Genomic DNA, 72089 nt, shown 5'->3' with positions numbered 1-72089 from the left:
ACCAGTCTGTAGCAATCTGTATATTTCGTATATTTCTGGTACTTCGAAAATTCTGAAACATTACGACAGTCTGAATAATTTGCGTAGCAATCAGAAGCAAAAAAGAATCAACGCAAAAGCTCTTACATAAAAAAATGGAAGTTCTTTTCGTGAGCAGAAAGTTTCTTTCTTTTCTAGCATGACCAAACGATCATCCCCAAGACTAATCATAACGGTTTTGCTTGGCACAAACGCAAAAAGAAACACAAAAAACACAATCGTAACAGAATTATGAAAGTGTGTAAAACACAAAACAGAAAGAAAAAGGATAGATTCGTTGGGTTGCCTCCCAACAAGCGCTATTGTTTAACGCCCTTAGCTAGGCATTGATAAAACAATGATGCTCACACAAAAGACGAGAATTGAAGCACAACGAGAGCATCATAAAGCATGTGAAAATCACATCTAAGTCTAACATACTTCCGATGCATAGGCATTTTATAGAAAACAGATTGTCAAGACAACCAATAGTTGCCATATGCAAGGAAGAAGAAAGAGACAATAGCAATCTCAACATAACGAGAGGTAATTTGGTAACATGAAAGTTTCTACCAAAATATTTTCCTCTCTCATAGCAATTACATGTGGGATCATATTCGAATTTAACAATGTAACTATCACATAGGATATTCTTTTCATGATCCACATCCATGCAAAGTTGACGCTTTTCAAAAATAATGGGATTATCATCAACTAAAGTCATGACGTCTCCAAACCCACTTTCAGTAATATTGCAAACATCATATTCATCATGAGGCTTAAACAAATTTTCAAGATCATAAGAAAAATCATCACCCCTATCATGATCTTTGCAACAAGCATCCCCAAGCTTAGGGTTTTGCATATTTTTAGCATGATTGTCACTAATATAATTTATAGTGAAATCATGGCAATCATGCTTTTCATCCAAGAAGCCCTCGTGAATCTCTTCATAAATTTCCTCATCACGATTTTGAGATTCATGCATCTCAAGCAAAACTCCATAAAGATAGTCAAGTGCACTCAACTCACTAGCAATTCGTTCCACATAAGTGGGTCTCTTAAAGAGATTAGCTAGTGGATGAGGATCCATATCAATGGATTTTCAGCAAGCGAAGATGCGAGCATATTGAAGGCACATAGCACACAAGCGAACAAAGAGCAAGCGAGAAAAACGGGCGGAAAAAGAAGGCAAAAGACAAAAGAAAACGGCAAAGGAGAAAGGCAAAAGAAAACGGCAAATGTGAAGTGAGGGAGCTGGCAAAAAAAGTAAATGCAGGAGATGACTTCGTGAGACCTACTTGGATAGATCTCTCCTCCCCAGCAACGGCGCCAGAAATACTTCTGCTACTGCAACAAAAGACCTTCCAACGGCGCTAGAAATAGGAGTGTTGGTTGATACTCCTGAGCAACGGCACCAGGAATCCTTCTGCTACGGCTACGCCTTAAGGGACTTCCTAGGAAAATATGCAAAGGATTTCCCCCATGGCCTTGGAGCCTTGCGTTGGTGTTCCCTTGAAGCGGAAAGGGTGATGTACCACAGCAGCGGTAACTATTTCCCCCAGTTTGAGAACCAAGGTATCGATCCAGTGAAGGAGTATCACAAGAGCCTGCACAAACACAAAAAGCTTGCTCCCAACGCTATGAAGGGGTTTTCAATCCCTTATAGATTTTTCGCCAAGTGAGAACTGAAAGCAGCAAAGTAACAAAGCAAAGTAAAAAACAAAAGTGGAAACGATAGATGTGAATAGACTCGGGGCCGTAGTATTTACTAGTGGCTTGTCTCATGAAAGCAAGTAGACGGTGGGTGAACAAATTACTATCGAGCAATTGATAGAACCGCGCAAAGTCGTGACGATATCTATGGCAATGATTATATATATAGGCATCACGTCCAAAACAAGTAGACCGATACTTTCTGCATCTACTACTATTACTCCACATGTCGACCGCCATCCAGCGTGCATCTAGTGTATTAAGTCCAAAAGAACAGAGTAACGCCTTAAGAAAGATGACATGATGTAGATGGACAATCTCATATCTACGACAGAGCCCACCTTGTTACCCTTGATGGCAACTACACGATGTGTGCCTTGCTGCCCCTACTGTCACTGTGAAAGGTCACCACACGGTAAGAACGGAAAACCAAGCACTTCTCCCATCGCAAGAATCATAGATCTAGTTGGCCAAACAAAACCCAAGACTCGGAGAGACTTACAAGGATATCAAATCATGCATATAAGAAATCAGAAAAGACTCAAATATATATCATAGATAATCTGATCACAAATCCACAATTCATCGGATCTCGACAAACACACCGCCAAAGAAGATTACATCGGATAGATCTCCATGAAGATCATGGAGAACTTTGTATTGAAGATCCAAGAGAGAGAAGAAGTCATCTAGCTACTAACTACGGACCCGTAGGTCTAAAGTGAAATACTCACGAGTCATTGGAGGGGCGATGATGACGATGAAGAAGCCCTCCAACTCCAAAGTCCCCTCCAGCAGGGCACCGGGAAGGGTCTCCAGATGAGATCTCGCGGAAACGGAAGCTTGCGGCGGCGGAAAAGTATTTTCGTGGCTCCCTTGATTTTTTTTTCTGATTTTTAGGGAATATATAGGCGCAAGATCTAGGTCAGGGGCACCAGGGAGGCCACAAGCCTGCCCACCGCTACCCCCCCTTGGTGGCGGAGTGGGGGCTTGTGGGCTCCCTGTAGCCCTCCTGGCTTGGCCCACAGGTCCCGTGATCTTCTTCCGTTTGGGAAAAAATCATTTCAGGGATTTTATTCCGTTTGGATTCTGTTCCAAAATCAGATCTGAAAAGAACCAAAAACACAGAAAAACAGGAACTGGCACTTGGCACTAAATTAATAAGTTAGTCCCCAAAAAGATATAAAAGGTACATACAAGTTCCAAAGATGACAAGATAACAGAGTGAAACCATCAAAAATTATAGATACGTTTGAGACGTATCAGTCCCATATAATCAAAGCCCCACACATCAAATCGTTCAATGACAAGTGAATAGTTCATAGGCATTTCCTGACGTTTGCTAATATTACCTATTCTTTGACATTCGTCACAAGACAAGACGAACTTACGTGCATCCTTGAAGAGAGTGGGCCAATAGAAACCTGGTTGCAATACCTTGTGTGCAATTCTATCTCCCGCATGGTGTCCTCCGTAGGCCTCGGAGTGACACTTCTGTAGGATCTGTCCTTGTTCATGTTGAGGTACACGACGTCTAATAAGACCATCTACTTCTTCCTTATAAAGGTGAGGATCATCCCAAAAGTAGTGTCTCAAGTCAAAGAAGAATTTCTTCTTTTGCTGGTACGTGAAACTAGGTGGTATGTATTTGGCAACGATATAGTTTGCATAATCAGCATACCACGGTGCGCTACGTGAAGCATTGATGCCATTCAATTGCTCATCGGTAAAGCTATCATCAATAGTTGTGGGTCATCAAGAACGTTCTCCAACCTAGACAAGTTATCTGCTACTGGGTTATCAGCACCCTTTCTGTCGACAACGTGCAAATCAAATTCTTGTAGCAAGAGAACCCATCTGATAAGTCTATGTTTAGCGTCCTTCTTCTCCATGAGGTACTTAATAGCAGCATGATCAGTGTGAATAGTGATTTTGGAATCAACTATGTAAGACCTGAACTTTTCACATGCAAACACGACTTCTAAAAATTCCTTCTCCGTAGTGGCATAGTTTCTTTGGGCACTTCCTAGAGTTTTACTAGCGTAGTATAACATTCAATTTCTTATCAACTCTTTTCCCTAGAACAACACCAACAGCATAAGCACTAGTGTCACACATGATCTCAAAAGGCAAGTTCCAATCAGGTGGTTGAACAATAGGTGCAGTTATCAAAGCCCTCTTAAGTATTTTGAAGGCTTCCTCACAATCCTCGTCAAAGACAAAAGGAATATCCTTTTGCAAGAGGGTGGTAAGAGGCCTAGAAATCTTAGAGAAGTCTTTAATGAACCTTCTATAGAAACCAGCATGACCTAGGAAACTTCTTATTCCTCTGATATCTGTGGGGTATGGCATTTTCTCGATTGCATCAACCTTAGCCTTATCGACTTCAATACCTCTTTCAGAAATTTGATGTCCTAAGACGATGCCTTCATTAACCATAAAGTGGCACTTCTCCAAATTCAAGACAAGATTGGTGTCTTTACATCTCTGTAAGACTCGATCAAGGTTGCTGAGGCAATCATCAAAGGAAGACCCATGAACGGAGAAGTCATCCATGAAAACCTCGACAATCTTTTCACAAAAGTCATAGAATATAGCCATGATACATCTTTGAAAGGTGACACGTGCATTACATAAGCCAAAATGCATACGTCTATAGGCAAAGGTACCGAAAGGGCAGGTGAAAGTTGTTTTCTCCTGATCAGATTGTGCAACTGGTATTTGGGAGAAACCAAAATATCCGTCTAGAAAGCAGAAGTGTGTGTGTTTGGACAACCTTTCTAGCATTTGGTCGATAAAAGTCAAAGGGTAATGATCTTTCCTAGTGGCTTTATTCAACTTCCTAAAATCAATCGCCATCCTATAGCCAGTAATAATCCTTTGTGGGATCAACTCATCCTTATCATTAGGGACAACGATAATGCCTCCCTTCTTAGGAACGCAATGCACTGGACTCACCCAATCGCTATGAGCAACAGGATAGATAATACCCACTTCTAGGAGCTTTAGTATTTATTTTCTCACTACTTCTTTCATCTTAGGATTCAATCTACTTTGATGATCAGCAACTGGTTTGAGTTCAGGATAAGTTTTGATCTTGTGCTGGCATAGAGTGGGACTAACGCCCTTAAGATCATCAAGAGTATATCCAATAGCAGCACGGTGCTTCCTCAGAGTTTTTAATAACTTATTTTCCTCCTGCTCTGAGAGGCTAGCACTAATAATAACAGGATATATCTCCTTTTCATCAAGATAGGCATACTTAAGAGTATCAGGCAACTGTTTAAGCTCGAACACAGGATCGCCCTTTGGTGGGGGTGGATCCCCAAGCAGTTCAACAGGTAAGTTATTCTTAAGGATAGGATATTGTTCTAAGACAACCCTATCTATTTCATCCCTTTCATCCATATGCATATCATTTTCATGCTCAAGCAAGTATTGCTCTAAGGTCTCAGTAGGAGGCACGGCAATAGAGGCTAAGGCAATAGTTTCACCCCTATTAGACAAGTCCTTTTCATGAGGTTGTCAACCAAACTTAGAGAAGTTGAACTCGTGTGACACACCTTCAAAGCCAACAGTGACAGTTTGCTTCTCACAATCAATATGAGCATTGACAGTATTGACAAAAGGTCTGCCAAATATGATTTGACAAAAGCTATCTTGAGCGGTAGCAAGAAAGAGGAAATCAGCAGGATACTTCGTTTTACCACACAAGACTTCAACATCCCTAACAATTCCCACAGGGCAGATAGTATCTCTATTGGCAAGCTGAATAGTGACATCTATAGGTTCTATCTCAATAGGTGCAATCTCATCTTTGACTTCATCGTATAAGGATTGAGCTATTGCACTAACACTAGCACCCAAATCACATAAACCATGATAGCAACGATCTCCTATTTTAACAGAAACCACAGGCATGACAACAACAGGCCTATGTGAAAGGAGAATTGTCATCAATTACCAAAACCACATATGGAGATATATGCTCTAACATTATGTTTGTCTCTAGCGTGAGGTTTAGCAATTCTAGCAGCATCTTCACAGAAGTGAATATTATGTCCCTCAACTTCCTACGACAGAAGATCTTTGATAATAGCAATGCTAGGTTCAACTCTAATTTGCTCAGGGGGTTTAGGTGTTCTAATATAGCCTCTACATATCACAGTTGCAGCTTTAGAATGATCCTTTATCCTAACAGGGAAAGGTGGTTTCTCAATGTAAGCACTGGGTACCACAGGATCATTATAGGCAATGACTTTCTCTTCAACTGGAGTGGGTTTAACTACACTGACTTCTAAAGGAGGTTGAAATTTAAACCACTTCTCTTTGGGGAGATCAATATGAGCAGCAAATGATTCACACAATGAAGCTACTATCTCAGAGTCAAGTCCATACTTAGCGCTAAAGTCACAAAAAGTATTTGTCTCAACAAAGGATTTAACGCAATCAAAAGTGAAATTCATACCTGACTCCTTACCTTCTTCAAGCTCCCTATCTTCAGAGTTGTGTTTAATTATCTCCAAGAAATTCCATATGAAGTCAATATCTCTCTTCATAAAAGAACCGGTACAAGAAGTGTCAAGCATGGTGCGATCATCATGAGAAAGCCGAGCATAGAAGTTCTGAATGATAATTTCTCTCGAGAGATCATGATTGGGGCATGAATATAGCATTGATTTAAGCCTCCCCAAGCTTGAGCGATGCTTTCTCTGTCACGAGGCCAAAAATTGTAAATATAATTTCGATCACGATGTACTAAATGCATAGGATAATTCTTTTGATGAAATTCCAATTTCAACCGATTGTGGTCCCATGATCCAGTATCATCACATAGCCTATACCATGTCAACGCCTTATATTTCAAAGATACAGGAAAGACCCTCTTCTTGACCTCATCCTCGGGCACACCTGCAAGCTTAAATAAACCACAAACTTCATCTACATAGATCAGATGCAAGTCTGGATGTGAAGTTCCATCTCGTGTAAAAGGATTAGCCAGCAGTTTCTCAAGCATACCCGAAAGAAATTCAAAGAAAATATTTTCAGTAGGTGCGGCAACTTGAGGAGCAACTCTTTGTGATGCCGTTCGAGGTGACGATACCCCGAACAATCCCCTCAAAGGATTAGTATCCATAGTGACAAGTGACAACAAATTTCAGCACACTATATGAATGTTTCCTGACCAAGTTCCACTTACCAAAGGCGCTTCAATCCCCGGCAACAGTGCTAGAAAATAGTCTTGATGACCCACAAGTATAGGGGATCAATCGTAGTCCTTTTGATAAGTAAGAGTGTCGAACCCAACGAGGAGCAAAAGGATTTGACAAGTGGTTTTCACCAAGGAAAAATCTGCAGACACTGAAATTGTCGGCAACAAGTGATTGTGTGGTGAGATGATTCGTAGCAAGCAACAATTAACAAAAGTAGCAACGGTGCGGCAAGGTGGCCCAATCCCTTTTGTAGCAAGGGACAAGCCTGGACAAAGTCTTATAGGAGGAAAAACGCTCCCGAGGACACACGAGAATTTCTGTCATGTTAGTTTTCATCATGTTCATATGATTCGCGTTTGTTACATTGATAGTTGGAAATGTGGGTGGACCGGCGCTTGGGTACTTACCTTACTTGGACAAGCAACGCCTCTCGCAAGCATTGGCAACTATGAAAGAAGAATTAAATCAAAGTCTAACCATAGCAATAAACTAGTGGATCCAAATCAGCCCCTTATGAAGTAACGCATAAACTAGGGTTTAAGCTTCTGTCACTCTAGCAACCCATCATCTACTTACTACTTCCCAATGACTTCCTCCAGGCCCAAATAATGGTGAAGTGTTATGTAGTCGACGTTCACATACCACCACTAGAGGAAAAACAACATACAACATATCAAAATACCGAACGAATACCAAATTCACATGACTATTATTAGCATGACTTATCCCATGTCCTCAGGAACAAAAGTAACTACTCACAAAGCATAATCATAATCATGATCAGAGGTGTAATGAGTAGCATCAAGGATCTGAACATAAACTCTTCCATCAAGTAATCCAACTAGCATCAACTACAAAGAGTAATCAACACTACTAGCAACCTTACAAGTACCAATCGGAGTCGCGAGATGGAGGCTGGTTACAAGTGATGCACTAGGGTTTGGAGATGAGATGGTGCTAATGAAGATGTTGATGGTGACGAGTCCCCTCCAATGAGAGGAGTGTTGGTGATGACGATGGCAACGGTTTCCCCCTCCGGGAGGGAAGTTTCCCCGGCAGGATCGTCCTGCCGGAGCTCTAGATTGGTTCTGCTCAAGTTCTGCCTCATGCCGGCAGCGAAACCACGAAAAAGATCCCGTATGATTTTTTCTGGACGAAACCCTCCATATAGAAAAAGAGGGGGCCAGTGGGCCAGCAGGGTGCCCACAAGCCCCCATGGCCCGACCTCGGGGGGTGGCCGGGCCGTGCAGGCTTGTGGCCACCCCCTAGCTCCCCTCTGGCGCTTCTTCGTCCTAGTATTTTTTATATATTGAGAAAAAATGTCCGTTGATTTTCACGGCGCTTGGAGTTGCGCACAATAGGTGTCTCAACTTTGCTCCACTTTCAGGTCAGAATTCCAGTTGCCGGTATTCTCCCTCTTCATGTAAACCTTGCAAAATAAGAGAGAAAAGGCATAAGAATAGTACCGTGAAGTGAAATAACAGCAAAAGAAGCGATAAATATCAACATGAAAACATGATGCAAAATGGACGTATCACACGGTACTACCGAGACAATGTTTACGTCAACATCGTGCTTGTGATTAATCCGATGCTCAACAATGAAATCAGCAACTATTTGGCCTTTCATGGATTTTAATGATTCATAGGCCAAATCATATTCAATCAAAGCGTAAGCCCACTTGCCAATTCTACCACTAAGAATTGGCCTACGTAACATATACTTAATGACATCGGTTTGACAAGCTATTATGCGAGCACTCGACACTAAGTAAGCTCTCATTTTTGTGCAATCGTAATATAAACAAAGGCATAATTTTTCCATAAATTTGTACCTTGTCTCGGCGTCTAATAAACGTCGACTCAAATATGTAATAACATTCTATTTTCCTTCAGTCTCTCGAGTCAAAACAACACCAATAACACCTTCCTCCGCCGCAATGTAAAGCCTAAAGGGATCTTTGTGTTTGGGTGCTTTCATCACTGGGCGAGTTCTCAAATAAGTCTTGATCATGTCGAATGCCTCTTGCTCTTTTGCCCCCCAAGTAAAATCAACATCATTCTTTAACCGAAGGAAAGGAGTGAATGCATCAACCTTCCCTGACAAATTAGCTATGAACCTTCTCATATAATTGACCGTGCCAAGGAATTTTTGCATATCTCTCTTGCATGTTGGAGCCTCCACTTTTTGTATAGCTTCTATATTTTTGGGATCAATTTCTACGCCATTCTCATGAATAATGAAACACAAGAACTTTCCAGCCAACATGCCGAATGCACACTTCAAAGGACTCATCTTAAGTCCGTATTTTTTCATTCTTTCAAATGCTAAACGCAAATCGGCCAAATGAGATTTAAAAGCATCCGATTTGACAAAAAATATCATCAATATAGACTTCAAGTATAATACCCAGTAAATCATGGAAAATTAAATTCATAGCCCTTTGATATGTGGCACCAACATTGTTTAACCCAAATGTCATCGCTGTCCACGGGAATAGACCAAGGAAACCAGGGCAATGAAATGTTGTCTTGGACATGTCCTCTTTGGCAATAAAAATTTGATTGTAACCCACATTACCATCAAGAAAGATGATAACCTTATGTCCAGAAGCATCATTAATAATCATGTCAGCTATTGGCATGGGATACTCATCTTTTGGTGTAGCCCTATTCAAATCTCTGAAATCAATGCACACCCTTAACTTTCCCGACCCCTTTTTCTCCACTAGTACAATGTTAGAAATCCACTCGGCATACCTGCAAGGTGTAATAAAATTAGCTTTCAATAAACGACCGATCTCCTCCTTGATTCGATCATGTGTTCTTGGATTAACCTTTCTGGCCGATTGTTTGTAAGGTCTAAAACCGGCCTTTATAGGTACCCGATGCTCCACTAGCTCTTGGCTTAAACCTGGCATCTCATGATATTCCCATGCAAAGAAACAAACATATTATTTCAATAGCCCGATCAACTCAGCTTTACGATCGGCTATCAAATTCTTGTTTACATAAGTCAGCCGAGTGACTGAACCATCTCCTATATCTATCTCTTCTAATGGATCGACCGACGTAAAACCTTGTCCTAATTTATCCATGTCATCTCACTCTTCTATAGATTCATTGATATCGTTCTTGCTAGACCGATATTTTGCAAGACGTTTCTGCAATCACTCGGAATTAGAATCCGTTTAAACATATCACACATTGGACTAGATTGCCTCCAACCGGCTTTAAACAAACTCACACAAAACCACTCTTTGTAGCGCTGAGAAAATCAAACTCTCATAGCTCGTGCCCTGTCAAGCAAGTAGAATTGGGATGTTGCCAATCCACTGATGCATCCGCCAAAGCAACACAAGCCGAGTTATCTGCATGAATGACTTCCACTTCATCGTCAACCCACTAAATTAAGAACTGGTGCATAGTAGATGGCATGCACTGGTTTGCATGAACCTAATCACGGCCTAAAATCACGTTGTAATTACCTTACACCTCGGTGACAAATAATGCAGTAGCCATAGTTTTGCTTTCGACTGTAAGTTCCACGTACATCACACCTTTGGCTTCGGTTTTCTCTTTGCCTTCAAACCCATTGAGCACCATATTGGTCTTGATTAATTCGTCATCGGGCGAACCCAATTTCTTGAAGACCGAATAAGGCATGAGATTCACTACAGCACCACCATCAGCAAGCATCCGAGTGAGTGGTGATCCATTGATATGACCTCTGAGGTACAATGGTTTCAAGTACGTCACTGGTTCTTTTGGATTCTTGAATATTGCATTTTTAGGGACAAAATCCAGTTGAGCCACCTCCCCTTCTTCATCCACAACACATAACTAAGCGGGTAGATAGTGCACCATATTGATATCCATACCTTCATGAACTGGTGTAGGTCCATAGTCCAAAACATCATCTCCATCCTCAAGCATGTCCACCGACTCTGAAATATCTCTAAGTGAAGAAGTAGTAAAAAGTGAAGTGGAGGATGTAATAGCAGCTGCATCGTCCTCTGTCGGTGGTGTAGGTGTTGTTGTGATAGGTGTAGAAGTCGCTGCATCTTGCATTTGTTTAGGCTTCCATACTTGTTTTGTAGGCACCATGGGCCAAGCATCATTGAACAATTTATTTCTTTGCTTCTCGGCCACTTGTTCTGCCATCTATTGATTCCTTAACCTCTGTAGTTTCCTCTTTTGTGTTTTCGTTAGCCCCGGAGGACACCACATCGGTTGAGTGTATCTTGGATCTCATGGCTTGGCTTGGCTAGTACTTGCCTCATGATCATTAGCCGAATGCTTTGGCGTGATAGCGAGTATTGGCTCAGTAGGATTGATATGCACCGACGGCTGTTGTATAGTGAATTTTTTGTCTCCCAAGATGAGTGAGTCGGCATTGACTCTTTCCTTGCCTTTTCCTGACTCCACTTCTGCAAAACTTGGCAAATTGACATGCCACTCTTGTTGACTTTTCTGGCCTACGAAGTTTTCACTCGTTCGCACCCTTTTACTCGGATGAAATCCATTCAGAGGTTCAACTGAGTAGAATCCACTTGGTCGTACTCTTCCATTCAGATAATTTCCGCGGGGTATATTCTTACACTCAGATAATTTCCACTCAGCGACATATTTTGACCAACCGAGTGATGGACACCAACATTCAGTCGGTTTTCATATGAGCATCCAAGTCGATCCCAAACAGGCTGTTCTTGTTCTTGTGGAAACAATATCGTTGATCCAGTCGGTTTTGCGTACCGACTAAACAAATCAGTTGATGGGGACCTTGGTCGCTTCAGGTATGATGACCGATTAGAGCTAGAACCGGACGGTTGACTGGCATACTTGGACAACAACATGTCAAAAGTTGGCTTGATCCACTTATGATGTACCTTGCTTTTATTCATCTTCCACCTACCAACTTCCGGACTCTTGGGTTTAAAAAACTTGTCATGAGTGTTCCCTCGTACTTGTGGTTGCCCCCGAGTGTAGGATTACTGACGGTGATTTTAATTATATCCATGCCACCGGGGTATTTGTCAAGCATAACTTGTCTCCCCAAGACCTTGTCCCCATCCTTGCTTTTCCAGGGCTCACCTATGACAACATTGGACTTATTAGCAGATTCGGCTACCTACGGTCGAACGAGTAGTTTCTTCCCCTCCAAATCTATGGTGTTCATAGGAAAAGGCTGTTTATCAACTTACATCTCAAAAAAGTTCAATCGTCCGTCGTTAATGGCCGATTGTATCTATCGTTAAAAAACATTGCAACCATTAGTAGCATGAGAAAAAGAATTATGATACTTGCAATAAGCACACCATTTCAGCTATTCAAACAGCGGTAAAGTATGAGATATTCTGACAATCTTAGCTTGCAGCAAAGCATCAAATATTTTTTCAGACTAAGCAATGTTAAAGGTGAACTTCATCTCTTCATCCCGATTCTTATGAATCGGTTGCATATCATTGCAAGTAAATGGTTTGTTCTTCGATGGCCAAACAAATTCGGTAGCATAGATGTCACCCTCATCGTCGGAGTGATCACTATCATATTCAACCATGTTCATCTTTGGACGATCAGTTTTATATCTATGCACTTCTTTAAGATCCTCACTTCGGCTTTCTTGAGCCAAAACCCTTTGCAAGACTTCGTTGATACTTAAAAATTCATAGCCTTCTAGCTTTTATCTTATGTGAGTTTTCAAACCATTAAGCACAAGATCTGCTAAGTCTCTCTCGGTTATCACCAAAAAATAACACCGCTTTTTGTATCTCTAAATCTCTTGACGTAATCGAATACCGATTCATCATGCTTCTGTTTAACCGATGTAAGATGCGATAACTTAAGTTCATTGTCGCTGTTATAAAATGATCATGAAATTTATGCTCAAGCTGCGACCATACACGGATAGAGCCATGTGGTAAGGAAGAAAACCATGAATGTGTAGTACCAGTTAAGGACAAAGGAAACAAACGCACTTTCAATTCATTTGGTGAACCTGCTTCACCTAACTGGGCTAAGTATTGACTAACATGCTCCCATGTGGTTTTTGTGCCCTCTCCATTAAATTTAACAAAATCTGGGATTTTATATCGTGGAGGGCACTGTATTGCATCAAAGTACTCGGGATACGGTTTTTGATAAATCCGACTCCTAGGTAATTCTACACCAAAGATTTCTCGAAGTATTTTAGCCATCTCCTCTGTGAAATTAGCTAGAGAATAGTCCGTAGTGGACGATGAAGTTTCCTGCAGTGGCATAGGAGGAGGAGTTTTACTAGCGACAGGTAGGAACTATGGTATATATGCTGAACCATAATTCAGCAATGGTCTAGCAACGTTTGCACCTATAGTAAAGCTTGGCTCGGTGTTGCCACCGAATTTGGTATGCTCATGACAGGACTAATGGGTGCAACCACAATATGGTTTGTTTGAGCAGGATAATAATTCATCGGCATGGTAGGTGCAGATGCAATAGGTAAAGACACATTATGGTTTTGTGCACCACTCGGCATACCAACATTATGAGAAGATCATTGAGGCTTATTTTTTTGAGCAGTAGTATTATCCAAGAAAGATTGATAGACCAGATTGTTACCATCGACAATACGACTTTCAATCTCAGCCCATTGCTCAGGAGAAAAGGTAGTACTCACTGGGGGTTTAAGCTACTCGGCTTGAAGAGGAGGGAATTTGATTTCTCCAATTGGAGTGATATTTCCTTGGCGATCGTTCTTGAAGTTTGCATGAAACTCCTGCAACTCCTTCTCCTCGCGTGCCTTCTTGTACTCCTCATGGTCTTGACGATGATCGACCGATAGTTCATCAAGCTTGGGCTTAATGATATTATCAGCGTTTACCTCAGTTGGGTTGGGTAGATTAGACATGATGGTTGATCTTTGTTCCCCAGCAGAGTCGCCAAAAAGTGTGTTGACATATGGACATGTCACGTGTACCCTCGACACCGGGGGTGATGCACTGCAAGTCACGTCGAAGGAGACTCGACCGATAGCGCGATACACAAGACAGTCGGCGGATGCTTTTGAGGACCCGAAGGCCCACATGCCCGGTAAGGACCCCTTCAGGGAGTGCCGCGGCTATGGGATTCCCTAGGTCGATTCGCTCGCCCATAGAGCCTCGAGATTCGCAGCTCTCAAACTTGAGGAAGAGCGAAGAACGAGAGATAAAATACGACGGAGAGATAAAACGTAGATGAAAAAGTAGTATATTGATGTTTAGATTGTGTGTTATTTTAATCGGCCATCACCGCCATTATATATGGAGGTGGCTGGACTTCCCGTACAATCAAATGATTCATCTAGGCTTTACATACAAGACAATTACAACAAGTCACGTCCTAGAGTCCTAATTCTAGTCTAATTCAGATTCATCCAAATCTGGCCCAATCTTCTGTCTTGCTCCTTGCGTGGACCATGGAATCTGCATATGACCTCCGATGGAGATGGTCCAAAAATCAATTTTGTGTGTCTCGTCGAGGCCAACAACCCGTATGTTGATCACTTTTGAAAATAAAGCCATCTCAAAAACTCCACGACGTCATCTTTAACATTGAATCAGCCAAGGTCATGTAGCGGATTGGACCGTCTGAGTGTTGTAGCATCCTTACAGGACGTGTACTACCTCAGATGATAATGGCTACAAAGTCAAAGTTTACCATTTCGATGTTACGAACAACTTTCATGTTGAACACCTATCCATCCGAGGACATCTAGAAGATCATACATGCCAATCTTCACCTTCTGGTTGAATCACTCGGATTTGGAACCCTTGAGTGAGTCGAGTGAAATTTCTCACTCGGACATCAATTTTTCCGCTCGGTATTCATATATCTGGACTCTTTGACCGAAGTTCCACTCGTATTTGGAAAAATTTCACTCGGTCATCAAGCCTTCACTCGGATAGATATATTTTCACTCGTATGATAAGCTTTTCACTCAGATTTCCCGAATGAAAACAAAACCTGAAATCGTTTTCGCCTCTGCAGGTTGCATACGACCTCAGATTGAGATGATTTATATGTAAAAATCGATCAGCTCGACGAGACGAAGACAATCCATGTAGATCATTCCTTCATCTGAGTTTTTTTGGAGGTGTAATCGACCAAAAAAAGCACTCATAACATCCAAACATGACAATCTAATTGTAATTTCGCCCTTGAAATGATGCTGAATGGCGATGGCCTAAACACCAAGGTTGTATCACTCGGCAATATGACTTTCTCATATAAAAAACCTTCTCTTTTGAGTCCATCTTTACTGCATTTTGCATCGTGCCAAAATCAGATGTCAACAGGGACCCACAAGGTAGGGGGCGGGCCCGCCCTAGGGCGCGCCCTGCAGGCTTGTGGCCTCCCGGCAGGTGCCCTTCCCCCAACTCGAAGTCTTCGGTGTTTCTTCTGGTCCAAGAAAAATCATTCCGGAGATTTTATTCCGTATGGACTCTGTTTAATATTCCTTATCTGCAATACTCAAAAACATGGAAAAATCAAAAACTCGCACTAGGATCTAGATTAATAGGTTAGTCCCAAAAATAATATAAAACAACATATTAATGCTTATAAGACATCGAAAATAGATAATATAATAGCATGGAACAATCAAAAATTATAGATACGTTAGAGACGTACCAAGCATCCCCAAGCTTAATTCATGCTCGTCCTCGAGTAGGTAAATGATAAAAACAGAATTTTTGATGTGGAATGCTACCTAACATATTTATCCATGTAATATTCTCTATTGTGGAACGAATATTCAGATCCTTAAGATGCAAAACAAAGGTCTAATATTGACATAAAAACAATAATACTTCAAGCATACTAATAAGGCAATTGCTTCCTTTCGAAATAACATGGTCTTAGAAAATTATCCCTACAAAATCATGCACAACCCCTATGAAAATCAAGTAATTTTTCCACTCCTTTTATGTTCTCAAACCTTTTGAACTCTCAGGCAATACAAGGGCATGAGCCATTGATATAACACTGTAGGTGGAATAGAGTGTGGTGGAGGTTGCAAAAAAACGGAGAAGATAGTCTCACAACAACTAGGCATATCAACGGGCTATGGAGATGCCCATCAATAGATATCAAGGTGAGTGAGTAGGGATTGCCATGCAACAAATGCACTAGAGTTATAAGTCTATGAAAGCTCAAAAAGGAAACTAAGTGGTTGTGCAAAAGATGTAGTTCCACTAGTTATAGGAAAGTGATCAATTAGGAGACTCTCTACGAAGAACATGGTGCTATTTGTTAGCACAAGTGTGGAAAAACAAAGTAGCATTGTCCCTTCTCTCTTTCTCTCATTTTTCTCTTTTTTGGTGGGATTCTTTGGCCTCTTTCATTTTTTTGGGCTTTGTTAGCCTCTTTTATTTTTTGTAAAGTCCGGAGACTCATCCCAATGTGAGGGAATCATAGCTTCCATCATCCTTTTCTCACATGGGACAGTGCTCCAATAATGCAAATCATCACACTTTTATTTACTTACAACTCAAAGATTACAACTCAATATCTAGAACAAAATATGACTCTATAGGCAGTATGGAAGTGATGGTGTGTGTCATAAAAATTAGTCAGTGGTGTTGCATGGAAATATATCTCGGAATGGCTATGAAAATGCCATAACAGGTAGGTATGGTGGTAGTTTTGAGGAAAATATATGGTGGCTATTTTGAGGAAGGTGGTTTTAATCCATCGGCGAGATCTGCGCGGTACTAGAGAGGCAAGCAAAGGTGGGAGGGTGAGAGTGCGCATAATCCATGAACTCAACATTAGTCAAAAAGAACTCACATACTTATTGCAAGAGCCTATTAGTTATCGAAGCAAAGTATTAGACGCATGCTCCTAGGGGAAGGGTTGGTAGGAGTTAACCATCGCATGATCCCGACCTCCACACAAAGGTTGACAATCATTAAACAAATCATGCTCCGAGTTCATCACATAACGGTTCACCATACGTGCATGCTACGGGAATCACAAGCTTCAACACAAGTATTTCTTCTAATTCACAATTACTTACTAGCATGACTCTCATACTACCATCTTCATATCTCAAAACTATATGCAAGGAATCAAACTTCTCATCATATTCAATGCACTTAATATGAAAGTTTTTGTTATATCCCTCTCGGATGCCCATTATATTAGGACTAAATTCATAACCTAAACCAATTACCATGCTGTTTAAAGAACTTCCAGAATAATATGAGTGAGGTACGAGAGTTTAATAATTTCTATAAAACACAACGCCGCCGTGCTCTAAAAGATATAAGTGAAGCACTAGAGCAACATTGCCTAGCTCAAAATATATAAGTGAAGCACAAAGAGTATTCTAATAAATTCAAGATTCAGCGTGTCTCTCTCAAAAGATGTGTATAGCAAGGATAATTGTGGCAAACTAAAAAGTAAAGAATCATATCATACAAGACGCTCAGAGAAAAACACATATCATGTGGTGAATAAAAATATGGCCTCAAGTAAATTTACAGATGGATTGAAGACAAAAGAGGGGATTCCTTCCGGGGCATCCCCAAGCTTAGGCTCTTGGGTATACTTGAATATGTCTTGGGGTGCCTTGGGCATCCCCAAGCTTAGGCTCTTGGGTATACTTGAATATGTCTTGGGGTGCCTTGGGCATCCCCAAGCTTAGGCTCTTGCCACTCCTTATTCCATTGTCCATCAAATCTTTACCCAAAACTAGAAAACTTCACAACACAAAACTCATCAGATCCATTAGTATAAGAAAAATAAATCACAACTTTAGATACTATTCTGAACTCATTCTTTATTTAAATTGATGTAATATTTACTGTATTCCAAGTTTTCCATGGTTCATGCCCCCCGATAGAACCCATAGAGTCATCAAAATAAGCAAACAACACAAAGAAAATAGAATCTGTCAAAAATAGAACAACCTGTAGCAATCTGTTTACTTCGAATACTTCTGTAACTCAACAAATTCTTAAAGTTTAGGACAATATGTGAAATTTGTAAATAAATCTTGTGTAGAAACTTCAGATCAAAATCAAGTTCCAGTGAATTTACAAAATTCCTGGACTGAGAGCGAAAGTTTATGTTTTTCAGCAAAATCAACTTGAAAACACCGTAGACCATCCCAAGGGTCTTACTTTGATCAAACACTAATTAAAACAAGGAAACAATACAATGGGTATTTCCCTCGTTTTTTTGAGAACCAAGGTATCAATCTAGTAGGAGGAACAAGCAAGGCCGCAATCATAGTACCTACACAAATAATCAAAAACTCGCACCCAACGCTAAAAATGGGTTGTCAATCCCTTCAGAATTATTTGCAAGGATGAGATCTGATAGAGATAGATATGAATGATTTTGGAAACAAAATTAAATAAATTGAAGCAAGATATTTTTGGTATTTTTGGTTTATTTATCTGAAATTATAATATGGAAAATAGACCCGGGGGGCATATGTTTCACTAGAGGATTTTCTCATAAAGTAAAATAATATGGTGGGTAAACAAATTACTGTCGAGTAATTGATACAAAAGAGAATAATTATGAAGACATCCAAGGCAATGATTATGCATATATGCATCACATCCATGTCAAGTAGACAGAAATGACTCTGCATCTACTACTATTACTCCACACATCAACCAACTCCTACCTGCATCTAGAGTATTAAGTTCATGAAGAATAGAGTAACGCATTAAGTAAGATGATATGATGTAGAGGGATAAACTCAAGCAATATGATGAAAACCCCATATTTTTATCCTCGATGGCAACAATACAATACGTGTCTCGCTACCCCTACTATGTCAATGGATAAGGACACCGCAAGATTGAACCCAAAACTAAGCACTTCTCCCATTGCAAGAATTACCAATCTAGTTGGCCAAACCAAACAAATAAATCGAAGAGACTTGATAAGATAGGAAATCATGCATATAAGAATTCATACGAGACTCAAATAATATTCATAGATAATCTGAACATAAACTCACAATTCATGGGGTCTCAACAAACACACTGCAAAAGAGTATTACATCGGATAGATCTCCATGAAGATCATGAAGAATATGGTATTGAAGATCAAAGAGATAGAAGAAGCCATCTAGCTACTAGCTATGGACCCGTAGGTCTATGGTGAACTACTCACGCATCATCGGAGGGGCAATGAATTTGTTGTAGATCCCTCCGTGATCAATTCCCTCTCCGGCAGATTACCGAAAAAGGCTCACAGATTGGATCTCATGTGAATGGAGGCTCTCGACGGAGAAAAAGTATTTTGTGGCTCTTTCTTATGATACAGGAATATTTGGGAATTGATAGGCCGAAGAATAGGGTTAGGAGACCTGCAGGGGACCCACAAGCCACAGCACACCACTCCCCACCTACGGCGCGCCCTGCAGGCTTGTGGCCTCCCAGCTCTTGCCCAGCCCCCTACTCCAAGTCTTCTGGGTTTCTTTTGGTCCAAGAAATCATTCTGGAGATTTTATTCCGTTTGGACTCCATTTAATAGTTCTTATCTGCAATACTCAAAAACATGGACAAAACAGATATTGGCACTAGGCTCTAGATTAATAGGTTAGTCCAAAAAATAATATAAAACAATATATTAATGCATATGAAACATCAAAAACAGATAATATAATAGCATCGAACAATCAAAAATTACAGATATGTTGGAGACGTATAAATCCTCCTATTGCGCACGTTCGAGTGGAACGCGACAATTATGGCCACGAGGTGTATGTCCGGAATGTTGCGGTGGACTCCGCAGAAACTCTGGATGTATTTTCACATGGTTTCGCCATCCTTCTATAGGAGGATTTGCAAGTCGTTGGGCTGTCCTCGCTCCTAGTGTCCACCTATGAGGGTGCCAACAAAATCGTTGCATAGGTCAGCCAATAACACAACGGTATTCTTTAGCAGGTGCTTCAGCCACGATCTCACATTTGGCTTGAGCGCCAAAGGAAAATAGTTGGCGAGAACCCTCTCATATCTTTCTTCGGCGGCGTGGATGAAAGTTGTGTAGATTCCCAAGAACTCTACCGGGTTGAGATTTCCGTCATATTTTTCTGTTAGTTCGGGCTTGAAAGCCGGCTTGACGGCCTGCGGATCTGCCGCAGCTCGCGAGTGAAGGCGAGAAACCAAACCTCGTAAGGTAGGTTCCCACCAGCACTGGGCGCAGGGTCGCCAGCGTTTATGCCGTCACGCTTGTCGGATTGATGGTGCGCTTCCTCACGCCGCTCGATGGTGGTACGTGCTTCCTCTTTCCTCCGGTCTTGTAGGAAACGTCGCTGGTCTCGCTGGTCCTGTGGTCCGATCGAGGCCATAGATGCCTCGTCGGGCCCGTCGGTGCGCATAGCTTGTTGTGGCTATCCTTGAGCTTGCTATTGAGGAGGGGACTGCACCGTCGGTGTGGCCCCTGACAGGGTTATACTTAAGGGGTAAGCCTACGGACCCGTTTCCATAGGGCCCACCTAAGTACACGTAAGGACATCAGTGTGCTACAAGTCATCATGATAGTTTCAACCTCACTCGGTTATTGTGCTCTCACTCGGTAATGTGAGGTCACTCGGTCTGCTTTGTGGCAATCGGATGCTCCCTAGTACTCGGTCCACAGCAAGGCAGGGACAACGAAGAGACTGCAACGGCCAAGGACTTAAACACTTGCGTGAAGGTCCATGAATACCCGCGTTACCTGTACCATTGTAATTAAAGCCGTCGTTTCTAGTAACTCCCGTAGTTATTAGAATTAAATGCCCTAGTGATGGTGCTCGACCGGTAGTGGCGCACTCTAGGTAAGCCACTCACTTTCTCCTACTCAAGGGTTCAGCAATTGTAATCTTTTACACCCCCATAAGAAAACACCAGCATCAGGGCCCGAGACGTAGGGCTATTACCACTTCCGAGTGGGGCCTGAACTCGTAAATCCGAGTGCATCCACTACGCCTAGCTAGACTTTGCACCTTAGTTCATACCCCTGGTACTATTGTCAGATCATTCGCACGACAGTTGGCGCCCACCGTGGGGATGCGCTTCTAGCAAATCCAGCGCAATTGGAGACTTTTCACACTTTCGTCATCATGATGACACTTGACGGAGAGATTCTCTTTGGTTCCTCAGCTTCATCGTCGACAATTCAGCGCGGCTGCAGGATGCGCCTCAGGTTCGTCACACTTTAGTGCGGTAGTGCACGGAGTTCTGATCCGGCAGCCATCGCTGCCGTATCCTCAGGCATCGCCACGACCAGCTGCCATCCACCACAAGCGCTCTAGGCGCTCGCGGATGCAGCGATGGATCAAGCATGCTATATCCAACCAGGCCATCTCCAGACAGGTGTCCATGCTCAATTCTGATGAGCCCACCGTCAACCTCTTCCCTTCATCGAGCGAGGAGTCATTCAGCGACTCCAACTGCAACAGTAGCTGGGCAGTAGCCTAGATTTTGATGGAGGACTCCAACAGGGGAAACAAACCTGACTGTTGGGGATATTACCTGCGGTATGAACCTCCCTGTTGGGCCGGGTCAGGAAAGAGGCGACTCATACGTACATGGTCATTATAAGCCTTGGCCCAGGCCTGAGGTGCGTTAGGAGATCCTCTCCAAAAGGCCGCCAGTGCCCATGAGCCAGATGGCGGTTCAGGATTGATGGAGAAGATAAGTCGCCAAGGAGGTTTCCTGGCTTGGAAAACACGACGACTTGGAGATATGGAGAGCCACGGTTTGTAACGTGGCCAGGACTTTGTAACCCCTAGAGCCTCGACCCGTATGTAAAGGCGAGTCTCTAGGGCAGATAGATTAAGTTAGAAATCATCGAGAGCTAGGTGAGGTGAGTTACGCCCTCCTTCTAATTGAATCCACCATCAATATACACAAAGCAGGACGTAGGCTTTTACCTCCACAGGAGGGGCCGAACCTGGGTTAACCTGAGTCTCACTTCCTCTCACCCTCTTTGAGTCGCCACCAAGGTGCGATGGCTCCATCACTAAGTCCTTTCACGAGGACATCTGCCGTGACAAAACGATGACAGTTGGCGCCCACCATGGGCAAGCACATAGTGGAGTTGAGTTCTCAAAGGGAGCCCTTCCGGGGTTAGGAAGCTACACGGTCGGCATCATGATGAAGAGCCGCCGTGGGAGGTACTACATCGAGAACTCTCAATGGGGACCTGAGGCCGATTCGATCGAATATGGATACAGGGTCCCCTTCGGCAAGATTCACATCTTCATCAGCAAGATGGGGCCCCCGTACCTGAGCTGGACACCTTCACCGACATCGTCGAGCCGGCCCGGTACACTCATGCCGCCGAACATCAGGTCAGGAAACACAATGCTTTCATTTCTTTTACGCAAGGAACCGACCTACCGGACGAGCCGGTGATCCAGTAGATCACCTTTGTCAACTCGGACGACGAGTCATCCATAGGCGGCACGGATTCAATATACCCTCTCCACAAAGGATAGCTCGGGGGGTTGCCCGAAGCAGTAATCTCTGAGGATGTTGAAGGTCCCCACCGTCAAGTCGCCATCTACATTGCGGGAGCAGCGCCGCCTCAGCCGAACGCGGTGGGTAACAATGAAGCCAGCGGATCAGGGAAGACTCCGGCTCAAGCTATGGCAGATCTGGTAGCAGAGATGGCCAAGCTCATGGCGATCACTGCGACGGCGGAGAACCAGGAAGCGGTCAACGCCAAGTTGACAAAACTAAGGGAGGAAATGGCCAAAATCCGATGCGACATAGAAGAAGAAGCCGCCAGGATGGCAACACAGCGGGCCCAGATCACCACAGAGATAGAACGGTTGAATACTAAGGGATGGCGGCTTGAGAGACAGCAGCGCGCCTCTGATGCGATCCACCAGAGGAGACATCGCAACCGTCTTCTGGCTGATATAAACCCAACTCGGCTCTTTGACAGCCGACACACCCCTCGGGTGGAGACCAACCGGCCATGGCAAGTCGCCCTGCGAGGCGATCCGCTCAGCCACCGCCTAACCCACATGCACCTCGGCCGACGGCGGCTCATGCGCCCCGTTTTCAGACACCGCGGGTTCACTTCTCAAACCTCGTTGACAACATGCTAGAAGCAACCCGCCACCTTGAGTCTCTCCCCATTCACGGAAACTCTCCGGCCAAGGTAGAGGCAAGAAACGCCATTGAGATGCTAAAAACAGCGGTACTGCAACACACGTAGTACTCATATAGCCACGAGTGGCTACACTCGACGCTCAAGGCGAGTCACACGAGGAGTCGCCATGATGATCTGCCCGCAGTTTCCAGCGAACGACAACGGTTACCGTAGATCAATCCGCACGGAATTCCCGACACACGGGCTCAAGAGCTTGTGGATGCGGCACGAGCCTCTCGCCTGATGGAGACAGCGGCCGCGACAGGTCACGGTTATCCGGCTTATACCTTGCCTTCCCCCGCGCAGGCCGTGACAGGTGGCAGGAACATTGGGATACCTTGTCTGGCACCCGCCCTTCGCAATGAGCGTATGTCGAAAGATTTCAAAGGTCCGCGAAAGGTCCCCAATTACACGCGGGACCTAGAGCCAGGTGCATGGATCGAGAGTTACGAGCTTTCAATGGATATGCTCGATGTGAGTGAGGCGGTCTGCGCCAAATATTTGACGATGATGCTTGAAGGGGCAGCGCACACGTGGCTGAAGAACTTACCACCCAACTCCATCAACACCTGGGCCGAGATGAAGGAACGTTTTTTCAAAAATTTCAGAGGGACTTGCAAGCGCATGATGACCATCATCGACTTACAACTCTGTGTCCAGCGTCCAGATGAGTCGGCCCACCACTAGACGCGGCGAGTTGCAGAAGTAATCCATTCATCAGATGGCATCTCGGCGGCTCAGGTCGTGCTGATCTTGGAGAAAAATTGTCACAACGAGCCTTTGGTGCCGAAGCTTGGGCGACTCAAATGTAAGGTGCTAGACATGGGAGAATTGATGGACACCCTGACTAGGTATACCGAATCAGATGACACCAAAGATCCTGGGGAGGATGAGGACAAAGTTAGCACCGCCAGGAGAGGCGAGTCGTCAAAAGGGCACCCTCAGTTCCAGGGGCGAGGCAACCACAACCCCGTGGGACAAGGAAAAAAGTGGCAGCAGGAAAGCGTCACGGATTTCGTCGCTAATAGTAACGCTGGGAACAGGAACCAGCGTCAGAAGAAAAGGGGCTTCAGCGGGAAGAAACCACGCAATTACCATGAGATGCTCAAGGGCCCCTGCTCGCAGCACACTACCGCGGAAGGTCCATATACCCACTCTTGGGAGGATTGTTATGTGATGCAGGATTTCCGTGCTGAAGCACTCAAAAACAGGCAGGGAGGCAACCATGGCGGACACCAGGATCAATTTTGTGCGGCCGGATCACACAGAAACCTGTTTGGTGGATTTCCTAACCCGGGCCTGCAGGGCGGGTTACAGGCTAATGCTGGGCAGTATCAGCTTCAGAACATTCATCAATACAATGCGCAGGGCATTCTTCAGCAGCAACCTCCGCAAGGCGGCTCCCAGCGGTAGGATGACAACGGCGGCTTCCAGAATAATCCTAAGTAGTTACACAGCGGACAATATCATATGTTCACCGCCAGTACTTGCAAAACGGACGGAAAGGTGAAGCACAGAGCCTTCAGTGTGATTGAGGCGGCGCTCCCCAGATACCTCAACTTGTCTAAGCAACCCATTGTTTGGAGTAGGGAATATCACCCGCCCCTGGTTGATAACCCTGGCGACTTAGCTTTGGTCGTGGCGCCCAAGGTTGGGGGCTATACCCTTTCCAAGGTCCTTATGGATGAGGCAGCAGCATTAACATCTTATATTTCGATACCTTTCGGCGAATGAATTTCTCAGAGGGAGATTTGATACCATCCTCCACGGTCTTCCATGACATTGTCCCGGGTAAATTGGCATACCCTGTTGGACGGATCAAGCTTAATGTGGCTTTTGGCACGGAGTCTAATTACATGAGCGAGACCCTCATGTTTGAGGTGGTCAAAATCGAGAGTCCTTACAACGCGCTTTTCGGAAGGCCGCCTTACGCTCGTTTCATGGCCCGCCCATGCTACGTCTACCTTAAACTCAAAATGACGGGCACTATCACGATCAACGGGGACCGGAAGATAGCTCAAGAATGTGAGGAAGGAGACGCACCTTACGCTGAGTCGACTTGCGTAGATGAGGAACTCAAGTTTCATCAAGCTATTGTTGACCCGGCAGATACGACACCGCTCAAGAAACAAATGATCGATTCAGAGCCGCCCCTCAAGTTTAAGCAGACAGATGACACAAAGTTGATAGACTTCACGGCCGGCGACTCCTCCAAGCAATTCACCATTCTGACGGGTCTGGATCCCAAATAGGAAAGTGCGCTCATCGAATTCATCCATGAGAATCGAGACATCTTCGCATGGAAACCTTCTGACATGCCACGTGTACCGAGGGAATTCGCTGAGCACCACCTTAACATTGACCCTAAGATAAAGACGGTTCGGCGGTATCTTCGTTGGTTTAACAAACAAATGCGTAAAGTGATTGGGGAGGAAGTCGTTCGATTCTTGGCCGCTGGATTCATTTTTGAGGTTTTTCATCCCGACTGGTTGGCGAATCCGATCTTGGTGCTTAAGAAGAACGGTACCTTCCGCATGTGCATTGACTACATCGACCTCAACAGGGCCTGCCCAAAGGACCCTTTTGCCCTCCCTCGTATCGACCAAATCATTTATTCGACGGCGGGTTGAGAGCGACTGTGTTTTTTGGACGCTTACTCAGGATATCACCAGATTAAGATGGCTCTGGCGGATCAGGAGAATAAGTCATTTATAACTCCGTTTGGAGCCTTTTGCTATGTGTCTATGTCGTTCGGGCTCAAGAGCACGGGGGCGACTTATAACCGCTGCATCCAGAATTGCCTGCACAATCACATTGGGCGCAATGTTCATACCTATGTTGATGACATAGTGGTCAGATCCCAGAGAAAAGGATCACTTTTGGAGGACCTCAAGGAGACCTTTGACAATTTGCGCGTGTATCAGATGAGGCTTAACCCGACCAAGTGTGTTTTTGGCGTTCCTGCAGGAAAATTATTGGGTTTCTTTGTCTTAGAATGAGGCATCGAGGCTAACCCGGACAAAATCGAAGCAATCACTTCACTTGGCAAGCCGGCCAATGTCAACCAAGTTCAACGCATGGCGGGTCGTATTGCGGCCCTAAGCCGTTTCATAAGTCTCCTCGGGGAGAAGACCATCCCTCTTTATCGGCTGCTCAAGAAAACTGGTCGTTTTGCCTGGACAGATCAAGCCAATGAAGCTTTCGAGGCCTTGAAGAAACAACTAGGTAAGCCGCATGTCTTAGCTTCTCCAATTGACAAAGAGCCTATGCCTATGTACATTGCTGCCAACTCTAAAGCAGTAAGCATAGCAGTGGTCGTCGAGTGCAAAGAGGAAGGGAAAGAATACCTGGTTCAAAGGCCGGTCTACTTTATCAGCGAAGTCCTAACCCTCTCCAAACAGCGCTACCCACACCGGCAGAAGTTAGTTTTCGGGATCTTCATGGTGATTCAAAAATTAAAACATTACTTTTAGGAGAATCTAATCACGACGGTCAGTTCTGCGCCGCTTGGTGATATTATACAGAACCGTGAGGCGACCGGGCGGATTGCTAAGTGGGCTATTGAGCATGGACCCCATCGTGTGAAATATACCCCTCGCACGGCTATTAAGTCTCAGGATTTAGTGGATTTCATCAATGATTGGACTGAGTTACAAATTCCAGAAGACAGACCAGATCACACATACTGTACTATCCATTTTGATTGGTCTAGGCAACTGGAAGGCTCGGGGGCTGGCGAGGTATTGTCTTCATCTCACGGTGAAAAGTTTTGCTATGTCCTCCAACTCATGTTCCTGTTGCAAATATGCCCTAGAGGCAATGATAAAATAGTTATTGTTATATTTCCTGTTTGAATATAATTATTTATTATCCATGCTATAATTGTATTGAAAGAAACCATAGATACATGTGTGGATATATAGACAAAACAATGTCCCTAGTAAGCCTCTAGTTGACTAGCCAGTTGATCAAGGATGGTTAAGGTTTTCTGACCATACGCAAGTGTTGTCACTTGATAACTGGATCACATCATTAGGAGAATGTTGTGATGGACAAGACCCAAATTATAAATGTAGCATGTGATCGTGTCATTTTGTTGCTATTGTTTTCCGCGTGTCAAGTATTCATTCCTATGACCATGAGATCATCAAACTCACTGACACCGGAGGAATGCCTTGTGTGTATCAAACGTCACAACGTTACTGGGTGACTATAAAGGTGCTCTACAGGTATCTCTTAAGGTGTCCTTTGAGTTATCATGGATCAAGACTGGGATTGGTCACTCTGTGTGACGGAGAGGTATCTCGGGGCCCACTCGGTAATACAACATCACATATAAGCCTTGCAAGCAATCTGCCTAAAGTGTTAGTCACGGGATCTTCTATTACGGAACGAGTAAAGATACTTGCCGGTAACGAGATTGAAATAGGTATAGAGATACCGACGATCAAATCTCAGGCAAGTAACATACTGAAGGACAAAGGGAATGTTATACGGGATTATATGAATCCTTGGCACCGAGGTTCAACCATAAGATCTTCGTAGAATATGTAGGATCCAATATGGACATCCAAATCCCGCTATTGGATATTGATCGGGGAGTGTCTCGGGTCATGTCTTCATAGTTCTCGAAGCCGCAGGGTCTGCACACTTAAGGTTCGGTGAAGTTTCGGTATAGTTCAGTTATAGGTGTTGGTGCCCAAGGTTGCTCGGACTCCCGGATGAGATCACGGACATCACGAGTTTTATCGGAATGGTCCGAAAACGAAGATTGATATATAGTATGGTTTCATTTGTTCACCAGAAAGATTTCGGGCATTACCGGCAGTGTACTCGGAGTGACGAATGAGTTGCGGGTTTTCACCGGGAGGGGCCCATCCACCCGGGAGTGAGCCCAATAGTCCTAGGGTGGCACACCAGCCCTTAGTGGGTTGGTGAGGCTAGCCCAAGTGGGCTATGGCACCACTAGGAGAAATCCAAAGAAAAGAAAAAAAAAGAGAGGGAGGTGGGAAGGAAGAGGAGGAGGACTCCTTCCCAAACCGAATTGGAGTTGGAGTCCTCCTCCTCCTTTCGGCCGGTGCACGTGGGGCTCTCTTAAGCCCCAAGGCTAGCCCGTCCCCTCCTCCTATATATACTAGAGGTTTTAGGTTTTTTGAGACACAACTTTGCCACGTGCAACTCAAACCTATACCTCGTAGTTCTACCTCTAGATCGGATTTCTGCGGAGCTCGGGCGGAGCCTTGCAGGAATATATCATCACCATCACCGGCGCGCCGTCACGCTGCCAAAGAACTCGTCTACTTACCCGTGTCTCTTGCTGGATCAAGAAGGCGTATATCGTCATCGAGCTGTACGTGTGCTGAACGAGGAGGTGCCATCTGTTCGGTACTAGATCAGGACAGATCGTGGGACGAGGGTGATTTGAATCACAAAGCTGTACCACTACATCAACTGTGTTTCTTAACGCTTCCCGTTGAGCAATCTACAAGGGTATGTGGAACCGATCTACCTCTCATAGATGAACATCACCATGATCTGTCTTCGTGTGCGTAGGAAATTTTTTGGTTCCCATGCATTGTTCCCCAACAGTGGCATCATGAGGTAGGTTCATGCGTAGATGTAATCTCGAGTAGAACACAAAAGTTTTTGTGGGCGTTGATGTTCGATTTGCTGCCCTCCTTAGTATTTTCTCGAATCGGCGGTATTGTTGGATTGAAGCGGCCGGACCAACATTACTCGTACGCTTACGAGAGACCGGTTTCATCGATCAACATGCAACTCGTTGCATAAAGATGACTGACAGGTGCCGGTTTCTTCAACTTTAGTTGAATTGGATTTGACCGAGGCGGTCCTTGGAGAGAGGTTAAATAGAAATTTCCACATCTCTGTTGTGGTTTTTGCGTAAGTAAGATGCGATCATACTAGATACCCATAGCTGCCACGGAAAACATGCAACAACAAATTAGAGGACGTCTAACTTGTTTTTGCAGGGTATGCTTGTGATGTGATATGGCCAAAGACATGATGTGATATATTGGATGTATGAGATGATCATGTTGTAATAGTTAATATGGAATTGCACGTCGATGCTACGACAACCGGCAGGAGCCATAGGGTTGTCTTTAAACTAATGTTTGTGTTTGCAGATGCGTTTACTATATTGCTAGGTTGTAGCTTTAGTAGTAATAGCATAGATAGCACAACAACCTCGATGGCAGCACGATGATGGAGATCGTGGTGTGGCACCGGTGATGATGAAGATCATGCCGGTGCATTGGTGATGGAGATCAAGAAGCACAAGATCATGGCCATATCATGTCACCTATGAATTGCATGTGATGTTAATCCTTTTATGCACCTTATCTTGCTTAGAACGACGGTAGCATTATAAGGTGATCCCTCAGTAAAATTTCAAGGTAGAATTGTGTTCTCCCCGACTATGCACCGTTGTGACACATCGTTGTTTCGAGACACCACATGATGATCCGGTGTGATAGACTCAACGTTCACATACAACGGGTGCAAAACAGTTGCACACGCGGAACACTCGGGTTAAACATGACGAGCCTAGCATGTGCTGACATGGCCTCGGAACACGAGACACTGAAAGGTCGAGCATGAATCATATAGTTGATTTGATTAGCATAGAGATGTTTACCACTGAAACTACGCTCAACTCACGTGATGATCGGATTTGAGTTAGTGAATTTGGATCATGCCACACTCAACTAACTAGAGGGATGTCTATTTGAGTGGGAGTTTATTAGTAATTTGATTAGTTAAACTGTAATTATCTTGAACATAGTCTAAGTCCACTTTGCAATATTTTATGTTGTAGATCAATGGCCCACAGAGTAGCAACCCTAAATTTCAATACGTTCCTAGAGAAAGCTAAGTTGAAAGATGATGGTAGCAACTTTGTAGACTGGGCTCGTAATCTTAGGCTCATCCTACAAGGTGGGAAACAGAATTATGTCCTTGATGCTGCGCTAGGATATGAACCACCCGCTACATCTGACCAAGATATTTTGATTGCTTGGGAATCACGTAAGGAGGACTACTCAGTAGTTCAATGTGCAGTCTTGTATGGCTTGGAACCAGGACTTCAATGATGGTTTGAACGTCATGGAGCATATGAGATGTTCTAGGAGTTGAAGTTTATCTTTCAGAAGAACACCCTGATCGAGAGGTATGAAATCTCCTATAAATTCTATGCTTGCAAGATGGAGGAGAATTCATCTGTCAGTGAACATATGCTCAAAATGTGTGGGTACTCAAACCGTCTAGGTGAGCTGGGGATTGAACTCCCGCAAGAGGCTATCACTGACAGAATTCTTCAATCACTGCCACCTAGCTACAGGAGCTTTGTGTTGAACTATAACATGCAAGGGATGAACAAGTCACCTAGCGAGTTATTCGCGATGCTGAAGGTCACAGAGTCAGAACTCCAAAAAGAGCATCAAGTGTTGATGGTCAATAAGACCACTGGTTTCAAGAAAAACGGCAAAGGAAAGAAGGTTAACTCCAAGAAGAGCGGCAAGACTATTGCCAATCCGACGAAGAATCCCAAGGCTGGACCTAAGCCGAAAAGAGAGTGCTATTATTGCAAGGGGATGGGTCACTTGAAACGCAACTGCCCCAAGTATATTGGTTGATAAGAATGCGGCCAACGCCAAACCAGGTATATGTGATATACATGTTATTGATGTGTACTTAACCACCTCTCGTAGTAGTGCCTGGGTATTTGATACCGGTTATGTTGCTCATATTTGCAACTCGAAGCTGGGACTGCAGAATAAACGAAGGCGGGCGAAGGATGAAGTGACGATGCGCGTGGGAAATGGTTCCAAGGTTGATGCAATCGCCGTCGATAAGATGTCACTTCCGTTACCATCAGGATTAGTTATGAACTTAAATAATTGTTATTTAGTGCTTGCGTTAAGCATGAACATTATATCTGGATCTTGTTTAATGCGAGATGGTTACTCATTTAAGTCAGAGAATAATGATTGTTTTATTTTTATGAGTAATATCTTTTCTGGTCATGCACACAATGTGAGGGGTTTGTTCGTATTGAATCTTGATTGTGATGACACACATATACATAACATTGATACCAAAAGATGTAGAGTTAACAATGATAGCGCCACGTTTTTGTGGCACTGCCGCTTAGGTTATATCTATGTAAAGCGCATGAAGAAAGTCCATGCTGATGGGCTTTTGGAGTCACTTGATTTCGAATCACTTGACACATGTGAACCATGCCTCATGGGGAAGATGACTAAGACTCCGTTCTCCGGAACAATGGAGCGTGCAAGTGACTTGTTGGAGACCATACATACTGATGTGTGCGGTCCGATGGGTGTGGAGGCGCACGGCGGATATTGTTATTTTCTCACCTTCACTTATGATTTGAGTAGGTGTGGATATATCTACTTGATGAAGCACAAGTCTGAAACATTTGAAAAGGTTAAGCAATTTTAGAGTGAAGATGAAAATCATCGTAACAAGAAGATCAAGTTCCTACGATCTGATCGAGGGGGTGAATATCTGAGTTTCGAGTTTGGTGCTCACTCAAGACAATGTGGAATCGTTTCACAGTTGACACCGTCTGGAACACCACAGTGTAATGGTGTGTCTGAACGTTGTAATCGTACTTTGTTAGATATGGTGCGATCAATGATGTATCTTACCAATTTTCCATTATCGTTTTGGGGTTATGCATTAGAGACAGCTGCATTCACTTTAAGTAGGGCACCATCAAAATCCGTTGAGACGACACCATATGAGCTATGGCATGGCAAGAGGCCAAATTTGTCGTTTCATAAAGGTTGGGGATGTGATGCTTATGTCAAAAAGCTTCGGCCTGAAAAGCTGGAACCCAAAGCGGAAAAGTGCATCTTCATAGGTTACCCAAAAGAGACAGTTGGGTACACCTTCTATCTCAGATTCGAGGGCAAAGTGTTTGTTGCTAAGAACGAAGCTTTTCTTGAGAAGGAGTTTCTCTCGAAAGAATTGAGTGGGAGGAAGATAGAACTTGATGAGGTTGTAGAACCTCTGCTCCCTCTAGATGGTGGCGCAGGGCAAGGGGAAACCCCTGTCGAGGTAACACAGGTTGAGGACGAAGCTAATGATGATGATCATGAAGCTTCGGATCAAGTTACTGTCGGACCTCGCAGGTCGACAAGATCACGTACTGCTCTTGAGTGGTACGGTAATCATGTCTTATCTATCATGTTGTTAGACAACAATGAGCCTACGAATTATGAAGAAGCAATGGTGGGCCCGGATTCCAATAAATGGATGGAGGCCATGAAGTCCGAGATAGGATCTATGTATGAAAATAAAGTATGGACTTTGGAAGTATTACCTGAAGGCCGCAAGGCTATTCAGAACAACTGGATCTTTAAGAAGAAGACGGACGCAGACGGTAATGTGGCCGTTTATAAAGGTCGACTTGTGGATAAGGGTTTTTCACAAGTTCAAGGATTTGACTACGATGAGACATTCTCACCCGTAGCGATGCTTAAGTCCGTCCGAATCATGTTAGCAATAGCTGCATTTTTTGATTATGAAATCTGGCAGATGGATGTCAAAACGGCGTTCCTCAACGGTTTTCTTAAGGAAGAGTTGTATATGATGCAACCCGAAGGTTTTGTCGATCCGAAGAATGCTAACAAAGTATGCAAGCACCAGCGATCCATTTATGGAGTGGTGCAAGCATCTCGGAGTTGGAATAAGCGCTTTGATGAGGTGATCAGAGCATTTGGGTTTACACAAGTTGTTGTAGAACCTTGTATTTACAAGAAAGTGAGTGAGAGCTCTGTAGCATTTCCAATATTATATGTGGATGACATATTGCTGAATGGAAACAATGTGGAGTTTTTAGAGAGCATAAAGGATTACTTGAACAAATGTTTTTTAATGAAAGACCTAGGAGAAGCTGCTTACATATTAGGCATTAAGATCTATAGGGATAGATCGAGGCGCCTAATAGGACTTTCACAAAGCACATACCTTGATAAAGTTTTGAAGAAGTTCAAAATGGAACAGTCCAGGAAGGGGTTCTTGCCAGTATTACAAGGTATAAAGTGGAGTAATACTCAGTGTCCAATAACTGTGGAAGATAGAGAAAAGATGAGTACCGTCCCCTATGTTTTAGTCATAGGGTCTATCCTGTATGCAATGTTGTGCACAAGATCGGACATCAGCTTGGCCATAAGTATGGCAGGCAGGTTTCAAAGTAATCCAGGAGTGGATCACTGGATGATGGTCAAGAATATTCTGAAGTACCTGAAAAGGACTATGTAAATGTTTCATGGAGGTGAGGAAGAGCTCGTCGTAAAGGGTTACGTCGATGCAAGCTTTGACATTGATCCTGATGACTCTAAGTCTCAAACCGGATACGTATTTATTCTTAATGGGTATGCAGTAAGCTCGTGCAGTTCCAAGCAAAGCGTCATAGCAGATTCTACATGTGAAGCAGAGTACATGGCTGCCTCAGAGGCAGCTAAGGAGGGTGTACGGATGAAACAGTTCATGACGGATCTTGGAGTTCTGCCAAGCGCACTAAATCCAATAACTCTGTTCTGTGACAACATTGGTGCCATTGCTTTAACAAAGGAACCAAGGTTTCACAAGAAGACCAGACAAGTCAAACGACGCTTCAACCTCATCTGCGACTACGTCGAAAGAGAGGGCGTAAATATTTGCAAAGTGCTCACGGATGTGAATGTTGCAGATCCACTGACTAAACCTCTTCCACGAGCGAAGCATGATCAACACCAAAACTGTATGGGTGTTAGATTCATTCCAATGTAAATCGCATAGCGATGTGAGACTAGATTGTTGACTCTACAACAAGTGGGAGACTGTTGGAAATATGCCCTAGAGGCAATGATAAAATAGTTATTATTATATTTCCTGTTTCAAGATAATCGTTTATTATCCATGCTATAATTGTATTGAATGAAAACATAGATACATGTGTGGATATATAGACAATACAATGTCCCTAATAAGCCTCTAGTTGACTAGCCAGTTGATCAAGGATGGTTAAGGTTTTCTGACCATACGCAAGTGTTGTCACTTGATAACTTGATCACATCATTAGGAGAATGCTGTGATGGACAAGAGCCAAATTATAAACATAGCATGTGATCGTGTCATTTTGTTCCTATTGTTTTCTGTGTGTCAAGTATTCATTCCTATGACCATGAGATCATGTAAGTCACTAACACCGGAGGAATGCCTTGTGTGTATCAAACGTCACAACGTTCCTCGGTGACAATAAAGGTGCTCAACAGGTATCTCCGAAGGTGTCCGTTGAGTTAGCATGGATCAAGACCGGGATTTGTCACTCCGTGTGACGGAGAGGTATCTCGGGGCCCACTTGGTAATACAACATCACATATAAGCCTTGCAAGCAATGTGCCTAAAGTGTTAGTCATGGGATCTTGTATTACGGAACGAGTAAAGAGACTTGCGGGTAACAAGATTGAAATAGGAATAGAGATACCGACGATCAAATCTCGGGCAAGTAATATACCGAAGGACAAAGGTAATGTTATACGGGATTATATGAATCCTTAGCACAGAGGTTCAACCGATAAGATATTCGTAGAATACGTAGGATCCAATATGGACATTCAGGTCCCGCTATTGGATATAGACCGGGGAGTGTCTCGGGTCATGTCTGCATAGTTCTCGAACCCGCAGGGTCTGCACACTTAAGATTCTGTGACGTTTCGGTATAGTTGAGTTATAGGTTATGGTGACCGAAGTTTGTTCGGAGTCCTGCGTGAGATCACGGACATCACAAGGGTTTCCGGAAAGGTCCAGAAATGAAGATTGATATATAGGATTTTTTCATTTGGTCACCGAAAAGATTTCGGGCATTACGGGGAGTGTAGTGGGAGTGACGAATGAGTTGCGGGTTTTCACCGGGAGGGGCCCATCCACCCGGGAGTGAGCCCAATAGTCCTAGGGTGGCACACCAGCCCTTAGTGGTCTAGAGAGGCCAGCCCAAGTGGGCTATGGAGCCACAAGGAGAAAACCAAAGAAAAAAAAGAAAGGGAGGTCGGAAGGAAGAGGAGGACTCCTCCTTCCCAAACTGAATTGGAGTTGGAGTCCTCCTCCTCCTTTCGGTCGACGTCCTTGGGACTTTCTTGAGCCCCAAGGCTAGCCCCTCCCCTCCTCCTATATATACTAGAGGTTTTAAGGTTTTTGAGGCACAACTTTTCCACGTGCAACTCAAACCTATACCTCGTAGTTGTACCTCTAGATCGGATTTCCGCGAATCTCGGGCGGAGCCCTGCAGGAATAGATCATCACCATCACCAGCGTGCCGTCACGCTGCCGAAGAACTCATCTACTTCCCCGTCTCTCTTGCTGGATCTAGAAGGAGCAGATTGTCATCGAGCTGTACGTGTGCTGAACGCGGAGGTGTCATCCGTTCGGTACTAGATCGGGACGGATCGTGGGATGGATCGTGGGACGACGGTGATTGGAATCACGAAACTAGACCACTACATCAACCGCATTTCTTAACGCTTCCCATTGAGTGATCTACAAGGGTATGTGGATCCGATCTCCCTCTCGTAGATGAACATCACCATGATAGGTCTTTGTGTGCGTAGGAAATTTTTTGTTTCCCATGCAACGTTCCCCAACAGTTCCCGTGTACCAACAATGCGGTGGAATATGAGGCTTTGCTCCATGGGCTTAGAATTGCCAAAGAGATGAATCTTAGTTGAGTCAGATGTTTGGGCGACTCAAATCTAGTGGCGCAGCAAGTTTCTCGCACATGGGATTCGAGAGATCCTCTGATGGCGGCTTATAGGCGTGCCGTGTCAGGCGTGGCGAGTCATTTTCATGGCTATCAGGTTGATCACACTGATCGTCGACTCAACGAGGCGGCTGATGCTCTTTCACGGCTCGGCTCACAGTGTGAACCAGTCCCCCCTAATGTCTTTTTGGATTATTGCATAACCCATCAGTAAAACTGCCTTTAGAGGAAGACTTAGCGGTTCCTGGCCCTGAGTCTCCACTTGTGGCGGCTCTCCGTGCTACCCCGGATTGGGAATCCCCTACATGGCATATCTGGCACGAGGCGAGTTTCCTACTTATGAGTTGTTGGCCCATCAAATTATCCGACGACGCAAACCCATGATCATAGATAAAGGCGAGTTACACAAGCAAGCACTTCTAGAATATTTTAAAGGTGTGTCTCGTCTGAGGAAGGGTGTGCGATTCTCAACGAGATACATGCAGGTGACTGTGGTCATCACGCCGGGTCATGCTCTCTGGTGTCAAAGCCTTTAGGCATGGGTTTTACTGGTTGACATCCCATGCAGATGCTGAGGATATAGTACGCAGATGTGATGGCTGCCAAAAATTTGGGCCTCAGATGCATGTGCCGTCTTAGGAATTGTGGATGATCCCAATTACATGGCCTTTTGTGGTCTGGGGGATAGACATGGTTGGTCCCTTCAAGATGTCATCCAATAAAAGACTCATCTATTGGTGGCAGTTGACAAGTTTACGAAGTGGGTTGAAGCAGAACCGCTCAGCAGTTGCGATGCAGACACGGCCGTCAAGTTCCTCAGGAAATTGATTTTCCGCTTCGGGTATCCTCATAGTATTATTACTGATAATGTTACTAATCTATCCAAAGGCCCCATGGAAGAGTTTTGGGCAAAGGAGCACATCTGTCTTGATGTTTCTGCGGTTGCACACCCCCAATCTAACAGACAGGCGGAGATGGAAAATCAAGAAATGTTGCGGGGAATCAAGCCCCGACTTATGGTACCTCTGGAACGTACTCTGGGATGTTGGGTTGAAGAGTTTCCTTCGGTTTTATGGAGCATTAAAACCACCCCTAATCGGTCTACTGGTTACACGCCCTTTTTCTTGGTCTATGGAGCAGAGGCAGTGTTACCAAGTGACATCACACACGCTTCGCCACGAGTCGCTGCTTTTGTGGAACAAGACAACGAGCTGGTGCGTCAAGATTCGTTGAATGCCCTGGAGGAAGAACGCGACTTGGCCGCGTCGCGATCCACGATTTACCAATGGGACTTACGACGCTATCATAGCCGCCGAGTCAAAAGCCGAGTCTTTTAGGAGGACGACTTAGTGCTCCGGTTGATTCAGGATCATACTGGTATGCATAAGTTATCCCCTCCGTGGGAAGGACCTTTTGTTGTCATCAAGGCTCTTCACAACGGTGCATACTATTTGGTGGATCTACGCCCAGATAGGCCAACAAACAGAGGTTGAGATGACCCGACCATGGAACATCGCCCACTTACAGGCATACTATACTTAGAGCCACTGGCTCCCTATCTATGTATCAAATTTAGTCTTTGTAATCTCTTTTCATATATATAAAGCAATAAAGCCTGCGCCCACGAACTTCGGGGTTTCTGCCGTTTCAGCTTCTTGAAAGCATGAGTGTTTATTGTTTCATAAGTCATCCAAGCATGGACGCTATCAGCATCAAAGAGCATAAGTCGCCACGCTGTGCTTATTTCAAAACTGGATGTTGGTACGCCAAAGTGGACCAAAGTTGCCACGTTGCACGGTTCAAACATGGGCACCCTATATGGTTTTGAGAATTAAGCCGGCTTACTTGGGTCTACTAGCTCCCAAGTCGTTTTGCAGTAAGAGCGTACACGCTTTTGCAATCCTATGACCGACTTTTTCCTAATCATAGGTCTCTTGGGGGCTTCTGCTCATTGAGTTCAGCATGAATACCCTCTTGGCTAGCAAAAAATTAACGCATTACAATGGTTATACTAGACGGTGTGTTTGGCGACTCGCCCTATGGTCCCATGTACTCTTGGCGAGTCAATCCACTTTTTGTACCCTGAACTTGCCTTGGTTAAAACATGAAGGGTGCTAGCGCGAGCCAACACATGGAAAATAGACAAACCATGGGTTCACTGAACCTGCTTCACTGAAGCTTGACTCGCCCCTGATCAGCCGGTCTAAACAACTCGGGCTGTTGCAAAAGCCTTCTTGGGGTAGCACTAGAGTCTTGCAAACTCGTCCTATCCTGTCATAACTCATTGAGCCGACAAACTTTATGACTATCTTGGTGGCATAGCCCAAGGGTTTCATAAAATTCTATTATACCCCACCGCGACTCATTGAGCCGGCTTATTCTTTTCCTCTGATAAACAGGGCAAAAGGTCTTTCTTGTCAAAAATGGCAAAGCATTAGGAAAGGCAATTCATATTAATGAAGGGTGAAACTTTCAACACCATCACAAGGTACATTTAGCATACTGTTTTCAAAATCCTAGAATATTACATGGCTTAGCAGGCCATACCGGGAAACATAACCCGGCCATAAAGGATCAAAGTATTCTTTGCGAATAATCTTCATGTCAGGTTGACTCAAGTCGCCTCCGGGTTATCATGCCTCAAGCTTTTGCCATCTTCGATCTGTAAGTCGCCCAATTTCCAATTGCAATTGGTCAAGGCGTGGAACTCGTCTTCATCAGTCAAGACAGTGGACAGATTGACATCAAAGCCAAAAGGATTCTTACGGCACCGCGGAGTCAGGACGGTGATTTCATACGAAGGAGGAGTCACCCGTTTGATGTACTCATCATAAGCCGCCTAGTATTTGCCTAAATCCAGGCCGGCCGCTAGTTGAGTCGCCGCAAACGAGATTCTTTTACACAATGGTGGTAGTCCTCTTCAGTGAAATCCGATCTGTCATCCTTCAGCTCTGGGAATCCACCAGTTACCTCTTCCAGCTTAAGTTCTGGAGCATAGGCCAAACACCGGCTTAGGGCAGTTAGCGCTCCCTTGCGGGCAGCTGACCTCTTTAGGTCCTCTATTTGGGGTGGCAATGTTGACAAGCAACCCAGCATATGCTTGATGGATTTTAAGGGCTCCTTGTTGCCCATAACAGCCTTCATGGTCATCACACCACTAGTGTACAGTTGATGTGTCAAAGTATAGATCACCTTTAGCTTCAGAATGCAATCACTCTGCAGGCTGGCGGCTCGAGGACCTACAGATAAGAAACAAGATCGTAAGTTGTGGTCAGGTCGTACAATACACTTTCAGAAGGAAATAATTGATACTTACCAAACACAGCCTGGGTCATCTTAGAGATGTGATTTTTCAATCCATAAGGCTCCTGTACGGCGGCTTTTAGTTTTTCTTCGGCTTCTTCAGCATGGGCCTTGTCTTCAAACTTCTTGTGCTCTACTTTCATCTTTACCATGTAATCTAGAGCAAGGCGAGGCTTTTCTTCAATCTTATCTCGAGCGTCCTACTGCTCTGCCAGGCTTTGTTTCAAGTCTACCACAGTTGAGTCGGCCCGAGTCAATGATACCTGCAACAAACATCGGGAAAGCAAGTTTCAGGAGCATTGCAAGCAACATCCCTGATACTTGGGGGCTAATGTATGATTCAATTTTTCTAAGATAATACCTTCAAACAAGACTCGGCTCATCTTTAAAAAGATGACCCGGCCCTTGGGGGCTACAGGTTGAAGATTTTCGCCAAAGTACAAGTTAAAGACCCAGCTCATCTTTAAAAAGATGACCCGGCCCTTGGGGCTACAGGTTGAAGATTTTCGCCAAAGTACAAGTTAAACACCCGGCTCATCCTTAAAAAGATGACCCGGCCGTTGGGGGCTACATGTTGAAGATTTTCGCCAAAGTACAAGTTAAAGACCCAGTTCATCTTTAAAAAGATGACCCGACCCTTGGGGGCTACTGGTTCAAGCTTTTTTTCAAATACAAGTTAAAGACCCGGCTCATCTTTAAAAAGATGACCCGACCCTTGGGGACTACTGGTTGACGCTTTTCATTCACATACAAACTGCAGACCTGACTCATCTTTACAAAGATGACCCGGCCCTTGGGGGCTACAGGTTGAAGATCCTATTCCAAGTGTGAAATTAAAGTCCCAGCTTATCTTTACAAAGATGACCCGACCCTTGGGTGCTACAGGTTGAAGATTTTATTCCAAGTGTTAAATTAAAAAGTCTCGGCTCATCTTTACAAAGATGACCCGGCCCTTGGGGGCTAGACGTTGAAAGATGACACAAATGCACGATTCGTCATGGATGACTCGTCCTTTGGAGGGCTAATGGGAGGACATGTCAATAAGGATAAAAGATATCATACCTCATGTTTGATCCGCGTCGTGTTGCCCGAGCTCTTTTCCATCTCATGGCTTATCTCCAGGCGGCTCACAAAACCACAGTATAGTTCCTCAAACTCCAATTTTTCATAGTTGGGAAGATTTAGCTTGGTGATATCTTTCTCTATAAATACTTAGGCATCTTATGGCACGTGTTTGGTTAACACAACGGTTGCAGGCTTAGAATAGTTGGTACTAGTAACAACGACTAAATCTGGGTCTTCACGCCCCTTAGAAGGACTGGGCGGGTTAATGTTTTCAGTAACTTCCTTTTGAGGGCTTGAAGGGTTGACCCGGATATCAGGAAAATCATCAAAAATATCGTCGTGAATTTAAGCTGGTTCTTCTAGAGCCTCTAGGATGGAGGTACTCATACCAAACACTTCAGCCGCTTTGGGAGCAGAAGATGAGTCGCCGGTTTTCCCCTTCTTTGCTTGTGCCCTGAGAAACAACGACACCAATGTTGAGACGGAGACATTGACATCCGAAAGAACATGTTAGTAAAGGAACTTACCCCTGAGGACGAGTAATTGGGCGGAGAGTCGACATAGCTGAGTCGCCAGATGAAGGAGGTGTAACCTAATGGATAAGGATTCAAAGATTGGGTAAATCACGAGAATATCTTGCACAAGAAGAAAAAGATGCTTGCAGTAACATACCTCATTCTGTCATTTGCGACCAATTGTTCCCTCAGGCAAGCCGGACACTAGGTCCCCAGAGTGGCTTCGAGTTTGACGTTTGGGTGTATAACTCGCCTTCTTCAAAAGGAAATTGGGATCCAGATGAGCATCTGGGTGAGACATGGGAACTTTCCTACACATTCGCCTGGCCGGCTTGGGGGGAGAAGAAGTTGAGTCAGAAGAAATGGAAATTACCTCGACATCTTCATCCTGGCTCTTCGAGTCATCATCCTATAAACAAAGGTAGCAAAGCGTGAGTACAAGTCAGATTAAAGCAATAAAGACAAGAGAGTTTTACTTCTAATTGTTCTTTAGCGGCCCGAGACTCGCCAAGGACGGATGACTCTTTTGATGCGGCTTTGCCTTTGTTCTTCTTCGTCGTCTTAGGGGCGGCTTTGGTTGTTTTCTTGACGATTGTCTTGGGTCTTCCGGACAAAAACGCCGAATCCCTCTGATTGACATGATGAAAAGCTCGGATCAGAAACACGAATGAGTACATTGAAAAGCTAAAAGGGCGACTTGGATTGTTTACCTCTGGAGCTGGGTTGGAAATGAAAAAAGGTTTAAGCCCAATTTTGGAGAAATTCTCAATGGGCTCGCCACTTAGTTTCTTCACAGTCTTGACGATGTCTTCTTCCAAAAGCCTCACATTGTAAAAGCATTGGGGATGGTTTAAGTCGCCATTGTATTCACACATCAAGCCATCTCGATGGCTTAAGGGCATGATTCTCCACTCCACCCAGGAGCGGATCAGATCGATCCCAGTAAGACCATTGACTGTAAGGGCCTTCAGCTTTGCAAAGATAGGGACAAACGTGGCTTCCTCTTCTTCAGTTAGCTTTACCGGCAACTTGAAGTCCATGGGCGGACGTTCTTCCCTGAAGCCTGGTAAAGGGTTTTCATTGGATGGAGAGGTGTCGCGGCAGTAGAACCAAGTCTTTGCCTAACCTTTGGGATGGCTAGGTAATGTAACGACCGGAAACCCGCATTCACGATGTCGCTAAATATTAACTCCCCCAAGCTCTAAGAAAGGCCCGTTGGCAAACTCAGTCTGGCGGTTCAGATAGAAAAACTTCCTGAACAACAATACAGTGGGCTCTATTTGCAGATAAGCCTCACAAAACACTTGGAACTGACAGAGGTTACTGATGGAGTTTGGCCCCAAGTCCTGGGGATGAAGGTTGAAGAAGTGCAAGGCGTCTCTGAAGAAATTCGAGCTGGGAGGTTTGAAGCCTCACTCAACGTGATCGGCAAAAACGACTAGTTCCCCTTCGACGGTTTGAGGGGTTGTTTCCCCAAAGGCGGTTCGCCACCCGATGACTTCCTTGGGCTCAAGATTACCCACTTTTACAAATTTATCAAGATAAGCGTCATTGACTTCTGTTGGTAGCCAATTACATTTAGAGATGGTACCCATGACTACAAAAAAAAGATTGGCGGGTTGTCGAGACCTACAGAATGATAACTCGCCAGCCAACGGTTGGAAGCATATCTACAAGGGTGTTCTAACTCCCCGTAGCATTGAGGGCGGATTGTGGCTCTAAAGGTTTCCTTAAGGATATTCCCGACAAACATGTTTCCAACACCGAGAGATAATTTACGGATCTACACGTAGTTCTATTTGAGAAAATAATACTTGCCAAAAATTGAGGCGCTAAGAACACAAAAACATTGCAAAACCAGTGTGTGGATCTATAGAGCAATGGAGGAAGAATACAACTTGCTAGGGAGCACGATGGGACTACCATGGTTTATTGTTACGCGGAATGATCTAAAATACCATGCTTGGACGGGTTAATGGTAAGAGGATCTACCATTCATGGAGTTTCGGTGCTACCCTAAGAAATATGGGGGTTCAAGATCTAGCCCTAATAGAGAAACGGAACTTACCCGAAGGAGGAAGGCAACGACGGAAGAAGGTCGCGGAGGTTCTGGGACAGAGATCGCGCCCCCGACCAGCGTGGGAAACGGTTGGTCCGCGACGGAGGTTCGACGATGGTGGGGTGGTCGACACGCAAGCTCGAGGAAGACGACCAGCCGAGGAGACAGAATGGAGGTAGGTGAGGATGACCCCCACTCCCGAGTGACTATTTAAAGGACTAGGGCAGGGTTGAAACGGGAGTCGCAGGAATCGAGGAAACAAATTGAAAACCGAAAATAATGGCGCATAGATTTTTGGGATAACAGGATAAAGACGAAATGATCTGTTGGAAGTGATGTCATCAAAATCCCGGGAATAGTGGAGAAGGTGATGTCACCAATAAATGACCTCACGACTCAAGCAATTTGTGAAAGTTGGCGGCTCGTCGCTTATTGAAGATAAGACGAAGGTAATATGAGTCACCGAAGACAAGCGTAAAGGTTTATTGGCGTGAATGAATTCAAGTCAATCTGGGGCCTAATGTTGGGGATATTAACTGCGGTTTGACCCTCCTTGTTGGGCTGGGTCACGAAAGCGGCGACTCATACATACATGGCGAGTATAAGCCTTGGCCCATGCCTGAGGTGCAATGGGAGATCTTCGCCAAATGTCCGCCAGGGCCCATTAGCGAGATGGCGGTTCAGGATTGATGGAGAAGATAAGTCGCCAAGGAGGTTTCCTGGCTTGGAAAACACGGCGACTTAGAGTATGGAGAGCCACGGTTTGTAATGTCGCCAGGACTTTGTAACCCCTAGAGCCTCGACCTATATATAAAGGCAAGTCTCTAGGGCAGATAGATTAAGTTAGAAATCGTTGAGAGCTAGGTCAGGCGAGTTACGCCCTCCTTGTAATCAAATCCACCATCATTATACACAAAGTACGACATAGGCTTTTACCTCCACGGGAGGGGCCGAACCAGGGTAAACCTGAATCTCGCTTCCGCTCACCCTCTTTGAGTCGCCACCAAGGTGCGATGGCTCCATCACCAAGTACTTTCACGAGGACATCTGCCGTGAGAAAACCACGACACCGACCACACCACTGAGAACTCTCTCGGATGTGATGATGGGCACGTCGCCACAGCGACGGCCATGACCACATTACGGAGCCGCTCACACAGCAGCAACGTGAAAAACTACAACGGAGGAGCGACCAAGTCCTTCACACCCCATCACCGGGACTATTGTCACACCATGTTTTCACCTCACTTTCATTGTAGTTCAAAATCTAAGTTTATTAAAAAAATTCAAAAACCTATGCTGTGAGTGCCATAGTTGTCATTGTATGCTTGTATGCTTGATTGAGTAGTATCAAAAACCATATTTTTCATAACATAAATTTTCCCAAAATTCCTTTTCTTATTTTTGACTATTTCAAAACCTTGCTTTGGGTTGCACTACAAGTCCTTGGCAGCAAGGGAGTGCTCTTACCCAAAGATGGTAATCTGGTTCTAAAACTATTTTCACTCTCCAAAACCATAAAATAATTATTTTACAAATTATTTTCCTATTTTATATGCATGTCCATTTATGAGGCCAGAAATGATAATCCTATATCGAAAATTACTTTTCGGCCTTAGAAAAATCTGAGAAAATTTGGAGATACTCACGGGACATATATTTTCCATACACAAGATTTTCAACTTCTATTATATTCAAAATATTTGAGGAAAACCTTGAAAAACTATTCTGTCTGTTTTGATCTTTCGGAATATTTCCAAAGGAAATATTTCCAATAAAGTCCTAGAAAATTCCAGCAACCTTCCCAAGCTATATTTCGTGGCCACACAAAGTTTTACCTCATTCCAAGGTGATTTGGTTCACTAAATAATTCTAAAACCCTGTGTGTCCAGAACTAAGTTGAGACATCTCTACATTGCAAAGTTTATCACAATGGGTTGAAACTTTGGTGGAGTGTTCAACACCCCAAATGAGGAGTCTCCGCCAAAAATGGGATTTGCAGGAGGTAATCTACCCATGTTCCCTTGGGAAGGGACTGATCTACCCATTTGGGGTTGATTTTAAGTTTGCATTGCCAAACTTATCCAATGGAGCTCAAATTTGGTGGAGTATCTGATTTCTGCATCAAAGTTAATCCTGTTAAATCTCATCACTAGTGGTGAGGTGTTGCTATCCCAAACACCTGTCGAACACCTTGTGTATTATTAGCAAATCAGACCATACCCCACTCCACACCTAAGCTCTTCCCTCCAAACTCTTTGACCAAGCAGCCAACACTATTCCCCAACTGTAGGTGAGTGGCCCCTCTTTGAATCCAAGCAGAAGACCCCAAAATCCCTATTCTAAGTTCTGATCCAATGCTGGCATCTCTTCTTTCCTCTCTCCCCATGGCCAACAATGAGTCCCTCGGCTCCCAACCGGCTAGGCATCTTCAGCCCAAGTCCCAGGACACCCCAGACACGGCCAAAGCGCCCCAGAGTGCGCCAACATGTTGTGGCATACCAAAATTATGCTCTGGGCACGCTGCTGGGCACACCCTAAGCAAAGGTGGCCAGCCTCGGCCGGTTCGAGCCTCTCCCTGATGCCCATTCGAGTCCCTGACCATCTCTCTGTATCAGGGCTGATCCAGGGCCCCTCCTCCCCAGTTGTGTTGACCGGAGCGACTCATGCCCCCGCGCGCCAGATCCAACCAGAAGACCGTGGCCACGCGTGCATGCTCCTCCTCGATCTCTCTCCCTCTCAGTGGGTCAAGCAGGTCCTAAACCACGTCTGCATATAGTGGGTTTGACCTCGTGCACTCGCTGCTCCTCCTACGAGCAATGGTGAAACCACCGGCACCACCGGCTTGGTACACCGTCGGGAGCATATAAATAGGCCTTCCCCCTCGCTCCAGCAATTCTATCGCTCCTCTCCGGTGCCTAAATTTCACCCCTAGCCTCTCCAGTTGAGCACAACGAGCTCGTGTGCTCGAGATCGACCGAAGCCCCGCCACTTCGGAGCTCCGTCGATCTCGGGCTACGGGCCAACTCCGACGCTCCTTTCACCTCCGTGATCCTAGCAACCTCAGGAAGCTTCCCCATCACCTCCCCGAGCTAATCCTCGCCCGTGGCACCTAGTTCATTAGCCTCCCGAAGCAGCTCCGTCGTAGCCACCTCGTCGCCGGTGAACCAATGCCTCCCCATCAACCCCTTGACCACCAACAAGTAGGAGACGGTGAGCTGGTTCCATTTCTAACTTCGGTTGGGCTCGAGGACGTCGGCAGTGTCGCTGGCGTGCATCACCTCCTCTCTGTCCCAAGGTGGAAGACGACCCCGACAAGTGGGGATCACCTGTCGGTGGCTCTTCTCTCTCCCCCTCTCTCCTCTCTGTTGCTCACCACAGGGGCCCGCGCGTCAGGTTTGAACCTAGCCGCGCGCGCGCCTCGGCTGGCTGGCTAGCTGGGTCGGAGAAGCCACATGCCGAGCCAGGCCCGAACCCCAGCATCTTTTCTTTTTCTGTTTATTCTAGTTTTAAAGGATTTTTATAAAAATGATTATTTAATACATTTTTATTATTTTTCCACCATAATTCTTTTAAAATTCAGCAATATTTAAGAGAGCCTTTGTACAAAAATTTTAGACAACCTTTCTGTTTTATAATAATTAAAAAGGTTATTTGGAATAGTTTTGCCTTTGATAAACGGATTTTAAAAATAATCCTTTCACTAAAACCAGTGACAAATATTTTTGAAATAACAATTCTAAAGTGAGTTTGTGATCTGTTTATGAGTGAGCTACTTATTGCTTTTTATTTATTACAACGATAGAAACCAGGTTGATGAAGGAGTTGGACTTGAAGACCACGAAGACCCCAGATATTAGCTGATCAAGGCAAGTAGAACTTTGACCATGTTTGAGCATATGTTATATTACCTGCTAGTAAAGCAAATACTCCAGTTGCATATGATGATAAATATTTGGTAAATCATTGAAGTGATGCTACCGATGGCTCCTCCGGAGCACTTGCATTGTGAGCATGATCCTACCACCTATGAGGAGCATGAGCCTGATGGTGGTATAAATCAAAGGTTATGAAAACATAGTTGAGTGCCACTAATGCCCAAGGGTGATGATGAGTTGGGTGGCCACTTCTGGTTAAGTGGGCACCGGGTATTTTGGAGTGAGTTGTTTCGAAAATGGGAATAGATTTATGATGTGTCGACCGTCCCAACTTTAGATGTGCGGCCACGTTACGGCTTTTTGGGACGGGCTTTGTTGATTACTTTGGTCGGTGATAGCAAAGAGCCACATTACTAGTGGTGGGAGTGATGTGTGGTCACTCTCATGACGGGGTCGTGCGAGGTAGGACAACTATGCCATTTTTACGTGTTCCGGGCACACCGTTGGTCCCTACATGGATGATACTGTCCAGAGTCGGTGCTCGTAAGACGTACATCATCTGGGCTGGGTAACAATCGAGTGGGCCTCTTTATCTAGTATCGTGAGGGAAAAGGCATTGATCGGGTACTTACCTCGGGTATGTTACATACCGCGAGTCGTGGATGACATGGAAGTTTCCCGGATCTCATGGGTCTGGCGTACAACCTGTGCAGAGTGTAAACTATTCGAATAGTTGTGTCCACGGTCAAGGACAGTTGGGTCTCCTTAAACTACGTCGAGTCATTTCCGCATAAACTAAGAGTATGTGTATTAAATGGTGTTATCCGACAAAGAGTTGATATGACCAAGTTTGGTGACTTGGCATATCGGGTGAACCAGAGTGTTCAGCCCTTGACTGATATATATATATTGATATCTCTAACCTGTTCTTCTACATACCATCTAGTTTATGTTGGACATCCAACATCATGTTTATTTATAATTAAGCTGCTATCCACCAATACTACATATTACTTGTTATCCTATGAAATGAATTATTCATATCATGGGTTGTTTGCGAGTACATTCAAAGTAATCAGTGGCTTGCCACAGTTTATATTATTGACCAGATATGGAAGGACCATAGTTTGGGGAAGAGTACGTCATCAGAGACGGACCTGCGAACTAGGACGCTTCCCAGTCAGAATGCCTGTTGGTGTAGGCTGATGGCATGGGCACCCGCTTAGCCCCGAGATTTCCTCTACTAGTTGTATCAGTGTGTTTTGGCCTTATAGGCCCTACCTTTGTGAACTTGACCTTATTGGTCATGTGTTGTATTATTTCAGTACGTTGGATGTAAGATTCTTGTTACTCAGCATCTGTGTGTTCGTTGAGCATTGATGTCTGGGGTCACTGAGCACGTTCATTCGGCGATCTCGACTCGAAAGTGGGGGTCCCCACAGAGCCATCCTTATTGTAGGAAGCCTTGGGTAGCATGGACGATAGCCGAGACATGTAGTGCACCCAGCCCTTACACATGAGATTTTATGCACCCACCCAAAATTTCTAACCCTCTCCTACAACCTTGTAGATGGACGCTGTACCTTAGATGCTTCTCGAGACGGGCTTCCCACTACTTTTGGGAGATAGCCTCGAGAAGTGTCAAGTACGCCACATGCACATTTTTCTCTACCACGAGCATTGGGTCAACGCCGACACAAAGGAATATCACATGGACGTGATAGTAAAGGCTAATGACTCCCCAACTAGTTGGTTCTTTGAAGGACCACATATGGAGAATCTGATATTGGTATTGGAGATAGCCGCACGAGAGGCGCTCGTGCATCTCCGCGACATCCTTCCCGAGATGTCTAACGAGCCAGCTACTTGTCACCTACATTTTATTAATTACGGATTTGAAAAGAGTTGGACACTCAACCCATCTTCGAAGGACGGAACGCCACTCAGGTTTCAGACCTACTTCGGCCTCTCTGCCGACACCTTGACTCACCTTCTCAGCAAGGAGTCGATGACGCTTCGCCTAGAGCTACACCAAGTCAAGGACCTACTTCGCTTGGAAAAGATGAAGACCCGCAAGGTCAAGAAGGAAGGAGCACCCGGAGGGCAGTCAGCCATTGCCTTCCGAGGAGGAATACCAACGCTCCAGGCCACTACTAGTCAGAGTCGCGGTCTGACCGCGGAAGAGTACACTGAGCTCCTTACCGCTTCATCGACTAAGAGACACCGTGATGGACCACTTCCCTCTGCCACACCTCTGAAGGAGGAAGGCATTGATGAGGATAAAGACGAAGACCCTGCAGAGCCTGCTTACGAGACCGAGCTGTCTACCGCTTAGAAGTAAGACTTAGGCAATTAGGAGTCTTCCCCATGCGTAGTTGAGTTCGTGTATCGATTCATGTGAACCATGAGTGTTGTGTGAACATGTATGGTGCAAGCCGCATTTCTGCCTTAGGCAGCTTGTAAGCGACTACATCACTTGTTTTAATTCAATGCATTAGGCTTCCCAAAAACCTTTTGTCAAAACTTTCAAACTAGCACAGTACCAAACCCCCTTATTTACAGCATCATCCCTTATGATTCCCGGCCAATTCGGCATGTTGACCTGTCTACTCCCCTTACAAGATGATGATTTCAACATGCACCAGCACCTTCGGCAACCCCACCTCTGCCACCTCTGGACAACAGGAGGGAGCCGGTGGAAACGCTCAAGCTAGAGATCACCTCGAGCAGCAGCAAGGCGATATTCCTCCGCCACCGCCTCCTCCGGAGAGCCTAACTGTGGCTCAGTTCCTTCAAGCTCTCCGAGAGGAATGTCAAGCCAACAATGCCGCCATCCAACAGCTAGCTCAAGTCTTGGTGAACAATCCTCCGCAAAACGGAAATGGCGGCGGTCGCTCTACTCTGCCTGACTTTATGCGGACTACGCCTCCTATATTCATGGAGACAACTGAACCATTGGATGCCGATGACTGGATCCACACTATCAAAGAATTCCTCGCGCTGGTCAAGTGCACCGATGATCGCGAGAAAGTCCTTTATGCTTCTCACTGTCTTGGAGGCATGGCCAGAGCTTGGTGGGATGGGTTCCAGATCATGCGAGAAGGGCAAGCTATCACTTGGGAAGTATTCAAGGAAAGATTCCGCGCTGTTCACATTCCTCCAGGAATGATGACCATTAAGAAGCGGGAATTCCGAGCTTTAAGGCAAGGCAGTGGAACCGTCAAGGAGTATCTGCAGAAGTTTTACCTCCTGTCAAGATATGCACCATAAGACGTCAACACTGAGGCTGCAAAGGTGGAATGCTTTATGGAAGGACTGCAACAGTCACTCCAGTATCAACTAGTTGCTTGTGAATGCCGGACCTTCTGCGACCTGGTTAACAAGGCCCTCATGTTAGAGGATAAGCATCGTGCAATGGACGACACCCGTAAGTGCAAGCTGATGGGTAGTGGAGGACCCAGTAACCCGAAACCAAGCCCATGGTAGTCAGCCCCAGGAAGACCCTATTATCAGCAACAACAGTACAAGGCACCAACGTTCCGCCAAAACTACCAGCCCCAGCAGCAAGTCAACACCAAGCCATCAATCAACCCACCGAATAACAGTCGAGTTGTTGGGGATATTACCTGCGGGTAACCCGCCCTTTGTGGGCTGGGTCATCAAAGGGCGACTCAACATTAGAAGTGCGGCCCTTGGCCCAGAAGCCGGATGGCTGTTCGAGAAGCTATGCAGGTGATAGACTACCAAAGGAGTTCCCAATCTTGGAAGACACGACGACTTAGAGATAGGGAAAGCTACGATGGGTAGTGATGGGGTCATAGTCCTAGGGTAGGGTCATAGGCCTGCCCTACATGTCCTATCCATGGACTACCCCACACAAGGGACAGGACCTTAAGTCTGCCCCGACTGAATTAAGGTGTCCCCATCATCCAGTCGGTAACAGGCCCAGAATCATCCAGTCGGAGACTAACATTCGGAGAGCACCAGGCCCACCGACTGGATACACTCGGTACGTCGTAACCTCTCCGGAGGTAAACTGCCGTACGTTTCCGGGTGCGTTTATTAGCATTTAGAGCATACGTTACCTGTAACGTATGCATTCAATCGCCACTACTCCACCCCTGAGTGAGAACCATTGTGGAGGGCAGCGCACTCTATATAAGCCGCCCTCCCCCACTGGTCAAGGGGTTAGCACATCATTGTATTCCATATTACACTCGGTAACAAGCTCCGAGAGCACTGAGACGTAGGGCTGTTACCTCCACCGCAGAGGGGCCTGAACTCATACAACCTCATCGTAGCTAGGACTCTGCCCATCTCATTCATACCCTACACATGTACTGTCTGGCTTATACCCACGATAGGTAGCAAAGTCGGGACTCTTGTAAACCATAGGGTCTCGACCTGTATATAAAGGCGAGTCCTAGGGAAAGATCAAGCGGGTTAGAAATTATCGAGAGCTAGGTCAAGCAAGTTATGCACTCCTTGTAATCGAAACCATCATCAATCCACACAAAGCAGGGCGTAGGCTTTTACCTCCACACGAGGGGCCGAACCTTGGTAAATCTGAGTCCCTCTTTCGCTCACCCCCTTCGAGTCGCCACGAAGGTGCGATGCCTCCATCTTTAAGTCCTTTCACGAGGACATCTGCCGTGATAAAACCATGACAGTTGGCGCCCACCGTGGGGCTAGCCCTCTCGAAGGGATCCCTACCAGGGTCAGAGAGCTATGCGGACGGAATCATGACGAAGAGCCACCGTGAAAGATGCTACATCAACAACTCGCTGTGGGGGGGGGGGCAGAAGCCGATTTAGTCGAATCTGGTTGCAGAGTCCCCTTCGGTAAGATCAACGTCTTCATCGGCAAGATTGGGACACCCGTGAACTAGCCGGACACCTTCTCCGACATCGTCGAGCCGGCCAGGTACGTCCTCCCCATCACACGACTGGACAGAAGTCGCCACGCCTTTATCGGTTTTACACAGGGAAACAACGTACAAGATGAACCGGCGACGTAGGAGATCACCCCCGTCAATTCTGATGGCGAGTCGTCCATGGGCGAGACAGATTCAATCCATCCTCTTCACGAAGGAAAACTCGGAGGGATGTCACTGCCAATGGACCCAGAGATCCTTGAGAGATCGCGTCGATAAATCTCCATCCATATGGCCGGGTAGGCACAGCCTCAGCAAAACCCGGCCGACAACAACGAAACCAGCGGGACGTCGAAAACCCCATCTCAAACCATGGCGGAGTTGGCGGTGGAGGTCGCCAGCCTCATGGTGACCGCTGTCACGTCTGAGAATCAGGAGTCTATCAACGCCGACCTAGCGAAGCTGCGGGAGGCGATGGCTAAAGCACAGCGGGACATGGAAGCAGAAGCCGCTAGGGTAGAGATGCAGCGGGTTGCAATCGCAGTGGAGAGGGAGCGACTGAACACCGAAAGCTAGTGGCTCGAGAGACACCAGCACGCGTCCGACGTCGTACACCAAAGGAGACACCACAGACGCATCCCAGCCGATTTACACCCGACTCGCCTCTTCGACACCCCACGCACCCCTGGGGCGGGTCCTGATCGACGTTTACAAACTGTTCCGAGGGGAAGTCCGGCTCAACCAGCTAACCTGCCGCCGCCTCAACCAATGGATGCCCATGCGACTCGTTTCCAGACACCACGAGGTCACTTCTCGAATCCCGTGGATAATGTGCTGGCAGCAACTCGCCACCTGGAGTCCCTCCCGATTTACGGAAACTCCCCGGCCGAGATAGAGGCTAGAAACGCCATCGAAATGCTAAAGACGACCGTGGTCCAGCACGCACAATATTGTCATAGCCTTGACTGGTTACACTCCACGCCTCAGGCGAGCCACACCAGAAGTCACCACAAGGACTTAACCGCAGTAACCAGCGGGCCACAACGTCTTCCTCAAGACAACCTGCTTGGGATGCCCGACACACAAGCCCAGGACATCGTGGACACAGCGCGAGCTGCGCGTCAGATAGAAACGGGAGCCGCGGCGGGTCAGGTATACCCGGCTTACAGCTCGACACCTCCCGCGCCCCTTGACGCCGGAGGCAAGCACATTGGAGTGTCATGTCTTGCGCCGGCTCTACGCAATGAGTGGATCCCAAAGGACTTCAAAGGACCCAGGAAGGTCCCTAATTACTCACAAGATCTCCAACCAGGGTCATGGATCGAGAGTTACGAACTCGCGATGGACATGCTGGACGTAAATGAGGCGGTTTGCGCCAAGTACTTCACTATGATGCTTGAAGGAACGGCGCGTGCATGGTTAAAGAACTTACCGCCTAACTCCATCAACACGTGGGCAGAGCTAAAAGAGGGCTTCATCAAGAACTTCAGAGGGACTCGCAAACGCCCGATGACCATTGTCGACCTGCAGCACTTCGTTCAGCGACCGGATGAGTCGGCCCATCATTGGACTCGGCGAGTCGCGGAAGTTATTCATTCATTAGAAGGCATCTCGGTGGCTCAAGCAGTGTTGATCCTGGAGAAAGACTGCCATTACGAACCTCTGGTACTGAAGCTGGGGCGACTTAAGAGAAAAGTACAGGACATGGGCGAGTTGATGGATACCCTCACTAGGTATGCTGAGTCGGACAACATCAAGGATCCTAGAGAGGACGATGACAAAGTTAGTACGCCTGGAAGGGCGAGTTACCAAAAGGCCATTCTCAGTTTCAGGGCCGGGGCAACCACCACTATGGTGGGCACGGCAAAAGGATACAACAGGAAGGTCCTACTGATTTTGTCGCTAAAACCAATACCGGCAACGGAACTCGCGCCAGAAGAAGCGGGGCTTCAGTGGGAAGAAACCGCGCAACTATCACGAGATGCTCAAAGGCCCTTGTCTGCAGCATACCACGACGGATGGACCGGCGACTCACTCTTTGGAGGATTGCTACGTGATGCAGGAATTCTGGGCCGAGGTGCTCAGAAGAGGTCAGGGCGGTGATCAGGGCCAACGACAGGAGCAACCCGGTGCACCTGGGTCATGCCAGATCCCGTTCGACAACTTTCCTAACCCGGGACCACAGGGCAGGTCGCAGCCCAACGCTGGGCAATACCAAGTTCACAACCAGCAGTACAACCCGCTAGGAGTGTTTCAGCAACCGCCCCCGCAAGGGGATCTCCAGCGACAGGAAGATCGTGGAGGCTTTCAGAATAATCCTAAGCAACTGAACGGCGGGCAATATCACGTGTTGACCACCGGCACCTGCAAGTGCGATCATAAGGTGAAACATAGAACCATGAGCGTGGTCGAGCCGACGCTCCCCCGATACCTTCACTGGTCTGAACAACCCATAACCTGGAGCAAGGAGGACCACCCGCCCCGAGTAGATAACCCTCGCGACTTGGCTTTGGTCGTGGCTCCCCAAGTCGGGGGTTACACCCTTTCCAAGGTCCTCATGGATGGAGGCAGCAGCATTAACATCTTATACTTTGATACCTTCCGACGGATGAATCTCTTGGAGAAAGACTTGATGCCATCGTCCATGGTCTTCCACGGCATCGTCCCCGGTAAGTCAGCGTATCCAATTGGGCGGAAACATGGCCTTTGGCACAGAGTCCAATTACAGGAGCGAGTCTCTCATGTTCGAGGTGGTCAAAATCAAGAGCCCCTACCATGCGTTGTTTGGAAGGTCGGCATACGCCCGATTCATGGCCCTCCCATGTGATGTTTATCTCAAACTCAAGATGCCTGGCCCTAAGGGACACATTACCATCAACAGAGACAGGAAGATAGCTCAAGAATGTGAAGAAGGAGACGCAGCTTACGCTGAGTCGGCTTGCGCGGCCGAAGAGGTCAAGTTTCACCAAGCTAATGTTGACCCGACACACATGACGCCGCTCAAGAGGCCAACCATCGACTCTGAGCCGCCCCTCAAGTTTAAACCGATGGACGATACCAAGGACATAGACTTCACGCCTGGCGACTCCACCAAGCAGTTCACTATTGGGGCGGGTCTGGATCCCAAATAGGAAAGCACGCTCATCGAATTCATCCGTGAGAATCGAAACATCTTCGCATGGAAACCTTCTGATATGCCAAGTGTACCGAGAGAATTCGCTGAGCACCAACTTAATACCGACCCCAAAGGTAAGCCAGTCCGACAGTACTTCGCAGATTTAATGAAGAGCCTCGTAAGGAGATCGGAGAGGAAGTCGCCCGGCTTTTGGCCGCCGGGTTTATCATCGAGGTTTTCCATCCTGAATGGCTGGCTAACCCCGTCCTGATGCTCAAAAAGAACGACACTTTCCGCTTGTGCATCAACTACACTGACCTCAATAGAGCTAGTCCGAAGGATCCCTTCGCCTTCCCCGCATTGATCAAATTATTGATTCAACAGAGGGTTGTGAGCATTTGTGTTTCTTGGATGCTTATTCAGGATACCTCTAGATCAAGATCGCGGTGGCGGATCAGGAGAAGACATCCTTCATAACCCCCTTCGGAGCTTTCTGTTACGTGTCTATGCCGTTCGGGCTCAAGAGTGCGGGGGCGACTTATCAGTGTTGCATCCAAACATCCAATCATGGTCGTCAGTTCTGCCCCCCTTGCTGACATCATACAGAATCGAGAGGAAACTTGACGAATTGCTAAGTGGGCCATCGAGTTAAGGCCCCATCATTTGCGGTATACGCCCCGGACAGCCATCAATTCTGAAGCACTCGTGGACTTCATCAATGATTGGACCGAGTTGCAAATCCCAGAGGATAGGCCCGATCATACTTATTTGACTATCTATTTCGATGGATCCAGGCAATTGGAAGGCTCGGGGGCTGGCGTGGTGATAACTTCGCCTCAAGGTGACAAGTTCTGCTATGTCCTTCGGCTCATGTTCCCATGTACCAATAATAAAGTAGAATATGAAGCCTTGATCCATGGGTTGCGACTCGCCAAAGAGATGAACCTCACGCGAGTCAGATGTCTGGGCGACTCAGATTTGGTGGCACAATAGGTTTCTGGCACCTGGGATTCAAGAGACCCCTTGATGGCGGCTTACAAACGAGATGTGTCATATGTGGCGGGTCATTTTCCATGGCTATCAGGTGGATCACATCGACCGGCGACTTAATGAAGCAGCGAACGCTCTTTCCCGTCTCGGTTCACAATGTAAGTCGGTTCCTCCCAATGTCTTTTTGGATGTATTATATAACCCCTCGGTGGGACTGCCTTCACAGGAAGACTTGGCGGTGCCGGACCCCGAGTCTCAACTCGTGGCGGCTCTTCATGCTACTCCGGATTGGGCAGCTCCTTATGTGGCATATCTCACCAGAGGGGAGTTACATGCCGATGAATTATCGGCTCGCCAAATCGTCCGTTGGTGTAAATCCATGGTCATACACAATGGCGAGTTGCACAAACGAAGCACCTCAGGGGTATTTCAAAGGTGCATCTCTCCTGAAGAAGGATGCATGATCCTTAATGAGATTCACGCAGGCGACTGTGGTCATCATGCTGGGTCACGATCCTTGGTTTCTATAGCCTTCAGACATGGGTTCTATTGGCTAACGGCTCATGCAGATGCAGAGGAGATTGTTCGCCGATGTGATGGCTGCCAAAAATTTGGACGTCAGATGCACGTGCCGGCTCAGGAATTGCGTATGATACCAATCAATTGGCCGTTTGTAGTTTGGGGGCCTGACATGGTTGGCCCTTTCAAAATGTCATCCAATAAAAAGACCAACCTATTGGTGGCGGTTGACAAGTTTACCAAGTGGGTTGAGGCAGAGCCCGTTAGTAGCTGTGATGCAGACATGACTGTCAAATTCTTGAACAAATTGATTTTCAGATTTGCGTACCCTCATAGTATCATCACTGACAATGGTACTAATCTATCCAAAGGTGCAATCCAAGAGTTTTTTTCACGAGAGCATATCCGGCTTGACGTCTCCGCAGTTGCACATCCCTAATCTAATGGGCAGGCGGAAAGGGCGGATCAGGAAATATTGCGGGGAATTAAGCCTCGGCTCATAGTAGCTTTGGAACGCACTCCAGGGTGTTGGGTGGAAGAATTGCCATTAGTATTATGGAGCATTAGGACAACTCCAAATCGCTCCACGGGTTTTACTCCTTTCTTTCTGGTCTACGGGGCAGAAGCGGTGTTACCAAGTGACATTAGACACGATTCACCGCGAGTGGCCGCCTATGTGGAACAGGACAACGAGCTGGCACGACAAGACTCGTTGGATGCTTTGGAGGAAGAACGTGACTTGGCCGCATCACGATTGGCGATCTACCAACAAGACTTGCGACGCTACCACAGTCGCCGGGTAAAGAGCCGGACTTTGCAAGATGCCGACTAGGTGCTCTGTTTGATTCAAGATCACACTGGTATGCACAAACTATCACCTCCGTGGGAAGGACTGTTTGTCATCACGAAGAATCTTCGAAACGGCTCATACTACTTGGTGGATCTTCACACAGATCGGCCAACTCCAGAAGTTGAGACAACTCGCCCCTGGAACATAGCCCACCTGCAGCCTTACTACACTTAGAGCCATGGGATCCTTTTTCCAAATTTCAGTAAATTGTAATTCATTATTTATGAAATAAATGAAGCCGGCACCCACGAACTTCGGGGTCCTTTGCCATTTCAGCTTTTGAAAGCATGAGTCTTTATTATTTTATAAGTCATCCAAACATGGACGCTATCAAAGCCAAAGAGCGTAGGTCGCCATGCTGCACTTATTTCAAAACTGGGCCTTGATAAAGCCAAATATTACCAGTCGCCACGTGCACGATTCAAACATAGGCGCCTTTTATGATTTTGAGAATTAAGCCAGCTTACTTGGGGGCTACGAGTTCCCAAGTCGTTTTGCAGTAAGAGCATATACGCTTCTGCGATCCTATGCCCGACTTTTCGTAAATCATAGGTCACTTGGGGGCTTCCACTCGCTGAGTTCAGCCTGAATACCCCCTTGGCTCGCAAAAAATTACCGCATTACAAATGGTTATACCGGACTATGTGTTGGACAAGTCGCCACATGGACCTATGAACTCTGGGCGAGTCAATCCCTCATCTAGACCCAGAACTCGCCTTGGTTAAAACATAAAAGGTACCGACCGGAGCCACACATGGAGAATAGAGAAACCATTGGTTCATTGAACCTGCTTCACTGAAGCTTGACTCATGCCTGATCAGCTGGTCTAAAAAACAAGGCTGTTGCAAAAGGCTTCTAAGGGTAACACTAGAGTTTTGCAAACTCATCTTGTCCTGTCGCAGCTCATTGAGACGACAATTTTTTTCTTGGTGGCACGACCACAAGGTATCATAATATCTTTGAGTCGGCTTTTATTTATAACTCGCCACGACTCATTGGGCCAGTTTTTAACTATTATTTGCCATAGCCCAAGGGGCTGGTTTATTTTTTGCCATAACCCAGGAGGCTGGTCTTTTCTTTGCCATAGCTCACTGAGTCGGCTTACGTTTTCCTGTCACATAGGATGAAGGATTTTATGTCAAACTGTGACACTCCCTTGTTTATCAAAATTAAAGGCGATTCATGAATATATTGAAGGAATAAGTGGTTCAGGAAGGTCAATCAAAAGGCACTAGTGACCAATTGTTTCCCCGCAAAGTCTAAACAAGCTATTACATGGCTCGCATGGCCAAGTAGGGCATCATCCCCCAATGAAGAAAGGATCAGATTGTCTTCTAAAGCAAAAATTACATCTTGAGAAGACTCAAGCCGCCTCCGGGTCACCTTGCCTTGAGCTCTCTCCAACTTTGATTTGTAAGTCGCCCAGTTTCTAGTTACACTTGGATAAGGCGACGAACTCATCTTCATCATCAAGGAAGAGGGATAGATCCATGTCAAGGTCAAAAGGATTCTTGGGTCGACGAGGAACCAAGCTAGTAATTTAGTACGAGGGAGGAGTCACTTCTTGTTCTTCTAATCATATGCGGCTTGGTATTTATTCAAATCCAAGCCGGCTGCCAGTTGAGTCGCCGAGAAGCGGGATTCCTTGATCACTCGGTGGTAGTCCTCCTCGGTGAACTCCGTCCCGTAGTCCTTCAGTTCAGGATAGCCAGCGGCTACTTCATCTGGTTTCAGCTCCGGAGCATAGGCTAAACACCGGCTTAGGGTGTTCAGGACCCCCTTCCGGGCGGCTGATCTTTTCAGTTCCTCTATCTGAGGAGGCAATGTGGATAGATAGCTGAGCATGTTCTTGATGGATTTAACTGGCTCTTTGCTGCCCATCACCGCTTTAATTGTCAGCACGCCCCGTGTGTATAACTGCTCGGTGAAGGTATACATAGCCTTTAGCTTTAGCATAGAGTCATCTGGGAGGTTGGCGGTTCGTGAACCTACAAAGGACACATCAGTGTTTGATAGCTTTGGGATATTAGACTTATTTCTACAATAAAAAAGTGTTAATGCTTACCAAACATGGCTACAGTCATGTTGGAGATGTGCTTTTTCAAGCCGTAAAGCTCTTGCTGGGCGGCTTCCTGTTTTCCTTCGGCTTGCTCAGCGCGCTTCAGGATGGCGGCTTGGTCAGCTTTGTTTTTCTTCTCCAGTTTTTGATGATCAGCTTTCATTTTATCCAGTTCAGCCAGAACCAAGTGATATTTCCTCTCCGACTCAGATCGGGCATTTTATTATTCAGCTAAATTCTTCCTTAAGTCGGCTAAAGCTGACTCAGTCTGGGTCACAGATTCCTGCAAAACAACATTTGGGGAGACAAATTTCAAAATTATTGCAAGCAATATTCCTAACACTTGGGGGCTAATGTATGATTCTATTCAAAGTCATACAAAATACAAGACCCGGCTCATCTTTCAAAAGATGACCCGGCCCTTGGGGGCTACAGGTTGAGGATTTTAAATATACACAAGACCCGGCTCATCTTTCAAAAGATGACCCGGACCTTGGTGGCTACAGGCTGAAGATTTTAATTATACACAAGACCCGACTCATCTTTCAAAAGATGACCCGACCCTTGGGGGCTACACGTTGAAGATTTTTATTATACACAAGACCCGACACATCTTTTACAAGATGACCTGGCCCTTGGAAGGCTAATGGGTGGAAGAGAATACTTAAATAAACATACCTCATGCTTAACTTTCATCAGGTAAATCAAGCTTTTGTTCATTTCATAACTTGTCTCTAGGCGACTTGCGAAGCCAGAGCAGAGTTGGTCAAATTCCAGCTTCTCATACTGGGGGAGCTTCAACTTACTGACGTCTTGATCGGTGGAAGGATGAGATTCCGTTGAAGTGTGCTTGGATAGCACCAACGCCGAAGGTGTGGAGTAGCCAGTGCCGGTGATTATGATGGCATCTAGATCTTCAGTCGCCTCGAGAGGGTTCGGCGGGTTAACCTTGTCAGCAGTTTCCTTTAAAATAATGGGCGAGTCATCTCGGGCATCGGGGATATCATCCACAGGAATGTCATGAGCTGCCGCTTGGTCCTCATCAAGCTCTCGAACAGAGGCGCTCGTCCCTAAGGCCTCAGTCATCTTAGAAGCAGAAGATAAGGCGCCAATTTTCGTTTTCTTCGCCCGTGCTCTGAGATAAGGGCACCAAGATTAAGGCACATATCGTTATTTAGAAGAAAGAGAGTTAACAAAGGGACTCACCCTTGCACACGAATCATTGGCGGGAGAGCTGACATTACTGAGTCGCCAAATGAGGGGGGAGAAGTCTGACCGAATAAAAGTTTGAAGGCTAAGGAAGTTGAGAATCGTATTTTCTACAAGGAAGAGTATATTTAAAAAAGTAAACCTCGCTTGTGCGCTTCCGAATGGTTGTATGCTTAGACAGTCCGGAAATTAAGTCGCCAGAGTGACTCCGGGTTTTGCGCTTGGGAGTATATCTTGCCTTCTTCAAAAGGAAATCAGGGTCCATATAAGCATATGGGTGAGACATGGGGACTTTCCCACAGATCCGTCTGGCTGGTCTAGGAGAAGGGGATGGTATGTCGGAAGAAATAGAAATTACCTCAACTGCATCATCTTGGCTCTGGTTGTCCTCGCCCTACACATAAAGATGCATGGTATAAGCATGAGTCGGAATATACATGTGATAAGTAAAGGGGAAGTTTTACCTCTGACTGCTCTTCAACAGCTTGTGACTCGCCGACTACAGATGAATCCTTGGCAGCGGCTTTGCCGTTGCGTGCTTTCTTCTTCTTCTTTGACGGTGGTTTGGTGTTCTTCTGGGCTATCACTTTCGGACCCCTTCGCCAAAAGGGATCGTCTTTCTAATGAAGAGAAGTAAATTTCAAACCTAGAGCATTGGCAAGTATATTTATAAGGAAAAGGAAGCCGGCTAAGATTCTTACTGGCGGAGCCGGGTTGGAGCGGCAGAAGGCCTTAAGCCCGATTTTGGCACATTCTTCCAAAGACTCGCCAGTAAGCTTCTTGATTATTCCAACAATGTCACTCTCTGCAAGTTTTTTGTGGTGGAAGCATTGCGGATGGTTCACCTTACCATCATATTCGCACATTAAACCATCTCGGCGACTCAAGGGAAGAATGTTCCATTCCACCCAGTAGCGGAACAGATCGATCCCAATGAGCCCGTTACTGGTCGGAGACCGTAACTCGGAGAAGATGGGAATAAATTCATATTCTTCTTCTTCTATGAGCTTCTCGGGCAGTTTGAAATCCATGGGAAGGCGATCCTCTCTCAAACCCGAAAGTGGGTTCTCGCCAGGTGGAGAGGTGTCGCGGCAATAAAACCATGACTCGGCCCAGCCTTTGGGATGGCTGGGCAGAAGGACTTATGGAAATCCGTTGTCACTGTGTCGTTCGATGTTGACTCCTCCAAGTTCAGGATTTGGTGCGTTGGTAAATTCAGTCTAGCGATTCAAGTGAAAGAAGTTCCAAAACAAAGGAGTTGGGTATACCTCACAAAACACTTGGAACTGGCAAAGATTGCTGATGGAGTTGGGTCCCAGGTCTTGAGGATGGACGTTAAGGAAATGCAGAACGTCTCGGAAAAACTTTGACCTGGGTGGCTTAAAACCTCGTTCGAGGTAGTCGGTGAAAATGACTACTTCTCCGTCAGCAGGATTGGGAATCAACTCGCCCGGGGCGGTTCTCCAACCAATGACTTGCTTACTGTCGAGATGACCTGACTTAACAAATTTCTCGAGATTAGCATCATCGATTTTGGTTGGTAACCAATTGCACTTCGAAATAACGACCATGACTACAAAAAAGAGGAAAACAAGGCGGTTCAGTGAGGACCATGAAGCGTGGTAACTCGTCAGTACGGGTCTACAATGTGTTTGAGAAGGATTTGGTGACTCGCCAGTAGGTAACAACATATGGATGTAAGGGCATTCGAACTCGCTAGTTGGGAAATTCATGGAAACATCGTTGAAAGTATTGTGACTCGCCCTTCAAACGAAAAGGATAGGGCGTAGCTATGATGATAAGTCTCAGTCGTTGTGGTGGAAGGAGCCGAGCGGCGACACTCAGAGGTCTTTTTTCCTTATGGATATTCCCGGAAGACGGACAAACATGTTCCTTAAAAACAAGCAGTAAATTGCAGATCTACGAAAGGACCAATAAAAGGAATAATGCTTGATAAAATGATGAAGGCAATGAACGTAACGAAGCAACGGTACTATTGCTTGGATCTATGCACTAGAACTTAAGGTAACAGAGAGATGCAATAAGGTGACCGTGGTTTGCTACTTCAAAATCTACCGTAAGGACATGAAGCAGGTCCGAAGCAGGAAGGGACGTCTGTTGTGGTTCAAAGCTAGCTTGCGGGGGCAATGGCAATGGCGTTTCTCGGTCTAACCCTTATGGGGAAATGTGTTTACCTGAGGAAGGAGACGGGGTCGGAGATGGATGCGGAGAACTTCGCACCTCTTGTTGAATTGAAGATGCCCGGGAACCCGCGATGGACGATGAAGCTTCAGGGGCCGGTGAGGAAGCCAAGGCGCTGGCACGAGGAAGACGAAGTGCGCAGGGAAGACGAAGGTTGAAGAGGAGGACGAGGTGGGGGTAGGTGACGGTGCCCCCAATTCCCCCTGCGGTTATTTAAAGGGCCAGAACAGGAATCGGGGCGGCCAGAGAGGGAATCGAGGCGGTCAGAGCGGAGTTCGAGGCGACAAGTCAGAATCTGCAATGATGGCGCCTAGGTTTTCGGGATAAGTAAATACGGAGCAAAAGATCCGTTGGGTGGTTATGGCATTAAAAACTCCGGAATTAAGGGGATAAGGTGATGTCATCAAAGATTACCCCGCGGGTCAAATAAATTCACAACAAATGGCGGTTTATCATTCGCCGAAAGGCAAGGATGGTATGAGTCGCCCCAAGTGGGTGAAGGTTTATTGACGTGAATGAATTGAAGACAATCTGGGGCCTAATGTTGGGGATATTACCAGCGGGTAATCCGCCCTTGGTGGGCCGTGTCATCAAAGGGGCGACTCAACATTAGAAGTGCGGCCCTTGGCCAAGAAGCCGGATGACGGTTCAGGAAGCTATGCAGGTGATAGACTACCAAAGGAGTTCCCAATCTTGGAAGACACGACGACTTAGAGATAGGGAAAGCTACGATGGGTAGCATAGCCTGGACACTTGTAAAACCTAGGGTCTCAACTTGTATATAAAGGCGAGTCCCGAGGAAAGGTCCGGCAGGTTAGAAATTATAGACAGCTAGGTCAGGCGGGTTAGAAATTATAAACAGCTAGGTCAGGCGGGTTAGAAATTATCGAGAGCTAGGTCAGGTGAGTTACGCCCTCCTTGTAATCGAAACCATCATCAATCCACACAAAGCAGGACGTAGGCATTTACCTCCACACGAGGGGCCGAACCTGGGTAAATCTGAGTTCCGCTTTCGCTCACCCCCTTCGAGTCGCCACCAAGGTGCGATGGATCCATCTTTAAGTCCTTTCACGACGATATCTGCCGTGATAAAACCATGACAGCAGTCAAGACCAACATTCCGAGACAGGTTACCTATTTTGGATGTGAACAAGCTAGGCACTATTCCAGGCAGTGCCCCAACAAGAAGCCCGATGCCCCGCGCCCCAATGCTCCAAATCAGGGACAAGGTCAAGGAGCGCCAGGCAGGAACCAAGCTCCCTGCAATCAGCAGTACCACAGCAGGGGACGTATTAATCACATCTCCACAGCAGAAGCCCAGGAAGACCCGGACTGCATTCTGGGTACGTTCCTTGTCTACTCCACCCCAGCAATAGAATTGTTTGACTGTGGTGCTTCACATTCTTTTGTTACTCGGAAGTTTGCAGAGAAATGTGGTTTGAAGCCTACCCTACATAACGGGCAAATGGAAGTACATACCCCGGGAGCAGTTCTAAGGACCAACGTAGGATGTAGAGGAGTCGGGATAAACATTAATGGGATAAGCTTCTTAGCACATCTCGTCGTCATTAAAACAAAAGGCTTAGAAGTGATCCTTGGGATGGATTGGTTGGCCAAGCACCAGAGCATCTTAGACTGTGCCCAGAGGGCTATTACCATGACCAGCGACCAAGGGGTTCAAAATAAAGTATGTCCCTTAACCTACGTCCGCTGAAGTCCCGCAAGTAAATTGCCTATCGGGAGAAGAGTTGGACCGAGTGCCGATAGTTTGTGTATACCCGGGGAGCCAGGCCTGAACCAGCTGGGATGGCCGAAACCACAGGCCGAACCAGGCCTAAGCCCCAGCCTCTTTTCTTTTTCTATTTATTCTAGTTTTAAAGGTTTTTTATAAAAATGATTATTCAATATATTTTTATTATTTTTCCACCATAATTCTTATAAAAATTAGTAGTATTTAACAGAGCCTTTGTAAAAAAATTTGAGACAACCTTTCTATTTTATAATAATTAAAAAGGTTATTTGGAATAGTTTTGCTTCTCTTAAAGTGATTTAAAAAATAATCCTTTCACTAAAACCAGAGACAATTTTTTTGAAATAACAATATGGATTTCTCAGAATAGAGCAACATTTTTAATGTGAGTTTGTAATATGTTTATGAGTGAGCTACTTATTGCTTTTTATTTATTACGATGATAGAAACCACGTTTGACGAAGGAGTTGGACTTGAAGACCCTGAATACCCCGGATACTTGGCTAATCAAGGTAAGCAGCCCTTTGACCATGTTAGAGCATATTTTATATTGCATGCTAGTAAAGCAAATACTCCCATTGCATATGATCATAAATATTCGGTAAATCATTGAAGTGATGTTACCGATGGCTCCTATGGAACACTTGCATTGTGAGCATGATCCTACCACCTATGAGGATCACTCTAATATCATGTTGACAAGTAGAGCTAAGCATAGTAGAAGCATGAGTATGATGGTTGTATAAATCAAAGGTTTATGAAAACCCCGTCGGGTGCCACTAATGCCTACTCCCTCTTGACCTTGCGTTGGTTTTTCCCATGAAGAGGAAAGGGTGATGCAGCACGGGAGGAGTAAGTATTTCCCTCAGTTTTGAGAACCAAGGTATCAATCCAGTAGCAGAATCCAGTCAAGTCCAGAGTACCTGCGCAAACACAAACGAGCTTGCACCCAACGCTATAAAGGGGTTGTCAATCCCTTCAAGATTGATTGCAAAGTGAGATCTGAAGGCGGAAAGTGCAACGAAGTAAAAGTGTAAGGCTGAAAATATGATGTCAAGTAGACCCGAGGGCCATAGTGTCCACTAGAGGCTTCTCTCAAAATAGAAATAGCACGGTGGGTGAACAAATTACTGTCGAGCCATTGATAGAACCGCGGAAAGTCATGCTATCTAAGGCAATGATCACACATATAGGCATCACGTCCAAGACAAGTAGACCGATACTTTCTGCATCTACTACTATTACTCCACACATCGACCGCTATCCAGCATGCATCTAGTTTATTGAGTTCATGACGAACAGAGTAACGCCTTAAGTAAGATGACATGACGTAGAGGGATAAACTCAAACCAATGATGAAAACCCCATCTTTTTACCCTTGATGGCAATAACATGATGCATGCCTCGCCACCCATTTTGTCATGGGTGAGGTCACCGCACGGTTGGAATCCAAAACCAAGCACTTCTCCCATTGCAAGAATCATAGATCAAGTTGGCCAAACAAAACCCACAACTCGAAGAGAATTACAAGGATATGAATTCATGCATATAAGAGATCAGAAGAAACTCAAATAAGATTCATAGATAATCTGATCATAAATCCACAATTGATCGGATCTCTACAAACACACCACAAAGAAGATTACATCGGATAGATCTCCATGAAGATCATGGAGAACTTTGTATTGAAGATCCAAGAGAGAGAAGAAGCCATCTAGCTACAAGTTATGGACCCGAAGGTCTATGGTGAACTACTCACGCATCACTTGAGAGGTCATGGTGTTGATGAAGAAGCCCTTCGTATCTGAACCCCCCCTACGGCAGGGCACCAGAACGTGCCCAGATGGGATCTTGCGGAGACAGGGGCTTGCGGTGGCGGAAAAGTATTTTCGTGGATCTCTCTCGCAGTTTTGGAATTTTCAGGAATTTATAGGCGGAAGAGGTAGGGCAGACGAGGCACAGGGGGTCCACAAGCCTGGTAGGCGCGGCCCCCTGGTGGCCCCTGCCTTGGTTCTCAAGTCTCGTGCGTATCTTTTGTTCCGGAAAAAATATTTTCGGAAGTTTAATTCCGTTTGGACACCTTTAAAATCCTCCTCTGAAAAGGGTCGAAGACACAGAAAAAACAGGAACTGGCGCTTGGCACTGAGTTAATAAGTTAGTCCCAAAAAACATATAAAGGCATACAAAACATCCAAAGTTTGACAAGAAAATAGCTTGGAACCATCAAAAATTATAGATACGTTGGAGATGTATCAAGCATCCCCAAGCTTAACTCCTGCTCGTCCTCGAGTAGGGAAGTGATAAAGACATATTTTTTTATGTGGAATGCTACCTAGCATAGTTGTTCTTTGTAACTTCTTTCATGTGACATGAATGTTCAGATCCGTAAGATTCAAAACAATAGTTTGCTATTGACATGAAAACCATAATACTTCAAGCAAACTATCAAGGTAATCATGAACTTTCGAAATAACAAGGCCAAAGAAAGTTATCCCTACAAAATCTTATAGTCTGGCCATGCTCCATCATCGCCACACAACTAATTGAAATCATGCACAACCCTGGTATTGGCCAAGTAATTGTTTTCGCACTCTTTCTCAAAACTTTTTCAACTCTCACGCAGTACATGAGCATGAGCCATGGATATAGCACTATGGTGGAATAGAGTGTGGTGGTGGTTGTGAGACAAAAAGGAGGAGATGGTCACATTGACTCGGCGTATCAAAGGGCTATGGAGATGCCCATTAATAGATATCAATGTGAATGAGTAGGGATTGCCATACAAAGGATGCACTAGAGCTATAAGTATGTGAAAGCTCAAAAGGAGAATTAGTGGGTGTGCATCCAACTTGCTTTCTCACAAAGACCTAGGGCAATTTTCAGGAAGCCCATCATCGGAATATACAAGCCAAGTTATATAATGAAGATTTCCACTAGTATATGGTGGTGACAAAACGAGATGCTCTCAATCATGAAGAACATGGTGCTAATATGAAACACAAGTGTGGAAAGAGATAGTAGCATTGTCCCTTCTCTCTTTTTCTCTCTTTTTCTCTCTTTTTCTCTCTTATTTTATTTTTTGTTTGGGCTCTTTGGCCTCTTTCCATATCTTTTTTTTATTGTGGGCAACTTTGGCCTCTTTTTTTTATTTCCTCACATGGGACAATGCTCTAATAATGATGATCGTCACACTTTTATTTACTAACAGCTCAAAGCTTAGAACGATGATGACTCTATAGGAAATGCCTCCGGCAGTGTACCGGGATGTGCAATGATCTAGCTTGCGTATGACGTTGAATCATCTCTCTAGCTATATTACGATCATGCAATGGCCATATGAGAGTGATGGCACAAGTCATGAGACGGAACGATGGGAGTTGCATGGCAATATATCTCGGAATGGCTATGAAAATGCCATAGTAGGTAGGTATGGTGGCTGTTTTGAGGAAGCCATATGGTGGGTTTGTGCACCGGCGAAAATTGCGCGGTACTAGAGAAGCTAGCAATGGTGGAAGGTGAAAGTGCATCTGTACCATGGACTCACATTAGTCATGAAGAACTCATATACTTGTTGCGGAAGTTTTTATTAGTAATCGAAACAAAGTGCTAAACGCATACTCCTAGGGGAAGGGTTGGTAGGTGTAAACCATTGCGTTATCCCGACCGCAACACAAAGGATGAGAATCAATAGATGAATTATGCTCCGACTTCATAAGATAGAGGTTCACCATATGTGCATGTTACGGGAATCACTAACTTCAACACAAGTATTTCTAGATTCACAACACCCTACTAACATGACTCTTAATATTACCAAATCCACGTCTCAAAACTAATTGAGAGGAATCAAATTTCTCTTTCTACTCAATGCACATGAACACGGAGGTTTTATTGTATCCTCTTTGGGTACCTATTACCTTTGGGACTTATTTCATAGCACAAGCCAACTACCAAGTCACGCACCGTCGTGCTCTAAAAGGTCTAAGTGAAGCACATAGAGCAAAATTATCTAGCTCAAAAGATATAAGTGAAGCACAATGAGCATTCTAGCAAATTCATGATGAGTGCATGTCTATCTCAAAAGGTATGCAGCAAGGATGATTGTGACACAACAAAAAGAAAAGACTCCTACGATATAAGACGCTCCAAGCAAAACACATATCATGTGGTGAATAAAAATATAGCTCCAAGTAATGTCACCGATGGATTGAAGACGGAAGAGGGGATGCCTTCCCGGGGCATCCCCAAGCTTAGGCTTTTTGGTGTCCTTGAATTTGGATTGGGATGCCTTGGGCATCCTCAAGCTTGACCTCTTTCCACTCTTTATCCCTTTGTCCATGAGAACATCACCCAAAACATGAAAACTTCACAACACAAAACTTAAACAGAGACTCGTGATATCATTAGCACAAGAAAACAAACTACCACCTCTTTAGGTACTGTAGAAATCTTGATTTCCATTTATATTGGTGTTATATTACTGTATTCTCACTTTCCCTTGGCTAGTACCCCTAATACTATCGATGGTTTCATCAAAACAAGCAACCAACTAATCAAAAACACAATATGTCAAAAACAGACCAGTGTGTAGCAATCTGTATACTTCGTATACTTCTGGTACCTAAAAAATTCTGAAACATTACGACATCCTGGGAAAAGGCATATCAACCCGCAGAAAAAAGAATCAACTCAAAAACTATTTCTTAATAAAAATGAAAAATTATTTCGTGAGCGCAAAGTTTCTGTCTTTTTCCAGCAGGATCAAACAACCATCACCAAGACTAGTCATAAAGGCCTTGCTTGTCTCAAACACAAAAAGAAACACACACAAAAATCATAACAGAATTGTGATGGTGTAGATGCAACAAAACAGAAAGAAAAAGATAAATTCATTGGGTTGCCTCCCAACAAGCGCTATTGTTTAACACCCTTAGCTAGGCATTGATAATTCAATGATGCTGACACAAAAGACAAGAATTGAAGCACAACAAGAGCATCATAAAGCATGTAAAAATCACATATAAGTCTAACATACTTCCTATGCATAGGCATTTTATAGGAAAACAGATTGTCAAGACAACCAATAGTTACCATATGCAAGGAAGAAGAAAGAGACAATATCAATCTCAACATGACGAGAGGTAATTTGGTAACTTGAAAGTTTCTACCACAATATTTTCCTCTCTCATAGCAATTACATGTGGGATCATATTCAAATTCAACAATATAGCTATCCCATAGGATATTCTTTTCATGATCCACATGCATGCAAAGTTGACGCTCTTCAAAAATAGTGGGATTATCATCATCTAAAGTCACGACTTCTCCAAACCCACTTTCAACAATATTGCAAATATCATATTCATCATGAGGCTTAATTTTTTTTTTTGAAGATCATAAGAAAAATCATTATTGCAATCATGATCATTGCAATAAGTAGTGGACAGAGCAAAACTAGCATCCCCAAGCTTAGGGTTTTGCATATTTTTAGCATGATTGACACTAATAGGATTTATAGTGTAACCATTGCAATCATGCTTTTCATTCAAGGAGCCCTCGTGAATCACTTCATAAATTTCCTCAACACGATTTTTAGATTCACGCATCTCAAGCCAAACTCCGTAAAGATAGTCAAGCGCACTCAACTCACTAGCAATTGGATCAACATTATTGGATCTCTTAAAGAGATTAACAAGTGGATGAGGATCCATATCACTAGATTTTCAGCATGCGAAGATGCAAGCATATTGAAGGCACATAACACACAAGCAGAGGAAAGGTAAACGAAAAAGGCTATTTTTTTTGTAAATTTTTGTTTTTCAAAAGTGGCGAAGAGGAAAACAAGAGGCAAAAAAGTAAATGCAAGAGATGAGTTTGCGACACTTACTTGGATGCGTTCTTGACTTGATCCTCCGCGACAACGACGCTAGAAATCCTTCTACAGCCTCTTGATCTTGCGTTGGTTATTCCCTTGAAGAGGAAAGGGTGATGCAGCGCAGGAGCAATAAGTATTTCCCTCGGTTTTGAGAAGCAAGGTATCAATCCAGTAGGAGAATCCAGTCAAGTCCAGAGTACCTACAAAAACACAAACGAGCTTGCACCCAATGCTATAAAGGGGTTGTCAATCCCTTCAAGATTGATTGCAAAGTGAGATATGAAGGCGGAAAGTGCACTGAAGTAAAAGTGTAAGGCTGAAAATATGATATGAAGTAGACCCGGGGGCCATAGTGTTCACTAGAGGCTTCTCTCAAAATAGCAAATATCACGGTGGGTGAACAAATTACTGTCGAGCAATTGATAGAACCGCGCAAAGTCATGGCGATATCTAAGGCAATGATCATAATTATAGGCATCACGTCCGAGAAAAGGAGACCGATACTTTCTGCATCTACTACTATTACTCCACACATCGACCGCTATCCAGCATGCATCTAGTGCATTGAGTTCATGACGAACAGAGTAACGCCTTAAGCAAGATGACATTATGTAGAGGGATAAACTCAAACCAATGATGAAAACCCCATCTTTTCACCCTTGATGGCAACAACACGATGTGTGCCTCGCTACCCCTTCTGTCACTGGGTGAGGTCACCTCACGGTATGAACCCAAAACCAAGCACTTCTCCCATTGCAAGAATCATACATCAAGTTGGCCAAACAAAACCCACAACTCGAAGAGAATTACAAGGATATGAAATCATGCATATAAGAGATCATAAGAAACTGAAATAAGATACATAGATAATATGATCATAAATCCACCATTCATCTGATCTCGATAAACACACCGCAAAGAAGATTACATCGGAAAGATCTCCATGAAGATAATGGAGAACTTTGTATTGAAGATCCAAGAGAGAGAAGAAGCCATCTAGCTACTAGCTATGGACCCGAAGGTCTATGGTGAACTACTCACGCGTCATTGGAGAGGTCATGGTGTTGATGAAGAAGACTTACGTATCCGAATCCCCCCTTCGGCAGGGCACCAGAACGTGCCCAGATGGGATCTTGCAGAGACAGAAGCTTGCGGCAGCGGAAAAGTATTTTCGTGGATCTCTATCGCAGTTTTGGAATTTTCAGGAATTTATAGGCGGAAGAGGTAGGGCAGACGAGCCACAGGGGGCCCACAAGCCTGCTAGGTGCGGGCCGCCTGGACGCGCCTAGGGGGCTTGTGGGGTCCCCTGGTGGCCCCTGCCTTGGTTCTCAAGTCTCGTGCGTATCTTCTGCTTCAGAAAAAAACTTTTCGGATGTTTTATTCCATTTGGACACTGTTTAAAATCCTCATCTGAAAAGGGTAAAAAACACGGAAAAAACAGGAACCGACACTTGGCACTGAGTTAATAAGTTAGTCCCTAAAAAGATATAAAAGGCATACAAAACATCCAATGTTTGACAAGATAATAGCATGGAACCATAAAAAATTATAGATACGTTGGAGACGTATCAATGCCCGAGGGTGATGATAAGTTAGGTGGCCACTTTTGGTGAAGTGGTGCAGCGAGTATTTTGGTGTGAGTGGTTTCGGAAATGGGAATAGATTTATGATGTGTCGATCGTCCCAACTTTACATGTGCGACCATGTTAACCCTTTATGGGATGGGGCTTTGTTGATTACTTTGGTCGGTGCTAGCAAAGAGTCACATTACTAGTGGCGGGAGTGATGTGTAGTCACTCTCGTGACGGGGTCGTGCCAGGTAGGACGACTATTCTGTTTTTATATGTTCCGGGCACACCATTGGTCCCTGCATGGATGATACTGTGCAGAGTTGGTGCTCGTAAGACATACATCATGTGGGCTGGGTACCAATCGAGTGGACCTCCTTATCTAGTATCTGTTGGGGAAT

Source organism: Hordeum vulgare, chromosome 4H (genome assembly GCF_904849725.1).
Source record: "Hordeum vulgare subsp. vulgare chromosome 4H, MorexV3_pseudomolecules_assembly, whole genome shotgun sequence".
NCBI lineage: Eukaryota > Viridiplantae > Streptophyta > Magnoliopsida > Poales > Poaceae > Hordeum > Hordeum vulgare.
The sequence above is the reverse complement of the archived record's forward strand: the minus strand, read 5'-3'. Positions refer to the sequence as shown.